The sequence below is a fragment of the Stegostoma tigrinum genome, chromosome 24, assembly GCF_030684315.1.
Source record: "Stegostoma tigrinum isolate sSteTig4 chromosome 24, sSteTig4.hap1, whole genome shotgun sequence".
Classification (NCBI taxonomy): domain Eukaryota; kingdom Metazoa; phylum Chordata; class Chondrichthyes; order Orectolobiformes; family Stegostomatidae; genus Stegostoma; species Stegostoma tigrinum.
The window spans coordinates 31,444,467-31,505,414 of record NC_081377.1 but is presented as its reverse complement, the minus strand read 5'-3'; the positions used below and the strand labels follow the sequence as shown (position 1 = coordinate 31,505,414).

The following is a 60,948-nucleotide window of genomic DNA, read 5'->3' as shown; positions in this document are numbered from 1 at the left end:
TTATTACAAGTGTTAGAACAGAACAAAGAAGAGATAATTCAGTGTTGGAGTAAATTCCCCAATAATAACTAAGAAAAATTGTATTTATATTGTGCCTTACACAAGCTCAGAACATCCCAAGCAGTTCACAACCAATGACATACATTTGCTGTGTAGTCACTGTTGTAATACAGGAAATGTGGCAGCCAATTGGTGTACAACAGGCTCACACGAAAAACAATGCAATTAAAAGATCAGATCAGAGATAGTAGGAGCTGCAGATGCTGAAGGATCTGAGATAACAAGGTGTAGAGCTGGATGAATACAGCAGGCCAAGCAGCATCAGAGGAGCAGGAGAGCGATGCTGCTTGGCCTGCTGTGTTCATCCAGCTCTACACCTTATTATCTATAAAAGATCAGATCAACTGTTTTAGTGGTTTTGGTTGAGAGATAAATGTTTGTCAAGAGCCTGAGTGAAATCCCCCTCTTCAAAGTGTTTTGGTATCTTTTAACAGTAGCATGCTTTACTCATGAGCCAAGTCTTAAATTTTATTTGAATGAAGGTTGGAGATCACTGTAAAACACAAATCATCCTGTACAGATGCAAATATTCTGAAACACTTTCAGTGCTTTAGGTAAGCAGGAAACTGTTAAAGCGGGAGATTGAAATCACGGTCAAACAGCCAAGCTGTTAGGAGATTTTTTTTTCAAAGGAGGATAGAGGTTGTAACATGGGGATTGTTGAGTGATATGGGAATAGGATTCCAGTACGTAGGATCATGGGTCTGTGGGTACACCATTAGGGTTGAAACAGTGGGGAGGTCGCTGGTTTGTAAAGCAATATTGCGCCTGCCTTCTCAACCAACACAAATGAAGATACATGTGTTGGGCAGGAATAAACCAACTAATCTATTAAGCCTGCTCCACATTCATAATGGGTAAAGAGGGGTGGTAGCAAAGGTCTTGTTATCCAGAGGCTCTCCAAATCTCACCAAAGCATTTAGGGAATTTAAATTTAATAAATCTGGAATAAAACAGCTTATTATTAAAGATGATATTCATATGACTGGACTGTAGCTTTTTGAAAAAAAAGTTCATTAATGCACTTCTGGGGAGGAACTTCACTGTCCTTACCTAGTCTGACCTACGTAACACTCCAATCTCATTGCAAAATCGCTGACACTTAATTGCCCTCTGATATTGTATTGGTTTTCTACTCAAGCGTGATTAAGGATGGGAAACAAATTCTGACTTTGCCTAGACTAAAAAGAAAATCATTGTAGTATTGCATTGAGTCAACACCACAACTCCCACTACTACATTGTAAAATCTCCAGGTACAAGCAAACAAGTCTGTGATCAATGGCAGAAAATTCCTCTCTGAATCCCCGAGGCAAAGGAATGCTACTCCAGAGAGGCAACAGTAATAATGAATTAAACCACTCAAGTGTTTCACTCTAATTTTTCAAAGCTGTTATCAATTGTACTTTAGACCAGGACAGAACCCCTTCACTCCAACCAGTCCAGCTGCAGGGTTTCAGCGATGAAGGCTAAGATATCTGATTCTTCCTCAATCACCTTAGTAGTGGGTTTTCCAGCACCATGTCCGGATTTGGTGTCGATCCTGATTAGAAGAGGATTTTTCTGATGGGGACTGCACCCCACCACATGCTGCACTGTTGCAATGTACTTCAGAGAGTGAAGGGGCACCACACGGTCATCATGATCAGCAGTCAGCAGCAACATAGCTGGGTACTGGGCACCTCCCTCTGGGAGCTTGATATTATGGAGTGGAGAATACCTAGGGTGGAGGAAATAATTAATAAATAATTGTTACTGTTAAAAGATTTCCATCTCTGCTTCATTTGGCATGAGCTCTGATTGACTTCAGCACCCAATATGAGAAGAAGCTGGCACAAGTCATATAGGGTCCTGATTGGAAAATGCACACATGCAAGATAGGGGGCCGTTGGAGTGAGGGGCAGAGAATATGTTTCTGTTAATTGTAACCACTCCTTTGAGCCTTTTGAAATTTACTCTCTAAGGTCACTATTGATGGATAGAGTTTGGGCAATATGCCCACAGAACAACCTAGATACCCTGTAGTTACAGAATTGGGACTCAGCAATAGTGTCCCAGTGATAACTCGGTGTTCATGGAGCTGGGGAGCTCTAAATATTAGTGGAGTTTGAGACTGTTTCCTGTGATGGTTAGCACATGTTTACAAAATATATTGCTACCAGTTGCATGCCCAGGACACAGGCCACTCCTTGAGTTCACTCACTTGATCAGCCAATCGAACTCCTCCTTTTTGTCAGAACAGCCATAGTCGGAGGTCCAGGCATGGCCAATGGTATATTTGTGGAACTTGAGCATGTCCATTACACCAACTTCAACAACCGCACAGCCAAACAGGTCAGGTCGCTGGTTCACACAAGCCCCTTAAGGAGAGATACCGTAATCACAAAGCGTTTATACATCACAGATTAAAACGAAGGGAACAAAGTGTGAAGCTGGATGAACACAGCAGGCCAAGCAGCATCTCAGGAGCACAAAAGCTAACGTTTCGGGCCTAGACCCTTCATCAGAGAGGGGGATGGGGAGAGGGAACTGGAATAAATAGGGAAAGAGGGGGAGGTGGACCGAAGATGGAGAGAAAAGAAGATAGGTAGAGAGGAGAGTATAGGTGAGGAGGTAGGGAGGGGATAGGTCAGTGCAGGGAAGACGGACAGGTCAAGGAGGTGGGATGAGGTGGTAGGTAGGAAATGGAGATGCGGCTTGAGGAGGGAGGAGGGGATGAGTGAGAGGAAGAACAGGTTAGGGAAGCGTAGACAGGCTGGGCTGGGTTTAGGATGCAGTGGGGGGAGGGGAAGAACTGGGCTGGTTTTGGGTTGCAGTGCGGGAAGGGGAGATTTTGAAGCTTGTGAAGTCCACATTGATACCATTGGGCTGCAGGGTTCCCAAGTGGAATATGAGTTGCTGTTCCTGCAACCCTCAGGTGACATCATTGTGGCACTGCAGGAGGCCCATGATGGACATGTTGTCTGAGGAATGGGAGGGGGAGTTAGAATGGGAGGGGGAGTTAAAATGGTTCGCGACTGGGAGGTGCAGTTGTTTATTGCGAAACGAGCGGAGGTGTTCTGCAAAGCGGTCCCCAAGCCTCCGCTTGGTTTCCCTAATGTAGAGGAAGCCACACCGAGTACAACGGATACAGTATACCACATTGGCAGATGTGCAGGTTGACCTCTGCTTAATATGCAAAGTCATCTTGAGGCCTGGGATGGGGGTGAGGGAGGAGGTGTGGGGGCAAGTGTAGCACTTCCTGCGGTTGCAGGGGAAGGTGCCGGGTGTGGTGGGGTTGGAGGGGAGTGTGGAGCGGACAAGGGAGTCGTGGAGAGAGTGGTCTCTCCGGAAGGCAGACAAAGGTGGGGATGAAAAAATGGCTTGGGTGGTGGGGTTGGATTGTAGATGGCGGAAGTGTCGGAGGATGATGCGTTGTATCTGGAGGTTGGTGGGGTGGTATGTGAGAATGAGGGGGATCCTCTTGGGGCGGTTGTGGCAGGGGCGGGGTGTGAGGGATGTTGTTGCGGGAAATGCGGGAGACGCGGTCAAGGGCATTCTCGACTACTGCGGGGGGAAAGTTGCGGTCCTTGAAGAACGTGGACATCTGGGATGTGCGGGAGTGGAATGCCTCATCCTGGGAGCAGATGCGGCGGAGGTGGACGAATTGGAATAGGGGATGGAATTTTTGCAGGAGGGTGGGTGGGAGGAGGCGTATTCTAGGCAGCTGTGGTAGTCAGTGGGCTTGAAATGGACATCAGTTTCTAGCTGGTTACCTGAGATGGAGACTGAGAGTTCCAGGAAGGTGAGGGATGTGCTGGAGATGGCCCAGGTGAACTTGAGGTTGGGGTGGAAGGTGTTCCCAGTCACGAACCATTTTAACTCCCCCTCCCTTTCCTCAGACGACATGTCCATCCTGCGCCGCCTGCAGTGCCACAATGATGCCACCCGAAGGTTGCAAGAACAGCAACTCATATTCCACTTGGGAACCCTGCAGCCCAATGGTATCAATGTGGACTTCACAAGCTTCAAAATCTCCCCTTCCCCCACTGCATCCCAAAACCAGCCCAGTTCTTCCCCTCCCCCCACAGCATCACAAAATCAGCCCAGCCTGTCTACGCTTCCCTAACCAGTTCTTTCTCTCACTCATCCCTTCCTCCCACCTCAAGCCGCATCTCCATTTCCTACCTACCACCTCATCCCGCCTCCTTGACCTGTCCGTCTTCCCTGGACTGACCTATCCCCTCTCTACCTCCCCACCTATACTCTCTCCACCTATCTTCTTTTCTCTCCATCTTCGGTCCGCCTCCCCCTCTCTCCCTATTTATTCCAGAACCCTCTCCCCATCCCCCTCTCTGATGAAGGGTCTAGGCCCGAAACGTCAGCTTTTGTGCTCCTGAGATGCTGCTGGGCCTGCTGTGTTCATCCAGCTACACACTTTGTTATCTTGGATTCTCCAGCATCTGCAGTTCCCATTATCACTGACACAATTGAAACGAAGGGAAGCTGGTTGACACAGTTAGATCTTCCTTCCATAGGAACCTTCAGTTTATCTAGCACATCTAAATGCCTTTTGTCTATGACTGCAAACTTTTAAAATTTCTAGTTCAAGACTATTCCAGTTAATTATCGCATTACGTGAAGTGCTTCCTGACTCTGTGTTGAATTTGCATTTTGCTAGTGTGTAGTTATGCTTCCCTTATACTTCACTCGAAATAGTGTTCAAGTTAAATGTTTTCTACTCTCTATTTTATGTTCCACACAACCTCTATCAGGTCCCCTAACATGAAGGATTTCTCTCACCTTTTCTCCATAACTGCACCTACTGACATGCAGGAATTATTCTGTGCCTCTTTACTGGCATGATATCCTAAGGCTTAGCATTTGTCTGTACTCTGTATTTGGAACTGAATGCAATAATAAGCTTAGGACTTCAGTGAGATAGTATCAGGCCTATATCTCATAGCTGTATTTTGCTATTTCAATCGGAGATGCATCCTGTCCCTAATTGCTTTTGAGAAGGTAGTGGTGAGCATAGAAATCAGTCACATGGTTGTATGTTTGAGTCCCATTCCTGAGTGATAAAATCTATGCAGAAACAGCAGGGTGGTATGGAGGGAGTGCTGCACTGTCAGAATTGCCACTAAAGTAGAATGTAAAAATGAGGCCCAGTGCACTCCCTCAGCTGGATGCAAAACATCCTGTAAAACTACAGTGAATAAAAACAGGGCAGGTTTCCCCAGGCGACTGAACCAATATTTATGTCCCAGTCAACATTGCTAGAAAACAATCTATCCGCTCAATTATCTCATTGCTGTTTTTGGGACCTAGCTGCGAGCAAATATGGGGAGTGTTATATCTGACTCCAATCATGACCATGCCAAAATCCCCATTTGCACACACTTTCCAGCAAGAAAAAGTCGATTTCAGAAGCTGATTTTCTTACTCCTCATGCTAACCCATGTTAAGGCTGGCAATTATATTTCCACCATGGCCTCCTGGGATCATCTCATGTGTTGACTGGGGTTGGTATGTTATCACTCATGGACTGTGTACCTTGGTACCAAGACAGTTTCTTCAGTTCTGGACCTTTCAGTGACATTGCATGTTAAACAGCATTGTGATTCGCTTTAGCCAACTACAGTCTGCCTCAGAGTCCATACCAACCAGCAAGCCCCCGTTGGAGCCTCCATTGATGGTGAGTTTCTCTTTGCATGTGTACCCTTCCTGGATCAGGTACTCCGCTGCGCTTTGGAAATCGTCGAAACAATTCTGCTTCTTACCCAGGATCCCAGCTGCAGGGAATGATACAAAAAAAACAGATTACAATACAAAATAGGATGTGACTGAGACTCTGTGGGTAGAATCAATGCTGGACACTTTTGCAAGGGATTGGAGTACTATTTGTATTGTTCTACAGTGCACTAGTGACATTGCACCCACAGTAATGCATGCAGCTTTGGTCTCCCATATTTATGAGGTATATATATTTTCAATAAAATTGTTCCCAACAGTATGTCATAACACTACAGGTGGCCTAGAGTTAGGGACATTCCTACTGTATTGCAAGAGATTTCTTAAAGCAGTATATACTTGCATGGGAAGTAGTTCAGAGAAGTTCACTAGTTTGATTCCTGGGATGAACCTGCTTTTTTAATGAGGAGAGGTAGAGCAGATTCAGTATACACTCAATGGAGTTTAGAAAAATGAGCTGTGATCTTATTGAAAATACAAAATTTGACAGGGCAAATACTGGGAGGTGTTGTCTCATGGGGAAATCCAGTACTAGAAAATGCAGTTTAAAAATAAGGAGCCTCCTGTTTAAGATGAAGATTAAGATACTCCTGTTCTCTCAGAGGGTTGTTAGTCTTTGGAATTCCCTTACACAGGGTGCAGTAGAGGCCAGGTCACTGAACACATCCAAGAACACATCTCATTTTACTGATGGACGAGGGACTTGGGCAACTGGTGGGAAAGTGGAGCTAAGTCCACAATCAGATCAGCTATGATCTTGCCATATATGGAGGAACAGACTCATGGCTGAATGGTGTGGTGATTGTAATGAGATCAGCCAGGTGGACCTCATTGAATATAACTTTTCTGATTGGGGCTGTTAATCTGGTCAATCAGGGAGCCCTGGCTGACAATCAAGAACAGGAGTGTCAGAGGTTCTGTTCACTCTGACAGCTAGCTCTGAGGACTCTGGATCAGCATCAATAAATCTCCGACTGTAAATAAAGTGTGACTTGGTAACAGAATACTGGCCTCTACGGTGTTATTTCAAATGGCCCACTCCTACTTCTCTTGATCTAATAACCCACTTAAATATGACACCTGAATTAGGAGAACATAACAAACAACTCGCAGTAAATCAAAGTCACAGAGGAGAGTTTAGAAAATTTTGTAAGTCTTAGGCAGAACAACCAAGGAAATTCTACAAAGTCATGTCAGTGTTTCAATGTCATTGACCTTAGGTGGCAGTGGGAATGGGCCTTCTCCCTGAACCACAGTTTGCAGTAAGTGAAGAGAAAGCAATATGTGTTGGGCCATTTCAAAGGGCAGTCAAGACTGAACCATTTTGCTGCCAGACAGAAGACACACAGAGGTCCAGACCAAGTGAAAACAGTAGTTTTGTTCCTCAAGAGTACGAGCGAACTATTTGGGTTTTTAAAGCCAATCTCACAGCTTGATAGCCAGCTTTACTGATACTAACTGAATTCAAATTTTCATACTGGCACAGTTGGATTTGAATTAAACAGCACTGAATTATCTATTGAAGCCTCTAGCTTATTATTGCAGTACATAACTTTGACAGGACAACACCTAGTTAAAAATTACAGCATTAAGTGGAATCAATCTGAGATGGAGGATAGATTCTCAAGAATTACCTACCTTGGTACCAATTTTCTCCATACTCTCCTCCTCCTCGTATATTGGCCACAGCAAGGATCCCACCCAGGTGCCGAACAAAAATCAGGTATGCAACGCTATAAATACAGCAGAGGCAATAAGAAGGTGGGAGAGAAGTGATTCAACACACTATAATGAGCCTACAATCTATAACAGTGGTCTGAATTGCCTCAGGTAACTGGACACGAGCCTAGGCTTTCAAGCCTAAGCATATTGCTCAGGATTTGAACCTTCGTACATGCCAATAATTTTATGTTTGAATCAGCCTGTGGTGCCTCAATGGGTGATTTTAAAAAAAAGACTTGCATTTCTTTATTGAAAACAAAAAGTGCTGGAGATCACAGCAGGTCAGGCAGCACCCATGGAGAGAAAGCAAGCTAACATTTCGAGGCTACGTGACTCTTCGTCAGAGCTGATGCGAAGTATTGTAAAGTTCTCGGCATACTACAATGCTCCAGTGAATTTTAGCGCAAACTAGACGAAAAACATCTCATCTGCAGACTTCACCTTACTTTACAACTTTCTGGACTTAATATTGAGTTCAACAACTTCACTTTGTGAACCTACCGCCATTCCTACCCTTTCATTTAGCTTTGCTTGTTACATTGTCACCATATGCTCTCTCCACTCCCCCCGCCCCAGTGGGACTCTCTGTTCTTTCTACTGTGGCAGTTCGGCACATCATTGTTTTGCCATTCTCACATTCTAATCGCTTAATCTGAACTAACAACATCCTTTCTTCCCCACAGCATTCTCTCCCACAGCTCTCCTCCTCACCCCAACCTCCACAATAGCAATAAATGCTGTCCCCTCCACACTTTACATGAACTCTAATGAGACTCGAAACATTAGTTTGCTCTCTCTTCATGGATGCTGCCTGACACGCTGTGATCTCCAGCATTTTTGTTTACAATACAGATTCCAGCATCTGCTCCTACATTGCATTTCTTTATCGCACTTTGTGACCTTAGGAAACTGTGAAGGATTTCACAGCCAAATGCAGTATGACTGAAATGTAATCACAGACGTCAGCAAGGAGCAGCCAATTTGCACATGGCAAGCTCCTTAGAACAGCAAGGAGATGAAGCAGCAGGTAATCTGTTTTAACAAGGTGTCGAGCTGGATGAACACAACAGGCCAAGCAGCATCAGAGGAGCAGGAAAGCTGACGTTTCGGGCCTAGACCCGTAATCTGTTTTGTTGATGTTGATTTAAAGGATAAATACTAGAAAGGATATTAGCGTTACTCCCTTCTTTCTCTTTAAAAATTGCACTAATCAGGCTCCATAATATTGGGTCTCAATGCTCCTCAGTCAGCAAGGGGAAGAATCAGTCAGGGGTCTTTTTTGGAATTAAGTAGCAATGGTGTCCCATCATCTTCTAATAGTTATAATGTTTAAAAGACATTTGGTTAAGTACATGAATAAGAAATGCTTGGAGGGATGGGCCAAGCACAGAGTGCTGGTTCAAGTTTACTTTGGGATTATGGTTGGCATGGACTGGTTGGACCAAAGGGCCTGTTTCTGTGCTGTATGACTCTATGACTAGGATTCTATTACTTGCGTTACATTCTTGTCAAAGTTTTGGTTCAATGATTGGTTACAAGGGCAAGTCAGTTCTGATCCTGGCTTCAGACAGCACTCTCATCCCCATGGAGAACAGACCAGTGGACAATGAACAGAAATGGGGATCCTGTCTGATTCTATTCCAGTGCAATTGTGGCACTGAGTAGAAATAGCTAAGGGGCGAAGGTTGGGCTGGTGGTGTTTCTCCAAATTGGATTTCCTTAAGTGAATCAAAATAAAAACTGAAAGAACTGTCGATGTTGGAGATCAAAAATGAAAACAGAAATTGCTAGAGAAGCTCAGCAGGTTTGTTAACATCTGTGAAGAGAAAGCAAAGTGAATATTTTGGGTCCAGTGAACCTTCCTCAGAACTGATGGTAATGAGGAAGAAGAGATAGTAGGAACTGCAGATGTTGGAGAATCTGAGATAACAATATGTAGAGCTGGATGAACACAGCAGGCCAAGCAGCATCATGAGAAAGTCCATGAGAAAGAATGAGCTAGGACAGAGAGTTACATCGGCAGAAAGCGAAAGATTATATTTTTACAGGTACCTGAGGTTATTTTATTGTATTAAAGGCGATATATAAATTCAAGGTGTTGTTGCATGACCATGCCTTTTTAATTAAGTTGAAAAGACTTCCATAGCCATGAATGAATCACCTCACCTGAGCTCACTCGGGCCTGTGTAGTCAGGCTAATAGAGACAGGCACAACATCACTGATTTGGTTTGATTTATTGTCACCGAGATACAGTGAAAAGTATTATTTTGTGTGCTGACCAGACAAATCATACCTTACGTAAGTACATCAGGGTAATAGAACAGAATGCATTATACAGAAACATACATTTCTGAAGAAGGGTCTAGGCCCCAAACATCAGCTTTCCTGCTCCTAAGATGCTGCTTGGCCTGCTGTGTTCATCCAGCTCTACACCTTGTTATGTCGCAATATACAGTGTTACAACTCCAGACAAGGTGCAGTGAAAGATCAGCTCTAACATATAAGAAGTCCATTCATAAGTCTAATAGCAGCAGGGAAGAGTCTGTTGGTATGTGTTTTCAAACGTTTGTATCTTCTGCCTAATGGAAGAGGGTGGAAGAGAGCATAATGGGGAAGGGAGGGATCTTTGATTATGTTAGCTGCTTTCTCAAAGCAGTAAAGTGTAGACAGAGTCAATGGAAGGAAGGCAGGTTTTCATGATGGGCCCCGTGATTGAAGCAACAAGTGGCGTTTAGAACCTTGATCCTGCCCCAACAGTTATATCATCGCTGACCTGAATTTGAAGTTAGCTAAAATAAAACAAAGAACTGCGGATGCTGGAAATAGGAAACAGGAACTGCAACTGCTGGAGAAGCTCAATGGGTCCGGCAGCAGCTGTGGCAGCATCAGGACCAGTGACCCTTTTTTTAGGACATGGAATTCTGAAGAAGGGTCACTGGACTCAAAACTTTCTCTGTCTACAGATGATGCCAGACCTGCTGAGTTTCTCCGGCAATTTCCGCTTTTGTATTTCATTTTCATTTAATGTCCTTTGATCCCTATTTCTTAATACTTTTGTCCAATAAATTTTGTTAGTTTGCCTTAAAAGCTCCATTTGACGCCTCAGCATCCACAGACTCTCAGATTTCCACAGACTTCAGTGTAAAAAACAAAGTTCCTGATTGCAAAATAACAAGGTGCGGAGCTCGGTGAACACAGCAGGCCTAGCAGCATCTTAGGAGCAGGAAAGCTGACATTTTGGGCCTAGACTAGGCCTGAAACATCAGCTTTCCGGTTCCTAAGATGCTGCCTGGCCTGCTGTGTTCATCCAGCTCCACACCTTGTTATCTTGGATTCTCCAGCATCTGCAGTTCCTATTATGTCTTATGCCCGATTGCAATGCTGAATGACCTAGTTATCATTTTAAAATTGTATTCCTTTATTCCGAATTCTCCCACAAGATAAAATTATAAGGATCAATAAAGAGAAACCCTATTATTTTAAACGCTCTGATTACCTCACGTTTCAAAAGTTCTAATCTCAAGGCACTGCAGACCAAATTTCTTTAAGTTATCCTCACCAGTTAATCCTTTAAAACGCGCTTTGAAATGGCACCACATCCACTGAAAGGTCAAGAACAGAAAATCTGTTTCTTAATAATATAAAATTTAATCATCATTTATTTTGAATCCAAGGTACCCAACAACAATAGTTTATTATGGATCCAAATTATTTTGCTGACACTTACAGGGATACAACACTGAAGTACCCACTGCACAGATGTCCACATGCTGAAAAGGGGGACAATAAGCTCTCTTGATGCTAAATTTAGCTGCAAAACAGCTCAGCACAGCCAAAAGACTTACTTGTAATAGGGAGTTAGTGACTGATTGAAACCTCCATAGCCATGCAGGAATACTGGGTGGGAACCATCTCGTTTAATACCTTTCTTGTGGACAATAAACATTGGAATCTTAGTTCCATCTTTACTTGGGTAGAAAACCTTTGAGACAAGAAATGTAACATTAGTGATCTAGCAAGCAAACGCAAAAAACAATAAGTAAACACCCAGGCAGATTAATGGCTGTGTGTAACACACGGCCGGCAACATTGTCCCTTCCCATCATGTTGTTCTGCTTCAGAAGGTTTTAACTCCTTGGTACTTCATATACTGATTCTCTTCCTTAAACTTTCACCGCCTTTCAGATGCAAACTCATTTGAGCGATTAGGAAGTTGTGGAAGGAGCATGATGAGCAAACTCTCGACTATTATAATTCCTGTCATAGGAAGCATATTATTAAGCTGGAGAGAGTTCAGAAGAAAATTTAGCAGGATTTTGCCAGGAATGGAGGGTTTGAATCATAAGGAGAGTTTGGATAGGCTGGTCCTGTTCTCACTGGAGTACAGGAGGTTGACAGGTGACCTTACAGAGGTTTATAAAATCATGAGGGGTATTGATATGGTGAATCACAGGTCTCCTTTCTCTGAGGTAGGGGTTTTCAAGACTAGGGGGTATATTTTTAGAGTGAGAGGAGAAAAGATTTGAAAAGAAATGGGGGCAATTTTTTTTTACACAGAGAGGCGTCTGTGTGTGGAATGAACTTCTGGAGGAAGTGGTAGATGCAGGAATAGTTACAATGTTTAAAAGACATTTGGTTAAGTACATGAATAAGAAATGCTTGGAGGGATGGGCCAAGCACAGAGAGCTGGTTCAAGTTTACTTTGGGATTATGGTTGGCATGGACTGGTTGGACCAAAGGGCCTATTTCTGTGCTGTATGACTCTATGACTAGGATTCTATTACTTGCGTTACATTCTTGTCAAAGTTTTGGTTCAATGATTGGTTACAAGGGCAAGTCAGTTCTGATCCTGGCTTCAGACAGCACTCTCATCCCCATGGAGAACAGACCAGTGGACAATGAACAGAAACGGGGATCCTGTCTGATTCTATTCCAGTGCAATTGTGGCACTGAGTAGAAATAGCTAAGGGGCGAAGGTTGGGCTGGTGGTGTTTCTCCAAATTGGATTTCCTTAAGTGAATCAAAATAAAAACTGAAAGAACTGTCGATGTTGGAGATCAAAAATGAAAACAGAAATTGCTAGAGAAGCTCAGCAGGTCTGTTAACATCTGTGAAGAGAAAGCAGAGTGAATATTTTGGGTCCAGTGAACCTTCCTCAGAACTGATGGTAATGAGGAAGAAGAGATAGTAGGAACTGCAGATGTTGGAGAATCTGAGATAACAATATGTAGAGCTGGATGAACACAGCAGGCCAAGCAGCATCATAGCAGCAGGAGAGCTGACGTATCGGGCCTAGGCCCTTCTTCAGAACTTCTGCACGTAGGGTGCAGGGAGGGGGCAAGGAGTAAACGATATGTGGAGATAGAACCCAAAGAGAGAGAAGAACAGTTCGACAAACAAAGGTGTGAATAACAATCAACCTAGGAGAATAAATAGCTACTATTGGGAACTATTAGCTATTAACAATGGGTAGTGTGTAATAGCAGACAATGTGATAACAAAGCCTGGTGTGTGGGTGTTGGGGTAAGGACATGGGAGAAGGTACCTTAACCTGCTTGATTATCCCATCTGTACCAGAAAGAAAATTCTGAGCTGTGGGTCTGCCATGACAGCTCTGTTTTCGCTGGCTCCAGATTGTTGTAAAGAACAAATCACACAGCAACCTCCAAAGGAAATTCCTCCCAATGCTCCAACCAATATTTATGCCTTCATCAACATCACAAAACCAAGCAATCTGCTCATTATCACATTATTGCTTATCGGAGCTTGCTGTGTGCAAACTGGCTGCAGCAATTCCTCCAGTGACAAAAGTGATTACACTGAAAAATATTTCATTAGTTGTAAAACACTTTGAAAAACCTTAAGGTTGTGAAAGGTGCTACATAAATACAAAACTACTTTTCAAGCTGATCTTTGTGATATCAAGAAGTCCCCACTGAGATCTCACAAAAATTAAGAATAGATTCATACAGATGTACAGCATGGAAACAGGCCCCTTGGTCCAACTTGTCCATGCTGACAAGATATCCTAAATAAATCTAGTCCCTTTTGCCAGCATTTGGCCCATATCTCTCTAAACCCTTCCTTTTCATATTTCAATCCAGATGCCTTTTAAATGTTGTAATTGTACCAACCTCACTTCCTCTGGCAACTCATTCCATACACACCACCCTCTGCGTGAAAAAGTTGCGCTTAGGTTCCTTTTACATCTTTCGCCTCTCACCTTAAGCCTATGCTCTCTAGTTTTGGGCTCCCCCACCCTGGGGAGAAGACCTTATCTATTTACCCAATCCTTACCCTTCATGGTTTTTAAACCTGTGTAAGGTCACCCCTCTGCTTCCGATGCTCCAAGGAAAATAGCCCCAGCCTATTCAGCCTCTCTATATTGCTCAAACCCTCCAACCCTGGTAAAATCCTTGTAAATCTTTTTTGAATCCTTTCAACTCTTAAAACATCCATCCTATAGCAGGCAGACCAGAACTGCATGCCGAATTCCAAAAAGTGGCCTAACCAACGTCCTGCACAGCCGCAGCATGACCTCTTAACTCCTATGCTCAATGCACATACCAATAGAGGCAAGAACATCAAAGGGTAAGTATATGCTGACTTCTGAGGAAGGGTAACTGGACCTGAAACGTTAACTCTGACTGTTTCTTTACAGATGCTGCCAGACCTGCTGAGCTTTTCCAGCAATTTCTTTTTTTGTTGCTGATTTATGGCATCCACCGTTCTTTCGGTTTTCAAATATATGAAACGCCTTCTCTTCTTTCAAGAAACTATGAACCTGCAGTCCAAGGTCTCTTTGTTCAGCAAGACTCCCCAGGACCTTACCAATAAGTGTATAAGTCTTGCCCTGATTTGCCTTTCCAAAATGCAGCACCTCATATTTATATAAATTGAACTCCATTTTCCAATCCTTAGCCCATTGGCCCATCTAATCAAGATCCCGTTGTACTCTGACATAACATTCTTTGTTGTCCACTACTCCTCCAATTTCGGTGTCACCCACAAACTTACTAACCATACCTCCTGTGTTTACATCCAAATCATTTACATTAATGACGACAAATAGTGGACCCAGCACCGATCCTTGTGGTACACTGCTGATCACAGGTCTCTTGTCTGAAAAACCACCCTCCATCACAACCCTCTGTTTTCTAGCTTCCAGCCGGTTCTGTATCCAAATGGCTATTTCAATCCAAATCTATTGATCCCATCAATATCTACAAACAAACTCATTGGAAATTCTCAGCAAGTCGGTGGTCATCTGAAAGAAAAACAGAAGAAAGTGTTTTCAGCTGTTTACCTTTCATTGCTCCGCACCTGAGCCCACCAGCACTGACAGATCTGCTTTGCATGTAAAGCATTTTCAGGTCTGACCTCAGGCACCCACATCCCCACCTCCTTATGTTACAGTACTGCTTCCCAAAGCTAGGGACAAGACCCTGACTGGGTTCGTAAGCTCAGAGGCAGCAAGAGCTGCCGCGTATCTCTGGTGCGACCCCCTCATTCTCACAGGTCTGTCTCGCGTCCTCTGCTTTTGTAGATCATTCCACCACCTTCAATAAGCTGCTCTCCCCGTTTCTGCAGGGGTTGTGACAATTTCCAAGCCTCAAAATGGAGTCAGAGTGGGAAAGAGTTTGGGCAGGTCTGTGGTAAAAGCTCACCTGAACTGTTTGATATTCAGAGAAATTGAATCCTTTGATTTGCACCTCCCTGAAAACTTTAGGTTCCAGAATTTCCTTGGTCAGGTCACAGTGGTAGATGATTCCTGACAGAGAACACAAAATCAAATGTGAATGACTTTTATGGTCCTTGCTTCAGTACATTCTCAGTTGCTACTTCCCTTCTGCTTTTATTAATTCGTTCTTGGGATATAGGACATTGCTGACACTACTCCTCCAAAACCCACAAAAATAAATGCAAATGTGCACATCAGATTATCTTTGGTTACTGGATCAGTGAGCAGCAGGCTGTGGGTTCAGGTCCCACTCCAGGATGTGAGTGTGAACTTTAGGCTGATATTCCACTGCAGTACAGAGGGAGCTCTGTATTGTTGGAGTTACCAGCTTTCAGATGAGGCCAAAATTAATGAGCATCCAGCCTCACAGATTAAAATGAAAGGTCACATGGCACAGCTTACATCCGAACATATGGACCAAGTGAAGGATTAAGCAGTTCAGCCCCTCGAACATGCTCCATCATTCAGTATGATCATGGCTGATGGTAGCTCAGCCTCAACTCCACTTTCCTGCCTGCTCCCTATGACCATCCAACCCATTATTAATTAAAACCTGTGTACCTCCTCCTTAAATTTACTCAATTTCCCAGCATCCACCGCACAAAGGGTAGTAAATTCCACAGATTCATAATCCTTGAGAGAAATAATTTCTCCTCATCTTAGTTTTCATCCTAGTTTTAAATTTGCCACACCTTATTCTAAAACTATGACCTCTTGTTTTAAATTGCCCCACATGAGGAAATATCCTCTCTACATCTACTTTGCCAATTCCTTTTTAGCATCTTATATGCCTCAATCAGACGTCTTCTCTTTCCTATAAATTCCAGAGAGTAAAGGCCTGAACTGTTCAATTTCTCTTTCTAAGACAAACTTCTTGTCTCTGGTCAATCTAGTGAACCTCCTCTGAGCTGCCTTCAGTACAACTGCATCCCTTCTCAAGTAAGGGGATCAAATTTGCAGAATAGCAGAGGATTTTTCAAGGTCTTCCATTCAATATTCATCCTATAACCCACACCAATAAAACAGTTTCTCAGGTCATTTATTGTGTTGCTGTTTCTGGGAGGTTGCTGTGTGCAAATTAGCTTCTGCATTTTCCACATTACATCACTGATTTTCAAAAAGATGTTGAAAGCTCCAAAGGCCTTGCAAGGCAACACAGAAATGAAAAACATTTCTTTAACATAGCAAACTGGTTATTATGCACATCAGAGGACCCTGATCTTTAATTGGAGAAATTGCCTGAGAAGAATTGTTGAGCGATTGCTCTGGTGTCCCAAGTTAACCTCAAATGAGCATTGTTGTGGCTGCTGTTGTATGTGTATCATACTTTTAGTAGTTTGTTTTAAAAGGACTTCATGTGTTGTATGCATACAATGCTGTAATTCTACTTGGCTGTTAGTTCGCCTTGTGTCTGCAAGTTGCACACATAGAGATCAGTTGGGTTTGCTGTGATATTTGTTTCATTACTTGTAATGTGTCTTACTATTTTAAATAAACTTATGATGTGAATGATTCTCTGACAAGCAACTAATTATTAGGCATGATATGGTGAACAGCGAACATTGTGGTGATAAAGTCTGCTGTGCTTGACCAGTAAGTATGTCAGCAAATTAATCTATAGGTGAAACACACAGTTGACAGCATTAAATTGTACTGAAGTCTCCAACGTCTTTGTTACAGCAATGGGAAGTGTTGAAAATACAACTTGATGGTAATCAGATAAATCCTTATGGAGGGGCAGTTTAGCTCTCTTTAGAAAGTGTTCAGAGTCCATGACCGATTGATGGCACGTAAGGGAAAGTCAAAAAACATACTTCAAAATTTCCACAAAATGTCCTAGCTTGAAATGGAACACATCATACTTCCTAACAGAATTTAAAATATTTAAATAGCATTCAGTGCCAAACTTTCTGGATTTCGGAGTGTCCAAAACAGAAAAGAAAACCATTGAGATTTGCTGTGAACAAAGATTCACAAAACTTTACACATTAGGATCAAATATAAAGAGCTAAATATCCCCAAAAGAGCTGGACCAATTAGAAGACCAATTCAGAGTCAGATTAAACTTGTAGATTCAGCATGTACAATTCTTGTCAATTACACCACTGGCCAATTTGTGAGTTGACGCAGAGAAAAGTCTTCATTCTGTGATTTGTCAGAAGGAGAGCTAACAAACAGAATTAAAGTGGTATTGCATCCACTCTCATGGAAACTTTCCAGAAAGATTTGTTGACAAACCAATAACTTGTAGCATAACGGCTTCCCTTCTTTATGGTAAAGAACCTAGATTGTTCCAACTTTCCTGATAACTTCTGCTACTTTTAGTTTCAGGCATTAACCTGATATTTTTTAATACATTTTTCCCGGTAAATCTGTATTCTTTGTAATAATAGCCTTCAACAGAACTGTGCGCAAAGCATCAACGAGGTCTAACAAATATTCTATTCAAGATCAACTTCCAGTTTATTTCTCTACAAATGCACGGAGCAGTTGATCTTTTATTTAGTGGCTTTAATAACCTGTCATATTATTTTTATTGGTTTGTGTATCCATCTACCATCAGTTTCTCTCTGTGTATTGTACCTGGTGTCAGGTAGGAGGTGAACTGGTAGAAAATTTCTGTGTTCTTCTTCCGCCCACTGTATCCACCAATGCTGCCAACGTCTAATGGGAGATCTTTGAGGAAGGTTCCAGTAGCAAGGTCATAAAGCTGGAGGATGTCCTTCACATCCTTTAAGTAATTGACGACCAGGTATTTGTAATTGACGCAAGTTGCCCAATCTGAAAGACAGAGCCCGAGGTTTGAAATGACATTTGTGTTAGAAACTTTCAACCAGCATATGAAATGGCGATGATCATGTCTCACCCAAGACATCCTTCAGGTGCTGGGGGATAAGCTCCTTCCATTGTGAAGGGGCTGGCTGCTCTAAGTTAATGTTGAGGACTCGGTAGCGAGGGGCATCAAGATTAGTCCTGAATATGAACACAGGTCCTTCGTTTGTGATGTAACTGTACTCTGCATCAAAGTTGTCAATCAGTTTAACCCAGGGTAAGAGGCCTGTAAAAGTTATGCAATGAGTTATTCAAACATTGAAAATGACCAGACTATAAACAACAGCTAGAGTAGTCACATCAGAACATTAAGTGAAATAAAACAGGTCAAACACTTCAATGGAGTATAATCAAATGGAATTTCACATCAAACCAAAGGAGGGGATGCTAAGGCACAGAACAAGAACCTTGAACAAAGAGGTAGATTTTAAGAAGCATCTTCAAAGGAGGAATGAGAAGCTAGAGAGGCAGAAAGATTGAGAGAGGGACATCCAGAACTTTGGGCCGAGGCAACTGAAAGCATGGCGAAGAAATTAAACCAGGGATGTTCAAGATGCCAGAATCATGGGAGTGCCGTTATTTTGGAGAACAGTTAGATTGAAGGAGGGTATAAAGAGACCTGGATGGATTTGAAGACCAGGATAAGGTTTAATTACTGATTAGTTAAAATGTTAACAATGGCTGAGGAGATAAATAGCTTCAGCCTGTTCCACTGATGTTAGGTACTGCCTCGGTGAATTGGGACCAATGGTCTTTCCTCATCCTCGTCGTAGAGCACAACCCAGTATAACTGTTACTGTGAGTGGGAAAGTTGATGCAATGTAGATAGGGTTTCACTGCAGCAGCTGATTTTCCCTCTGAGATGGCACATGTAACTAAGCCAGTATTCAAAAGGACCAGGTACCTACCGGTTATGCCATTTGGCAGTAAGTGCAAATCGCAGTACCAGACCCGGTTCTTAGGCTGACAGCCATCTCGAATATATAACCCTACATAGCGACCATCATCAGAAACCTAATTGAAAACACAGAGCATTAAAAGCTGTGCAAGGAACAAATCATTCCAGCTGGAAATTACCATCTTCAGCAAAATACATTGCAGCAGATTGAACGTTCCTGGGGTTCTGGCCATTGCAAAGAGTGAAAATGAACAACTTTCTATAATACTGAGTCCACGCCTCCTTTGCATTGCCTGAAGACTTCCTCAAGGTACTCTTGGAATAAGGAAGAATGTTTGCTTACAATAGACCATAATCATTCATTCTTTTGTTATTAAGTAAGGAGCAATGACTACCTATTTTCTGAGAACAAGAACCCACAAAAATTAGAAAGATAAACACTATGTAATGCACAGCACAGAAATTGGACATTCAGTCAAACTAGTGCATGAAGCAGTTTATAGTCCACACAATCCTCCTCCTATCCCTTTTCATCTTAGTCTATTCTTTCTCTGCTATGGATGTATCTTGTTTCCTCTTAAATATATTGAAAGTATTCACCTGAACCATTTAAGGTGGCAATGGTGTCCATATTCTAACCACTCACTGGATAAAGACATTACTCTTCAATTCATTTATGGCTATCTTATATTTATAGCCCCAGCAGTGACAATATAAGTAAAAACAACTTTCCTTCAGATAACCCCCAAACATGGCATTTTGCCATAACAAAGCAATTCACCACCAATTAATAACTTTTGAAAGGTTCACAAATGGTAAGTGATGCAAAGGACGATCTAACCCACTGGTTAAGGAAAGATTGACTGGTCACCAAGATAAGCTTGTCTGTCCTTCAAAACAGAGTCATGGAATTTTTCTCATCCACCACAGAGAACAAACTGTGTTTCGGCCCCATCCTTCAATGTCCAACAGTTCAGCACTTCCTCAGTAATACAGTCATTGGAGTATGGCTCAAGCTTGCTAACTTAGAGGTGACAGAGCATTAATCACTGAACAAGCTTACATTAATAAATTACCTTGGCTCCACCTGTCCATTTGGGATTATCAGGGAATTCTGCACACAAAATATCCTCTGATTGGTCAGTGCCAAGCACGTGGTAGTAAAGTTTCTGATGAATGTTGGATGTGGTTTCAGTGCCTGGAAAAGACAAGTCTTCAGTAAGTCACACATTGAACAGGACTAAATCACCATTCATAGTGACAACTGAGATTCATTAAAAAAAAGGTACAATTCGATCTCTTTAGAAAAGAGAAGTGCAACAGCTTAAGGGAAAAAAAAATCAGAATAAAACCAAAAATTGGGATGGAAGATATACAAGCATTTGAAAGGAAACAGCAGAGGAGGAGCGAAAATGATACGGGAATCATGCCATGAAGAAAGTGAAAGCGTGACATACAATTTGTTGATGTCACAGCATGACCGATGTTATTGGGCTACACAGAGACAAATGTCACGAGATGTCAACTCTGCATTTCCAACCACAGCTTGCAAACAGTATCTTTAATGCAGTAAAAATACTCTTAGGCGCTTTTCAGGAGCAATTAGCCAAGAAGAAGTAACAGCGAGGCATGCAAGGATACATTAGAACTAGAGACTAGTCTTTTTTTACCACTGTCTCTCTTTACCCCCTTAAGTCTATTCTTTAAACCAGCGACTTAAGCAAAAAATATAAGCTAACATTTCAGTGCTGTGCCGAGGGTGTGCCTTACTGTCACATGTGCCATCTTTTGCATTAAATTAAATTAAAATAACATGAATTTGATCTGACTATTCATTAGATGCAAAAGATGCCCTGGCACTTTGTTGAAGAAGAACAGGGCGTTTCTCCCTACTTCCTAATATTTTTGCCATAACTGACATTTAGAAGTATTGTCTGGCCTTTACCACATTGCTATTTGTGGGAGCTTGCTGTGTGCAACTTGGCTACCATGTTTCCTTCATTACAACTTACTTCAGAAGTAGTTTATTGGCTGTAATGTACTTTAGGATCACTGACCGTGCAATATAAATGCAAGTCTTTCTTTGATCAAGCTTTTGATCACCTATCTTAATATCTCTTTTTGTGGCTTAATGCCAAGTTTACTGTTTGAGGAAGGGTCACCGGACGCAAAACATTAACTCTGATTTTTTCTTCATAGATGCTGCCAGAACTGCTGAGTTTTTCCATACAATTTCTGCAACTTCTGCTTTTGTTACTGCCTGATATTTGCTCCTGTAAAATACCTTAGGATATTTTAATACATTAAAGATGTCATGTAAATGCAGGCAGCGGTTTGTTATACCACAGCTTTACAATGTAACCATTGTACATTTATCACTGTCACCCCAGCCCCACACATACCATCTGTAGTGCCGTCTTGCTCAGGGTAGCGGTTGTAAAAGACACCTTTCCCATCGTGCGTCCAGGACAGGCAGCTAAACTTCACCTTTTCCAGAGTGTCAGGCAGATCTTCAGGGCCTTCAACCTTCAGAAATTTGATTGTGATCCAATCAGAGCCACTCTTGCTGAGTCCATATGCCAAGTACTCATCGTCATCAGAGAATGCCAGCACTAGGTGAATAAACAAAGTCACAGTTCAGGTAAGGTCTGTCATTCGTTGGCCATAATACATCAGGAACTTGGGATAATGACCTACTTTCCTGAGATGACACCATTTTCTTTCATCATAGAAAAAAGGCCATTTGGCCCAAAATGCCCATGCTAGCTTTTGAAAAGAACAGTTCAGATTCACCACAGTTTTTCACCTACACTCCTACATATTAAATTTTCTTGAAATACTCCTTAATTGGCTTTTGAAATTTCTTTGAACATTGATTCCACAATCTTTTCAGCAAGCATGTGACAGATTTTAACCATCTGTGCACATTTTGCCTTATCCAAAGTCCTCAAATTAGATATTCCCTTATCCGTCTCCGCTTTGTTATATAATGATTCTTTAAAATGAAATACATTGTGAAAATCACAGTTTACTAACTTGCAAATGCCACATGGATATAAATTGCTGTTTCGCCTATTATGTTGAATATGCAATAGTGAATAGATAGTCCAATGTTCAACCTTTGGTGGAATGGAAAGTTTTGTCCTCAAGCCCAAAATTAATCTGGACCCTATGCAGTGGTAGATTTTTCAAGGCACTGTGCTGCAGCCTAAGCCTCATGTGCAGCCAACATGATTCATAAATTCCTTGGTGCTCAATCCCTTTAAACCTCCAACCAACATCAACCACATGCAGTAATGCCAAGAGGAGACCATTCAGCTTTTCAAATCTGTTCTCTATTATTTAGATCAATCAGCACCTCAAATCCCTTGTTTAGCTAACAAATATTTTTTGACCAGTCTTGACGTCTCCAACTGCTGCTCCACATGCACATCCTTTTCAGGAAACAAATTCTAAGTTTTTACCTCTTTTTGTAAGAAAAGGTGATTCCCAATTTCAAGCCCAAACGTGCTGGTTCTGGGGTGGCATGGTGGCTTGATGGTTAGCACTGCTGCCTCACTGCACTATGAACCTGGGTTTGCTTCCACCCACTGTCCATGTGGAGTTTGCACATTATCCCTGCGTCTATGTGGGTTTCTGCCAGGTGCTACGGTTTCCTCTCAGAGTCAATCGATATGCCAGTTAGGTAGATGAACCATGGGAAATGCAGGGGGTTGGGTCTGGGTGGGATGCTCTTTGGAGGGTCAATGCAGACTTGATGGGCCAAATGGCGTGCTCCTACACTATAGGAATTCTATGACTTTAACTTTAAGATTATGCCTTCTGTTTCTGTACTCCCACCACCAGAGTTTTGCAATCCTTAATACTTTGATAAGTTGGTCCTTTAGCTTCTAAGCTCAATGGAATACAATGAAACAATTTTAAATACTTTTCACCCAGAATGGTTCTGGTGAATTTGTGTTGCACCCCTTCCAAATCAAATGTAGCCTTCCTGTGGTGCAGGAGAACAGGACTCCAGATAGGGATTGGCTCTTTCCGATGCTTTTAAAATTAGGATTAAAATCACATCCTCTTCCCAGCACCCCCACACACCTCAATCACCGACTTTAAATGATGTGTAGAAAAAGAGAAGTTCAGGTTTATCACCTAAGCGGCCCCCACCTCATTTTCAAGAAAAGTAAAATTAAGCTGGAGGAGTAAGACTCTACCTACTGTTTAAGGCCACAGTCCCATCCTCAGATAATTTGTTAGGATCCAGAAACACTCGAGCTTCTCCATCCAGGGAATCCTGGGCATACAACACGTACTGGTTCTGTAGTCCAGAGTTGTGGAAGTAAAAGTACCTGTCAAACAGGAATTTGACAATCAGCAAGGCCTGGCTACATCTTCAGACCAGTCTTACCTGTTCATTTTCCTTCTTTGCTGAGGCTACCATCCTCCTCCACATCTAAGTTCATTCATTAAGTGTAAACCTTAACAGTAGGTGTTCACAAGCTATTTGGCTGCATTTAGCACCGCAGCTGAGCTCAGTCCTGTCCTCAGCTCACCTTAGGTTGTCAACTCTGGCTCAATGGACTATTTCCTCTGTGTCCATATGCTATGGGCTCAAGTCCCACTCCATGGAACACTTGAACATACTGGTCTGGAAGTCAGATTTTCAGTCAACATGAACAGAGTGGGCTGAATGGCTTCTTTCTGTGATGTAAAGGTTTCTGTTTTGATGTAATTGAACAGACAATCTTGGCTGACATGATGGTACAGTATTGAGGGAAGAGTTTCCTCAGGGTTCACAGAAAGTAGAACATCCTGATACCATTAACCCGTTGCCAAATGTTAACTAAAGATTAGTACATTGAATATTTCGGCACCGTCAACATTTATTGCCCATCTTTAGCTTTCTTGAAAGTATGGTGCTGGACCTTTGCCTTGAACCACTGTCGACATTTGTAACAGTTTGATATAACTGTGTTTTACAAGGCCGAATCAGTGGGCAGTTTAGGGAAAGCCACTTTGATTTGGGATGAAGTTAGAAATAGGCACTTATGGATGAGGGATGCCAAGTTCCCTTCCCTGAGGGGTGTCAGCAAGCCAATCGGTCAATCTGCATTGATCTGACAGTTTTATGGGTCACTGAGATTTTCAGTGATGGAATTCAAATTCACAAACTGTCCATGGTGCAACTTGAACACACGTTTTCTAAATTCATGCCCAGTAACATAAACACTGTAACAAATCCCTCGATGGCAGACCTCCAGCTATACTTACAATTCTCTGCATGGCCAACAAAGCAAAATGTTGCCAATTGAACCCTCTCAAGGATTATTCCCAACACCTCCCCCTGAGACCCTGCCCAACCCCAGCCCCACCAGTACAGCACTCACCGCTTTCCTTTCCTGCAAGGGCAGCCATACTTGGGATAATCAAACAGTTCGGTCATCCGCTCCTTGAGCCTGTTCCTGACTTTGCACTTTTCCAGGAAAGGTATTGTTAGCTTGTTCTGGGCTTCAACAAATCCCTGTAAAACATGGAGGCCTAGATTACAAAAAATAATTGACCTTCACCTCTCAATGATGTGGGAAATACACTTGAGGCCAAGCTGAGCTATGTTGTTGCCCTAGTGCGGAGGCCTTTAACTAGCTTCTGTAGCAGAGCCAACGGAATATAATGCAATTAGGCATCATACATATGTGTACCACTTATACTATACATACTCACCTACTTTACACACTATGTATGGTATGCATAAGACATATATCTATTATACAATTATGCTTAAGATTATATATGCTCGAAGCATCATATACATTGTCTGGGTGCAGAAATTGTACCCAATGGAATTGGCAGAATAAAGTCCACAAGAGACTACGTGGACAGGATTACTGGAGTTACTAGGTAATGTCTCACCTTGGTCTGATCACTGTTGGGATCCTCAAGCCAGGCATAAGGATCTGGTATTTTCCTCCCATGGTAATCATCCACCTAGAATAATCAGGAATATGAATCTTGGTTATTTACATAAGACATTTACCACAGTAATTGGGGAAACAAGTCAACAGACAAGAGTGAAGATGAGATCAACTAACAGTCTTTAAAATTGATAAATCGATAGTTAATTAACAGGGTGGATTAAAACAAATTGTTTATAGTTGTAGGCCAATGAGGACCCGGGATTTTTTAAATTCACTTGTGGACCACAGGCATCACTGCCTGCCATATTTATTGCCCATTCCTAGTTGTCCATGAGAGGGTGAGCTGCCTTCTTGAACCACTACAGTCTGTATCAGTGATAAAGGGAACTGCAGATGCTGGAGAATCCAAGATAATAAAGTGTGAAGCTGGATGAACACAGCAGGCCAAACAGCATCTCAGGAGCACAAAAGCTGACGTTTCGGGCCTAGACCCTCTCTGATAAAGGGTCTAGGCCCAAAATGTCAGCTTTTGTGCTCCCGAGATGCTGCTTGGCCTGCTGTGTTCATCCAGCTCCACACTTTGTAATCTTGCAGTCTGTATGCTGTATGTGCACTCACAATGCTGTTAGGGAGAAAATTCCAGGATTTTGAATCAGTGACAGAGAAGGAACTGTGGCAAATTCCAAGTCAGGATGGTGAGTGGCTTGGAGGGGAACTTGTGGGTGTGGTGTTGCCATGTCCTTGACATACTAGATGGAATTGGTCATAGGTTTAGAAGGGGTTGTCTGAGGATCTTTGGTGAATTTCTGCAGTGCATCTTGTAGATAAGTACACACTGCTGCTACTGAGTGTCGGTGGCGGAGGGAGCGGATGTAGCGCCGATCAAATGGAATGCTTTGTCCAGGATGGTGTCAAACTTGACTGTAGTTGGAGCTGCACCCATCCAGTAAAGTGGAGTGTTTTCCATCACACTCCTTATTTGTGCCTTGCAGCTACTGGACAGACTTTGGGAAGTCAGTGGATTACTCCCCGCAGCATTCCTTGCCTCTGACCCGCTCTTGCAGTCACTGCGTTTATGTGGTGAGCCCACTTGAGTTCCTGGTCAATGGTAACCTCCAGGATATTAATAAAGTTTTAACATTAGGTTGTAATACGAAAGAGAGCAAATAAAGAACTTGAGAGGAATTACTTTGCTGTGAGAGTTGAGAAAATGTGGAACTTGCTGTCACAAGTTGTTTGAATGATTGAAGCAAAGAGTTGGATGCATTTAAAGGAATATTTGATAGAGCGAATACAGGGGGAAGAGAGAAGCCATTTAGCTTCTGGAACCTGTTGTGTCATTTCAGTCCATTCCGTGGGATTCAAACACATGGCCCCAGAATATTAGCCCATGCTTTAGGATCCCTTGTCTAATGATACCGCCACTGCACCACCATCTTTCCCCATTAACAGCTGGCAGCGTTTGGGTCCATCACAGTCCGCTCTCCCCACACGGTGGTGAATTATCCTCCACAAACCACGCAACTCAGTTTTCAAGGATTTCAGCCGAAATCTCAGGTTGATCCGTAACCCCCTGGGGGCAAGGGCTTCCTGCCGGTGCCGGTTTAAGCAATGATTGTTAACTAGGCAAGAAAAATATATCCAAACCATGTGCTGAGTGTTAGAGAGTCGGTGATCAGAGAGTGGGAATCGTGAAGGGGATAGTGGGAATTGTGAAGGGGATAGTGGAAATCGTGAAGGGAATCGTGAAGGGGATAGTGGGAACCGTGAAGGAGATAATGGGAATCGTGAAGACTTCAGTGCTGATGGTTAACCCCCGGGGTTTACACGATACAGTGACTTATCAGCGGAATCTGTCCCTTTTATTGTGGCTTTTGTTTCAAATTTTTGGTCTTAGTTTTAAAACATTTAATCATATCCTTGGACACTGTGCAGCAAATAGAAAGTGAAACTTCCTCTTCTTTCTGCCTCATTACCGAACATTTTCTTTTCCTGATTTTGCCCTGATCGATTCCACCCCACCCCCCCTCCGCCCCAAAGCTCTCGGATGGTCCACCTCACCCTGGTCAGATCCCTATCGGGCTCGGGGTATCTGAGATCCATCCTGCCCGCTTCTCGCTGTGACATGAGCCGAATTCTTGTGTTACTGTAAATGCCGACTCCGCTCCGTTTCCTACGCCGCCTGTTGCCGCCTCTTCCGGGTATGAGCTCCGCCTCCCTCTCCCCCGCTGCCGGGGATCCTGGAGGCACAGATACCCGAGGCCAGGCACTGATACGCACCCAGATCCCTATCAGAGAGACAGGGACCGCGCGCAGACCCCCAACTCCTGGGGACAGGCCATACAGATCAAAACCCAACGACAAAAAGAAGAGTATAGCACAGGAAGGGAGGTTGTTTCAAAGGGATCAAGCCTTTCAGGGACCCTTTGGCTTTAACTAAGGAGGGAAATTATACCTGAAGTGACTTTCATTGAAATGCTGGATCATCCCTTGACGTGGTGTTCATTTTTACTAATTGCACTTCTGTGTTGACTTTCTGTGAAAAGGTATCAAAAAATGCAGGTTCTTGCCGAGAGCATAAACATTCAGGCCACAGGCTGGTGGATGATAGTCCCAAGAGTGTATCTGAATGTTACTGTTGGGGCAGTGTGCAGGGATTGTGCTGTGTATTTAATCACATGCAGTATCCGCTTTGGGAGTATTTGCTGAGAAAGAGTGAGGACACTTTACTCTCTATCTCTGGGAGTGCGTGATGAATAGTATCCAATCTGCACTGTGTCTGCCTGGGTAAAAGCAACATGGGACAACTTCTAGAAACTGAATTGCGGGAATAGGCAGGTGGGATTTCAGTTTAATATCTCATGTGAAAGGTGATATCTTCATACTGCATGGAATTGTTGATCTGGTTATGAACCATGTTTCTGACTGTTACTCTCCTGACCGCAGAGGTACCAGAGACTAACTGAAGAGCAATGTGATAGAGCTGTGATCCCTGTGTAGGCCATGGGACAGAAGTTAGTAAATTTATGGGTGGCACAGTGGTTAGCACTGCTACCTCATAGCACCAGGAATCTGGGTTTGATTCCACCCTTGGGTGACTGTCTGTGTGAAGTTTACTTGTCCTCCCCGTGTCTGTATGGGTTTCCTCCAGGTTCTCTGATTTCCTCCCACAGTCCAAAGATGTGCAGGTTAGGTGAATTGGCCATGCTAAATTGCCCATGATGTTCAAGGATGTGTAGATTAGGGGGATGGGTCTGGGTGGGATGCCCTGAGGATTGGTGTGGACTTTTTGGGCTGAAGGGCCTGTTTCCACACTGTAGGGATTCTATGCTTGGGCCCAGTGCCGGTGATGACTTGCAATTCCAGCTCACCTGCAGTTCCAAGATAACAAGGTGTAGAGCTGGTTGAACACAGCAGGCCAAGCAGCATCATGATGCTGCTTGGCCTGCTGTGTTCAACCAGCCCTACACCTTGTTACCTCAGATTCTCCAGCATCTGCAGTTCCTACTATCACCTGCAATTCCCACAACTTATGTTGTAATTTGGTGACATCAAGTGGTCGGGAACTGCATCACACTAGTTCACCCAAATCTGTTGGCTACTGTCAAGCTGTGGACATTTCATTGCACTGGATAGGGTTTCCCGAAGCCAGTGCAGTGCACGTGTTTAGTCTAGGTTCTCTACCTGGGCCTTTGCTGTCAGTCATTGCAATCTCTGACAACATCATCAGCTGTGAATGAAATCCAGCAAAAAACACAAAGACTTGTATTTATCTCACGCCTTTCATATTCTCACGACATCCCATGGAGATTTACAGCCAGTTGAATACTTTTGAAATGTGGTTATTGTTGTAACGTAGGAATCAAAACAATCAATCTGTGCACAGCAAGATCCCACAAACAGTGACTTTCCCTTTAAGATGCGCAGCCATTCTTGAAGGGTCCAAGCACATCAATCGGCATGACAATGCCGTTCCTAGCATTTCAGATTTTGCAGCCACTCATCGACCTTGGAGGCCTATGCATAAGAAAACAGAATGAGAGGGAACATAGACAAACAGCTCTGTAACAATGACCAGATGTTCTATCTTTGTGATTATGGTTCAGGAATGAATATTGGCCAGGCTTCTGTTGGAATCCGCCATGCTTTTCTGGAGTTTCCCCTTGGGATCTCTTACATTCACCTGACAAGGCAGGTAGGGATCTTGTTTAATGTCTCTATGAAAACTCATTGCATCTGATAGTGTAGCACTCTGCCAGGACTACACTGAGTGCAGGGAGCAGGACATGAACGCCATGTTTCACTCTAATATGCTGGAATGCCAGTATCTTATGCCATATTTTGTATGGGACCAACAGTTAAACCCATGATTCTGTGCAGCCGTACCGAAATCCTTATCCTCTCCAGTTTCAGAAGTCCTGTTTTCCTTCACAATTAACGGCATGTGGAACATGATTGCGGAAATGTGGGTCTTTAAAACTTGTCAGAAGTCACACGACACCCAGTTAAAATCCAATGGGTTTATTTGAAATCACAAGCTTTTGGAGGCTGCTCCTTCGTCACCTGGTGTTGTGTGACTTCTGACTTTGTCCACCCCAATCCAGCACCAGCACCTCCATATCTTTGAAACCTGAGGCATCTGTGAACAAATTTTGTTATTTGACTGCTTGTTTCAGACTTATAGAAACAGGTAATATTTTGGGATAATTTTCTTGGAAGATAACTGTCTTCTCCCTCTTTTTTTTTACTTTCCCTCTTTTTTAATTGTGATTTACAATGGGAAAATGACTGTTTTAAAAACAGCTTCTATAAAAGGAAAGGCACTTTTGAAAACAAGTTGCTGGACCTCACTATCAGTTGTGTTTACACAGCTGCTTTGTTTGACAGTGGGGGAGAGAAACACAAAGGTTGAAAATAGGAGGAGTAGGCCACCAGGCCCTTCAAGCCTGCTCCACCATTCAATATGATCACGGCTGATCATCCAACTCAGTACCTTGTTCCTGGTTTATCTTCATATCCTTTGATCTCTGAAGCCCTAAAAAAAATCAAACTCCTTCTTGAAAACTTTCAATGTTTTAACCTCAACGGTATTCTGTAGCAGAGGATTCCACAGACTCAGCTCTGGGAGAAAAAAAAATTCTCCTTATCTCCGCCCTAAACAGTCAATCTCATTTCCTTAAACTATGACCCCTGGTATTGGACTGTTCAATTGTGGGGAACACTGGAACATCCTTCCTAGGTTTATCCCATCTAGTCTTATCAGAATTTTATAAGTTTTTTTGAGATCCTCCCCTCATTCTTCTAAATTCCAGTGAATATAGTCCTAAACAATTCAGTCTCTCTCTCTCTACACATCAGTCCTGCCATCCCGGGAGTCAGTCTGGTTAACATTTGCTATATTCCCTGTGTAGCAAGAATATCCTTCTTCAGATAAGGAGACCAAAACTACACACAATACTCCAGATGTGGCCTCACCAAGGCATTGGGCAATCACAGCAAGAAATTCTTGCTCCCATATTTGCTATGAAGGCCAATATGGCATTTGCCTTCCTCACAGACCTGCTGTACCTGCCTAGCGTACAAGGATACCTCTCCCTTTCCCAATGCAATGCTTTACAAATAATAATCGGACTTCCTATTCTTGCTATCAAAGTGGATGACTGCACATTTATCCAATTCATACTTCATCTGCCATGCATTTTCCTAATCACTCAACTTGTCCAAATCACACTAAAGCATCTCTCTATCCTCCTCACACTTCACCCTTTCATCCATCTTTGTGTTGTCTGCAAACTTGGAAGTATTACATTTAGTTCCATTATCTAAATCATTATTGTGCATTGAGAAAAACTAGGATCCAAACACTGATTGCTATGGTACCCTACTAGTCATTGGCTGTGAACCAGAAAAAAGATCAGCTTACTCCTACTCTTTGTTTCCTGTCTGTAAATCATTTCTCTATCCATTTCAGTACACTACACCCCAGTCCCACGCATTTTAATTTTACATGTTAACCTCTTCGATTAACAAAAGCCTTATCAAAAACTTCCTGCAAGTACAAATAAACTACATCCACTGATTTCCCCCACATTAACTCTAGTGGTTACATCCACAAAAATTCTAATAGATTTGTCAAATGTAATTACCCTTTCATAAAAAAATCCAGAATGGAGATCCAAGAACAGAAGGTCAAGGAAAGCAACAGAAACAATTTATCCAATTCTATTGGCTGGTGCTATTTAATTGTGTTTCCCCTGTATTTTTTCCTCCAACCATAATGCCAATTTTTTTTGTTTGTTTGTCTGTCAGTGTCTGTATGTGTGTTTGGAGTTTGAAAAGAGCTTTAGAGAATTTCAACAGGTGAGTAATATGTAGATAATTCACAAGTCTTGTTGTGGTTAGTATGTATTTATTTGTAATCAGTTGTAATCCTTGTAAAGTACAGGAATCTGGACAATATTTTCTGTTAAGCTGAGTTCATCAAATTGGTGATTGTTCATACTTTTTAGCTTTTGTGATGACTAGGGAGTAGTGAGTCAATACATTTCCCAAGTGGTTCATGACAATTGTTATAAAAGTTGCAGGAAATTTGCATAATTCTAGATTACATCATTTTCCTGGGATTCAGTTGACTCCTTCACTATAGCCATTGAGGATGAGCAGTAACATGATCTGTTGGAAATCTAACCTCCGTTTCCTCCTTTTGTTGCACTCAACCCTCATTGCCATTAGTTCAAGACCAGGGTATGACACTAAAAGTATGATCAGCATTTATGTAGCACCTTTTAGTGCAATGAAAATGTTCTAAGATGCTCCATGGGGGCATTATAATACTTCGTTGAGCCAGATATTTGGGCAAAAGCTTGATCAAGGCAGCAGCTTCCAGGAAGCTTAAAGGAAGAGAGAAAGATGGAAAAGCTCAAGAGGAATTCCAGAACTTTGGATTTAGGTAGCTGAAAGTGTGGCCCTGAATTGCGAGGCAATTAAAATTTTAGGTCAGTGAATAAAGCCACAACTTGGGAACTGCAAAGGTTTGAAGTGTTGCAGAGGACGTGAAATGGACTTGGTGATACACTAGGAATCTTGACAAGCACTAATAACCCACTGTTTACACTGCTCTGTGTAAGTGAATCTTAGAATCTCACAAAACAGGTAGAGGTGACTTCTGGTTGCATTGACCCACTAGCTGCCAGCAAATCTTTTCCAGTACTTCAGAACAAGGCATACCCTTTGGAATTTCCTTCAGAAACTTGAGCAGTTGCTGTATAAGATCACGAGTTCTGAGTGCTTAAACCAACTAAAATATTGTACTGACTGGGCCACGTGTTAAACCACCTTCCCCCCAACATCAGTTCCTTGGCAACATTTCAATGGAAACATTACCTAAGCGAACACAATTCCAAGGTAGACACGCCAGCTCACAGACAAGAGCTAATGGGAACTGCAGATGCTGGAAAATTCCAAGACAACAAAATGTGAGGCTGGACGAACACAGCAGGCCAAGCAGCATCTCAGGAGCACAAAAGGTGACGTTTCGGGCCTAGACCCTTCATCAGAGAGGGGGATGGGTTGAGGGTTCTGGAATAAATAGGGAGAGAGGGGGAGGCGGACTGAAGATGGAGAGAAAAGAAAATAGGTGGAGAGAGTATAGGTGGGGAGGTGGGGAGGGAATAGGTCAGGCCAGGGAAAACGGACAGGTCAAGGAAGTGGGATGAGGTTAGTAGGTAGATGGGGGTGCGGCTTGGGGTGGGAGGAAGGGATGGGTGAGAGGAAGAACAGGTTAGGGAGGCAGAGACAGGTTGGACTGGTTTTGGGATGCAGTGGGTGGAGGGGAAGAGCTGGGCTGGTTGTGTGGTGCAGTGGGGGGAGGGGACGAACTGGGCTGGTTTAGGGATGCAGTTGGGGAAGGGGAGATTTTGAAACTGGTAAAGTCCACATTGATACCATTAGGCTGCAGGGTTCCCAGGCGGAATATGAGTTGCTGTTCCTGCAACCTTCGGGTGGCATCATTGTGGCACTGCAGGAGGCCCATGATCGACATGTCATCTAAAGAATGGGAGGGGGAGTGGAAATGGTTTGCGACTGGGAGGTGCAGTTGTTTGTTGCGAACTGAGCGGAGGTGTTCTGCAAAGCGGTCTCCAAGCCTCCGCTTGGTTTCCCCAATGTAGATAAAGCCACACCGGGTACAGTGGATGCAGTATACCACATTAGCAGATGTGCAGGTGAACCTCTGCTTAATGTGGAATGTCATCTTGGGGCCTGGGATAGGGGTTAGTGAGGAGGTGTGGGGGCAAGTGTAGCATTTCCTGCGGTTGCAGGGGAAGGTGCCGGGTGTGGTAGGGTTGGAGGGCAGTGTGGAGCGAACAAGGGAGTCACGGAGAGAGTGGTCTCTCCGGAAAGCAGACGGGGGTGGGGATGGGAAAATGTCTTGGGTGGTGGCGTCGGATTGTAGATGGCGGAAGTGTCGGAGGATGATGCGTTGTATCCGGAGGTTGGTGGGGTGGTGTGTGAGAACGAGGGGGATCCTCTTTGGGCGGTTGTGGCGGGGGCGGGGTGTGAGGGATGTGTTGCGGGAAATACGGGAGACGCGGTCAAGGGCGTTCTCGATCACTGTGGGGGGAAAGTTGCGGTCCTTGAAGAACTTGGACATCTGGGATGTGCGGGAGCCTTGAAGAACTTGGACATCTGCCCGCACATCCCAGATGTCCAAGTTCTTCAAGGACCGCAACTTTCCCCCCACAGTGATCGAGAACGCCCTTGACCGCGTCTCCCGTATTTCCCGCAACACATCCCTCACACCCCGCCCTCGCCACAACCGCCCAAAGAGGATCACCCTCGTTCTCACACCCCACCCCACCAACCTCCGGATACAACGCATCATCCTCCGACACTTCCGCCATCTACAATCCGACCCCACCACCCAAGACATTTTCCCATCCCCACCCCTGTCTGCTTTCCGGAGAGATCACTCTCTCCGTGACTCCCTTGTTCGCTCCACACTGCCCTCCAACCCCACCACACCCGGCACCTTCCCCTGCAACCGCAGGAAATGCTACACTTGCCCCCACACCTCCTCCCTCACCCCTATCCCAGGCCCCAAGATGACATTCCACATTAAGCAGAGGTTCACCTGCACATCTGCCAATGCGGTATACTGCATCTACTGTACCCGGTGTGGCTTCCTCTACATTGGGGAAAACAAGCGGAGGCTTGGAGACCGCTTTGCAGAACACCTCCGCTCAGTTCGCAACAAACAACTGCACCTCCCAGTCGCAAACCATTTCCACTCCCCCTCCCATTCTTTAGATGACATGTCCATCATGGGCCTCCTGCAGTGCCACAATGATGCCACCCGAAGGTTGCAGGAACAGCAACTCATATTCCGCCTGGGAACCCCGCAGCCTAATGGTATCAATGTGGACTTCACCAGTTTCAAAATCTCCCCTTCCCCAACTGCATCCCTAAACCAGCCCAGTTCGTCCCCTCCCCCCACTGCACCACACAACCAGCCCAGCTCTTCCCCTCCACCCACTGCATCCCAAAACCGTCCAACCTGTCTCTGCCTTCCTAACCTGTTCTTCCTCTCACCCATCCCTTCCTCCCACCCCTAGCCGCAAACCCATCTACCTACTAACCTCATCCCACCTCCTTGACCTGTCCGTCTTCCCTGGACTGACCTATCCCCTCCCCACCTATACTCTCTCCACCTATCTTCTTTTCTCTCCATCTTCGGTCCACCTCCCCCTCTCTCCCTATTTATTCCAGAACCCTCACCCCATACCCCTCTCTGATGAAGGGTCTAGTTCCGAAACGTCACCTTTTGTGCTCCTGAGATGCTGCTGGGCCTGCTGTGTTCATCCAGCCTCACATTTTGTTGTCTTGGAGCTCACAGACAAGGCCTGACTGAGACAGACCCTTGGAAACCTGGTGATTCCTGGCTCTTTGGCAACAATATGAAAGCTCAGAGTAGACAGACGTTTGGACTGGTGAAGCTTGTTTGTAACTTCGCCGCCTTGTTCCCAGAATTAATCCTCTCCAGGAGCAGGGCTGTGTACAGGAAGTCTGACACTTTGCAACAACATGTAGTAATACACGTGTACCAGCATGTGGAGCTGTTGTGTCATTTGTAATTCCCTGTATTTATAGCCCAGAAGCGGGCTATTGAGGACCCAACTAGTCTGTACGGCTGCTTATATTCCACACGACACTCCCACTACCTCACCTAACCCTATCAACATATTTTTCTATTCTTTTCTCTTTCTTTAACTTATTTAAATGAAGCGTCATACCTCCATAAAGTCTCTGAGGCAACCAGTAAAGAAACTTCTTTTTGGATGTAGTGTCTTAATTTTATGGCCATTGTTTTGGATTCTACTGCAAGTGGAAACAATTTTTTCTATATCTACCCCATTAAAATCTTTCATGCTAGAGTCACAGAGTGGTACAGCATGGAAATAGACCCTTTGGTCCAAATCATCCATGCCGAGCAGGTATCCTAAATTACTCTAGTACCATTTGCCACATTTAGCCCATATCCCGAAACCTTTCCTATTCATATGTCCATCCAGATGCCTTTTAAATATTGTAATTGTAATTTTAAAGATCATCCCTCAATCTTTCTTCTTGCAGGAGAAAAGAGCCACAAGCTTAATGATCAGCTTGTTCCCATAAAATGATTTAAATTTGCCAAGCCAATGGTGATATTGTTGTGATCAGTGTTTATTCTCACAGCATACGGTTCACATGTGTGTGTTTAAGGGAGAGAAGAGTCTGCATTTCACATCATTGCTTTTCCCTGTCTCCCAGAGGCTGGAAGTGGCGTTGGGCTCTGATTATCACTGGGGTGATGGACTGGCTGCAGTCTTTCCTCCAGCTGGTGGCCGTGCTACCTGAGTTCAGCTGGTGTCATGCTGCAGCTCATTCATGAACAGCCAGATCAAACCATACACACCCACAGCTCAGAAATAGCCCATTCACGCCAACAAATCAATGGGGCTGTTTATGCCCATTGTAGACTTTGGATAACAATAAAAATAATTTCCTTGAGATCAGAGGGGTGAAGGGGAGATTTGATTGTGGTGTTCCAATCATGAATGGTTTTGACTAAAATGAATTAGCAGAAAGCTTGTCAAAGGCAGAGAGGTCAGCAATCACAGGGTACAGACTTAAATGAATTGGTATAAGAACCAGAGACAATGGGAGGGACATTGTTTTTAAACAGGGGCTTGTTGTAATCTGGAATGCACAGCTTGAAAAGTGGTGGGTGCAGTAACAATCGAAAGGGAATTGGAGAGATATCCAAGTGACTCCCCACTCAGGGACTCCACCCAACCACCACACCACCCTTCCACCACTGACACCTCCCTTCTACTGCCCCCACATTCACCCCTCTCACTGGTTCCCTATACTGATAACCCAATAGACGCCCCCCACACTGACACCTGATTGTGATCCTCCAACGCTTATTATAATATTTAACATTGCTGACTTCCTGCCCCCAGTGACACTGTACTCTCTGATTCTTTTTCACCCGATCCTTTCACTGACACCCTTCTACATCAACTTTCTCACCTATGACCTCTCTCTCCAATTGGAATTTCCCAGTGTTTGCTTTCCATGTGATGTAATTTATTGGCAGTAATGTTGGTGAACAACTTCCTCAAAGCAGGAAATATACACCAGTAATCTGTTGCCTCTGTTACGGTCACTGTGACTCCACCTGTCTGCCTTTTGTTTCATTATCATTGTGCAGACAGTTTGAAATGCTTTCCACATTTTAAAATTGTAAGATGATAAATAAGAAAATTAAACTAATCTGCAATGACAAATCAAATAAAAAGTAACAAACACCACATTAACTATTAACCCCATCCACCAAACAAAGAGCTACCTCCTGCCCCCTCAATACCCCACATCCAGCCTTTTCCTAATTGTTTCTTGGAATGTGGCATGTCTGGCGTTTATTCCCCATGAGAATTAGGATTATGACAGCCTTTTGCCCAGAATTGCTACCATCTGTATGGTAAGAGTACCTGATTGACACTAGATTTTTGCAGGATTAGGTTTGAAGCCCAATGTTTCTGTACATTAGCTGATTTTAGATGGACTGAAGATTGTCTACAGCCCCCTGAGCCTATTTGTTGATAGAAACAGAGATTGAACTAGACACAAATAGCACCACATTCCACAGCTCAGTGTACACACACTGACGGAACTGGCATGAACAGGAGAGAGAAGCAAACACGCATCCACACACACATAAGCACTCTGATAGCTTGGCAAATATAACATATAGAGAGCGAGTTTTGAGAAGATTTGTAGCTCAGGTTGAGTTTCTGGATGTGAGCTTGCTCGCTGAGCTGGAAGGTTAGTTTTCAGATGTTTCGTCACCATCCTAGGTAGCATCATCAGTGAGCCTTCGACGAAGCATTGGTGTTATGTCCCGCTTTCTATTTATCTGTTTAGGTTTCCTTGGGTCGGTGATGTCATTTCCTGTGTTGGTGATGTCACTTCCTGTTTTTTTTCTCAGAGGATGGTAGATTGGCTCCAGATCAATGTGTTTGTTGATGGAGTTCCAGTTGGAATGCCATGCTTTGAGGAATTCTCGTGCATGTCTCTGTTTGGCTTGTCCTAGGATGGATGTGTTGTCCCAATCAAAGTGGTGTCCTTCCTCATCTGTATGTAAGGATACGAGTGATAGTGGGTCGTGTCGTTTTGTGGCTAGTTGATGTTCATGTATCCTGGTGGCTAGCTTTCTGCCTGTTTGTCCAATGTGGTGTTTGTCACAGTTTTTGCAAGGTATTTTGCAGATGACGTTCGTTTTATTTGTTGTCTGTACAGCGTCTTTTAAGTTCATTAGCTGCTGTTTTAGTGTGTTGGTGGGTTTGTGGGCTACCCTGATGCCAAGAGGTCCGAGTAGTCTGGCAGTCATTTCGGAAATGTCTTTGATGTAGGGGAGAGTGGTTATGGTTTCTGGGCCCGTTTTTTCTGTTTCTTTTGGTTAGAGAGTTGCAATCTAACAGCGCAGATACATGTAGTGAAAGCAAAATACATGGAGAAAAAAGAGACAGACAGATGCATGTACACAGAGAAACACAAACACATGTTGAGTATCACCAAAAACAATCTGTTTATGCTGAGTCACACCAGGGCATCTTGCTTAAACTGATTCAGAGTTCATGACAGGCTGTAATTACAGGTATTATTTTGTTTAGTAAGTGCAATTATGAGATCAGAACAATCATGTTATTCAGAGTTTACCTGTGACTTTGCTTGTGTAAGGCTATCAGTCAAGTGGATGCTGTAAATGGCAACATGCCCAGAGGGTTAATTTTAACAGGCTGTTGTATATTTGCAATAAATATTCCCCATGGGACTGTAGGGGCTTTTCAGTTAATGGAGTCTGTACATGGGACATCTGTCAGGGGAATCCCAGGATCAAAACCGGATTTCTCTCCATCCTTTCTCCTCACGACAGTCCATTCTTGGCACATGTAGGGAGATGTACACAAAGAGGGACATTGTAGCATATACACACACGACAATATACATACACCTGCACATATATACATACACTACACTCATTTGCACACACACAAATGTATGCACAATAGAACACAACATATACTCACATTTTGCACTACAGATAGACAGGGTGGTTGAGAAGTCATTTAGCACTCTTGCCTTCATTGCTCAGAGTTGGAATGTTATGTTGAGGTTGTACGGAATGTTGGTAAGGCCTCCTTTGGAGTACTGTGTGCAGTTCTGGTTGCCCTCTTATGAGAGAGATATTATTAAATGGGAGAAGGCTCAGAAAAGACTTACCAGGAAGTTGCCAGGAATGAAGCATTTGAGATATAAAAATAGACTGGAAAGGCTGGGACTTTTCTCACTGGAACACAGGAGGTTGGGGGGGGTGGGGGGGGGAGGCGGCAGTGATGGGGGCAGAGGAGTGGTGGTGACCTTATAGAGGTTTATAAAATCATGACGGCATAGATAAGATGAATGATAAGTGTCTTTTCCCTAGTGCAGGGAAATTCAAAACTCAGCGGCATATTTTTAAGGTGAGAGGAGAAAGAGTTTATAAGGACATGAGGAGCAACTTTTTTTACACAGAGTTGTTGGTGTGTGGAATGCTCTGCCAGAGAAAGTGACAGATGCAAGTACAGTTGCAATGTTTAAATGACATTTGGATAATTAGATGAATAGGAAAGATTTGAAGGGGTATGGGCCAAGTGCAGGCAGGTGGGTGCAGTTTAGTGCAGGAACATGATTGCCCTGGACTGGTTGGACTGAAGAGAGATAATGGGAACTGCAGATGCTGGAGAATCCAAGATAACAAAGTGTGAAGCTGGATGAACACAGCAGGCCAAGCAGCATCTTAGGAGCACAAAAGCTGACGTTTCAGGCCTAGACCATCATGAAGGGTCTAGGCCCGAAATGTCAGCTTTTGTGCTCCTGAGATGCTGCTTGGCCTGCTGTGTTCATCCAGCTCACACTTTGTTACCTTGGTTGGACTGAAGAGTCTGTTTCCATGCTGTATGACTCTGGCTTTCACATCTGATGTACAGTAAAATCAAATCAAATCATCAGGTGTTCACATGATTGTTCTTATCTTGAAGTTGCATTTATTAAATAATCAACAAATTATTACTTTCCATAAGAAATGTAAGAAGCCTCAATATGTAGATTTTTAAAATTAACTAGTGAAATGCTGGTGTTCTGCAGCCTTCTTGAACCACAGCACATTTTGGTCAGTTACGTACTCCCAATCCTGTTCACCATTCACCGTTCAACATACCCGGGATTAGTGGGCAAATCTGCCCTCTAAAGTTCCCAAATTGCCCAGGACAATTCACTCATGAAGATAACTTTTCCCTATAAATTGAATGGGAGGAAATGGTCAGAAGCCGTTACTTCAATCACGGCTTGGTTCTGTCCTGTGCTTAACGCTGAAAGGCTCATGAGTGAACCTATCAGCAACAAGCAGATGCAATCTGTGAAAGGAAGAGCTGCGGGCAGTTGGGAAAGTAAGTGATAGTAATGAGGGAGTCTTTAGCTGAGGTGGATTTCGGGGGTTCCTTTTGGTTGAGGCCAATATCCAGGATCACCTATAGCTAAAACTGGGATCGGGACCTTTCTTTCATCTGGATCTGAGATATCTGTTTGACAGGTGTCAGCAGGGGCTATCTATCAAAATCTGGAAGGTGTGGGGAGAGGGGAGAAGGTGGCTACTGGATTTTGTCAGGGAGAAGGATGCTGCAAAGGAAAGAGACCATTTAAAATTCATCAACAATGGAATACTCAGTTAACTCAGTCCAACAAAACTATAAACCAACGAGGTAATGAGTTCCTTTAAAATTAATGTGGAATCTTTAGTCTAAGGCTGTTTAAATTCTAGAACTTGTATCTTGGGAAAAAAAATCCGCTGTACTACATAAAGGTAGTATCTACTATAATCTTACTGTAATGAACACTGACTTAGTTGTTATATTTAAACCTGACATGCAGTTAAAGGCGTGGTGACTGCCTGATTAAAACATTCCAGCATATGCAAGATAAATACATTCCCTTCGATTTTACTTTTCTGTGGAAGAAGAGTTTGGGGTAATGGCTTTTGGTATTTTTTAATCAATCGTGGAATGCGGACATCATTGGGTAGGACAGGATTTATTTCCCACCCTAATTGCCCTGAGGAGATGGTGGTGAGTTGTCTTTTGGCACTCCTGCTGTCCGTGTGGAGTAGGTATAGCCACAGTGCTGTTAGGGAAGGAGTTCCAGGATTGCGATTCAGCAACTCTGTGGAAGCAGTGATACAGTGCCAGGTTGGGACTGTGTGAGACTCTGAAGGGAATTTTCATGCAATGATGTTCTTATATGTCTGATGCCCTTGTCCTACTAGGTAGTAGTGTTCACAGCTTCGAAAGATGCTCTCTGTGGAGCTTTGGTGAGTTACGCAAAATCCCTACTATGTGGCAGCAGGCCATTCTGTCCGATGAAACCAAACCAACCTTCCACACAGCATGCCACTCAGACCCATCCCTCTAATCTATCCCCGTAATTGTGCATTTCCCATGGCTAATGCACCTAAGCTACAAATCCCTGAACACAACAAGTAGTTCAGTACGGCCAAGTTGTTACACAGCAACGTGTAGATAGTACACACAATTGCCACTGTGTCTCATTGGTGGAGGGAGTGAATATTGAAAATGTTAGGTGGGATTTCAATTAAGCAGGCTATTTTGTCCTGGATGGTGTTGAATTCCTTGAGTGTTGTTACAGCTGCACTCATCCAGGCAACTGAAGAATGTTCCATCACACATCTCAACTACACTTTGTAGGTGATGGATAGGATTTGAGGAGTTAAGGGCTGAGCTAGTTACCACATAATTCCCAGCCTTGTAGTCACAATGATTATATAGCCAGTTCTATTCAGTTTCTGGTCAACGATAACTACAAAGACATCACGATTGAGGGATTGATCAATGGTAATGTAATTAATGTCGATGGGAAATGATAACATTCTCTCTTGTTGATCATTGTCTGGCACTTGTATGGTGTGAATGTTACTTTACTTACCACTTATCATTCCACCTCGATGTTGTCTAGGCCTTGCTGAATTTGAACACGGGCTACTTTATTATGTTGGGAGACACAAATGGTACTGAACTTTGTGCAATCAGCTGTGAACATTTGCGCCCCCCCCCCCTCTGCCTTTTGACCTTAAGTTGGGGAGAAGGTAATTGACAAAGACCGTAAGGCCTAGGACAATATCCTGTGATGTCCTAAGACTGAGATGATTGATTCCCAAGAAACACAACTATCTTGTTTTGTGCTAGATATGCCTCCAATCAGGAGAGTGTATATTCTCAAAATCCCACAGAGTCCTGTTTTGCTCAGGTTCCTTGGTAACACACTCAATCAAATGCTCCCTTCACGTCAAGGGTGGCCACTCTCACCTTATCCCTGGAGTTCAGTTCATTTATAAATGCTATAGATGATTCATGTGTGTGTGTTTGTGAGTGTGTGTGTGTGTGTGTGTGTGTCTGTGTCTGTGTGTGTGTGTGTGCGTGCGTGTATGATGTTAAATTCTGGATGTGAGTTTGCTCGCTGAGCTGAAAGGTTCGTTTTCAGACGTTTCGTCACCATTCTAGGTAACATCATCAATGAGCCTCCGGTGAAGCGCTGGTGTTATGCCCCGCTTTCTATTTATCTGTTTAGGTTTCCTTGGGTTGGCGATGTCATTTCCTGCATTGGTGATGTTATTTCCCGTTCTTTTTCTCAGAGGATGATAGATGGGCTCCAAGTCAATGTGTTTGTTGATGGTGTTCCGGTTGGAATGCCATGCTTCGAGGAATTCTCGTGCGTGTCTCCGTTCGGCTTGTCCTAGGATGGATGTGTTGTCCCAATCAAAGTGGTGTCCTTCCTCATCTGTATGTAAGGAGACTAGTGATAGTGGGTCATGTCTTTTTGTGGCTAGTTGATGTTCATGTATCCTGGTGGCTAGCTTTCTGCCTGTTTGTCCAATGTAGTGTTTGTCACAGTTCTTGCAAGGTATTTTGTAAATGACGTTCGTTTTGCTTGTTGTCTGTATAGGGTTTTTTAAATTCATGAGCTGTTGTTTTAGTGTGTTGGTGGGTTTGTGGGCTACAGTGATGCCAGACCTCTTGGCATCATGGTAGCCCACAAACCCATCAACATACTAAAACAGCAGCTAATGAACTTAAAAGACCCTATACAGACAACAAGCGTCATTTACAAAATACGTTTTTACGATGTAACCTTCAGGAGTGCCAAGCTTTGCGAGCACTTCCTGGAGGATTTCAAGGAGCAAGGAGGTGAGGGCCCCCTCTCCGTACTGACCGCTGTCCCGCTGTTCATGATGCTGGTGCAGAGGAGTCGTATGGTGACTGTACCTATGTACAATCCGCATGTGCCAGCAGCTGATGTCCTGACCTTCCTCGGAAGGTACGAGAAGGTAGAAGGCGACCTAACCAACATCATGGACTCCTTCGGGATCTGGACCAATAAGAGGCGGGTCAGGGTGACGCTGAGGATGGGCGCGGACGGGAACATCGTACACCCACCGTCCAGCTTCGCAATTGGCGGGAGCAAGGGCTACCTGATCTACGCATGGCAACGCAAACTCAGCCATGCCTGTGGTAGATCAGGTCACGTGGCGGCCGACTGCAAAGCCACTATCTGCAGGGAGGAGGGACACCTTGCAAATGATTTCCCAAAAGAAAAAAGCTGCAACCTTTGTGGGGAAGTGGGCCACCTCTATAGGGCATGCCCGTGGCAGGGGACCACCTACGCCCAGGTCGCCGCAGGGGCAATGCGGGGCAAGCCCCCCTGGAGGACAGGAAGGCACCAGGCCCCTGCAAGGCCCCCCCTAATGTGCAGGAGGGCCAGGTCATGCAGGAGGGCCCAACCCCGCAGGACGGATCTGAGGCCAGCAACGCGGCCCTGCAGGCTCCGCTCCCACCCGACAACCCGGAGTCGATGGAGGAGGCACCGCAACCATCGGGCGGGAAGAGGCAGCTACAAGGGGGCGAGAAGAGCTCTTCTGACGAGGGGAATTCGGAGGAGGCCCGCCCAAAGCAGAAGCTAAAGATCTCAAGGGAGAAGGAAAGCAGCACCCTGATTCCAGGTGACGGGAGGCGTCCTGAGGCTCCGTCCAACTCCCCAGCCATGTGCCGCTGGGGCCCTGGAGGGCCACCTGGAACTTTCAGGTGGGAAGGAGGAAACAGCGTGTCCCAAGCCTGACCCAGAGCCAGACGCTCCTGCCTCCGTAACCCCGATGGGGGAATGCCACCCGGATGGCAGCACGGACGGTTTCCTGAGCCCGGAGAGCATCTAGCAGTTCGCCCGGGCAGTGGGCATGAAGGGACAGATGGAGGGGCTGGACCTTGGACTTGGGGAAGGTACTGCGGTCACTGCCCACAATGGGGGTACGAGTTGCGAGCATTAATGTGCGCAGTATCAAGTCCACCGCAAGATGTGTGTCCACGTTGGCCTACCTGACCACCATCAAGGTAGACCTCAGCAGGTACGGGAAATGGTTGGGCGCCTGGACCTGTGGGCCTTCGATCTGGTCGGGGGGGGGGTAACGACTGCCACTCCTCGGGCCTGGCTATTCTACTGTGGGGTACGCAACTTCACCATCTCTCAAGTTCAGGAGGTGGTGGGGGGGGCACCTCCTAGTGGCTGACGTCACCTACAGGAACGGTCCCCTGAGGCTGATCAACGTGTACACCCCAGTGGTTCGGAGTGAGCGGTCGGCCGTCCTGCAGCGACTTCCACCCCTGCTGGCTACGTCCAGGCCGGTCATCCTAGGCGGAAATTTCAACTGCATCATCGATGCAGATGGAAGATCCGGCGTGGAAACAGCAGGTGGGGGGAGTCAACTGGACGTCACGGTGAAGGATGCCAAGCTGCTCGACGTCTTCAGCACCCCTGCAAACGGAGCGCAGCGGAGATACACCTGGTCACGGACAGACGGGTCTATCCGCTCAAGGATAGACTTCCTATTTGTGTTACGGGCGTTCTCGGTCAGGTCCACCGGCGTCGAGCCGGTGTTCTTCTCTGACCACTGCTTCCTGCTGGCCGACTGTCACTTACAGGACGACCAGCAGGCTGGCAAGGGGAAGTGGAAGCTCAACACGACTCTGTTGACCCCAGAGAACGTCGAGGATCTTAAGAGGGAGTACGCCGGTTGGAGAACCGTGAAACCCCTCTTTGAGTCTCCGGGCGACTGGTGGGAAATGGTGAAGGAGAACATCAAGAGGTTCTTTGTCCTCAAGGGTGTTCGGAAGGCGAGAGAGAGGTGGGGAAAGCTGTCGCGACTCCAGAAAAGGATGAAGAACCTGCTCCTTCTGCAGTCGATGGGGGTCGATGTCATGGAGGACTTCGCGAGGTGAGGGGCCAGCAAGCCTCGCTCTTCGCCGCGGAGGCCTCCAGGATAATCTTCCGGTCCAGGGTCTGCTCCATGGAGCAGGATGAGACGTGCTGGCGTTTCTTCTTTCAGAACGTGCACAAAGAGAGCTCTGTGCTGAGCCGGCTGAAGGAGGGCGACGGCTCGGTGACGTCGTCTCGACCCGTCATTTTGAGGATCAGCAGATCCATCTATGCCGAACTGTACGACGCGAAGCCCACGGACAGCACGGCCTCCGAGTCGTTCCTGTCGTCTATCGCAGAGGTCTTAGACGACGGAATGAGGGAGTGGCTGGACCGGCCAATATCCCTGGATGAGCTGACCACAGCCCTCAAGTCCTTTGAGAGGAATAAGACTCCCGAGAGTGACGGCTTACCGGTCGAGCTGTATTCCGCTCTGTGGGACCTGGTCGGCCAGGACCTGCTGGAGGTGTACGATAGTGTGCTTTGGGCAGGGGAAATGTGCAAGTCCATGAGGAAGGGCATCATCACCCTCATTTACAAGAGGAAAGGGGAGAGAGAAGAAATTAAGAATTGGCGTCCCATTTCATTATTGAACGTGGACTACAAAATCCTGGCCAAGGTCATAGCCAACCGGGTCAGGTCTGTCCTGGAGTCGGTGAATCACCCTGACCAAACCTGTGCTGTGCCGGGCAGGAAGATTGCTGTGAGCCTCGCGCTTATCACGGATACGATCGCCTACGTACAGGACCGGCGGGTGGACACCTGCCTCGTCAGCCTGGTCCAGGAGAAGGCCTTCGACAGGGTCTCTCATGATGACATGAGGGACGTCCTCTCCAAACTGGGGTTCGGGGAGGGCATCCGCAATTGGATCCGGCTGCTCTACACCAACATAGTTAGCACAGTCTCAATTGATGGGTGGGAATCGGACAGTTTTCCCATCAGATCTGGAGTCAGGCAGGGCTGCCCGCTCTCTCCTGCCTTGATTGTGTGCTGTATGGATCCCTTCGCCGCATCCATCAGGAAGGAGGTGAGCCTGAAGGGCGTGACTATCCCAGGCAGCGGAGGCCTTCAGGTCAAGACCTCCCTGTACATGGTCGCCGTCTTCTGCATCGATCGTCGGTCGGTGAGTAGGCTGTTGGACATCTGCGGCCAGTTTGAACTGGCCTCGGGTGCCAAAGTCAATAGGGGTAAGAGCGAGGTCATGTTCTTTGGGAACTGGGACGACCGCTCCTTCACCGTCAGGACAGACTACCTGAAGGTGCTGCGTGTTTGGTTCGGTGGAGCTGGGGCGTGCACTAAGACTTGGGAGGAGCGTATCACCAAACTGAAGCAGAAGCTGGGCAGGTGGACGCTGTGGTCCCTCACCATCGTGAGTAAGAACCTGGTTGTCAGGTGCGAGGGGCTTTCGGTACTGATGTATGTGGCGCAGGCCTGGCCTATTCCCTGGACCTGCGTCGCTGCGGTCACCGGGCCATCTTCCACTTCATTTGGGGGTCGAGGATGGACCGGATCCGCAGGGACACCATGTACAAAGACCTGGAAAATGGGGGAAAGGGCGTACCGAACGCCACCCTCGCCCTGACGGCAACCTTTGTGTGCGGCTGCATCAAGCTGTGCGTAGATCCTCAGTACGCAAACACCAAGTGTCATTACTTACTGAAGTTCTACCTGTCCCCGGTGTTGCGAAGGATGGGCCTGGCCTCGTTGCCGCGGAATGCTCCGAGTAGTTGGACCTTTCCATACCACCTGTCCTTCGTGGAGAAATTTTTGAAAGAAAACACCTTTGACCAAAAGGCCGTCAGGCAGTCGTCAGCATGTAGTATCCTCGAGACCCTTCGGGAAAAGGAGAGGGTGGATCCCGTTGTGTGGTTCCCCACGCAGACTGCCAAAGTCATTTGGCAGAATGGCTCATCGCCAGAACTTTCAAACAAGCACAAGGACATTGCTTGGCTGGCGGTGAGAGGGGCTCTCTCAGTGAGATCCTTTTATGCATGCCCGGAATCTCTGCGCCACTGCACGCTGCCCTCGAGGCGGCTGCGGCCGGGACGAGACTGTCTATCACCTCCTTCTGGAGTGTGCCTATGCGCAGGAGGTCTGGAGGGGGATGCAGTGGTATTTGTCGAGGTTCGTCCCGAGCAGCTCTGTGACACGGGACTCTGTGCTCTACGGGCTGCTTCCTGGGACGTACACCGAGACCAACATCAACCGCGCCTGGAGGACCATCAATGCGGTGAAAGACGCTCTTTGGTCTGCCCGCAACTTGCTGGTCTGCCAGCTGAAAGAACTGACCCCGATTGAGTGTTGCAGACTGGCGCACTCCAAGGTCCAGGACTACGTGCTGAGGGACGCGCTAAAGCTTGGGGCAGCTGCTGCCAAGGCGTGGTGAAGAAAGACCACCCTATGAACGCCCTCGTCCAGAATAGAAAAACGGGCCCTATCTGGTAACTGGGCCCAGCTGGCGCCTTCCCCAACTGGTCAGGCGGCCAACGGGGACTATGCGGGGTGACGACTGCCGGGGTGTTTTCTTTGCTTTGTCTTTTTTTCCATTGTTTTGTTTTCTTACTTTAGTTGGTGTACGTACCCCCTGGGTAGCCCGGAGCGGCTTGCATGACTGGGTAGGTGTATAAATGTATTTTTTTTGTACATTCTATGAATAAAGTATATTTTTTCAAATAAAAAAAAGTGACGAAATGTCTGAAAACTAACCTTCCAGCTCAGTGAGCAAACTCACATCCAGAACCTCAACCTGAGCTACAAATCTTCTCAAAACTCGCTGTGATGTTAAATATTTGAACTTGTGCACATGACATGTGAGTGGTATATGCGTCTGTGTCTTGTGTTTTGCATTAGGAAGGGTACTGGTTAAAGATTGTTTGTTTTTGGTGGGAGGCATATTGTGATGTCATTTTGTCTGCATAAGTTTTGGCAGGTTACCATTGAGATTCTCATAATTAGTAAAAAGATTAGATGTGTTTCACACATACCGATTATTTGAGCTTCTTCAACAGGGAAGGCTTAGAGCTATCAGAGTGATTTATAAAAATAGAGTTAGGTGCCACATGGAATCCCCACAGAGATGGTAGCAGTTAAAGAAAATAATAGATTTTTGTAATAAATTGTCTGTGTGCATTCACCAGATGGGATTTTGTTCAAATGTTGAAGTGTCATTGGATTATTGGTCCAGTGAATGTGGTTTGAATGTTCACCAGGAAAATGGTAATAAGAACCTTGTTTATATCCTGGTAGGAACATGCTTCCTGTGGGAAACTGATTAAAGTTAAAATTTTTATGAGTTGGAGCTCTTAATCGGACCAGAGACAAGTTCCTGTCCAATTATGGGCACCTCCTGAAGTTAAAGAGTCAATGAGGGCTTTCTGGCTTCAGGAAGTAAACTGTCAGTGGTGAGGGGCAGATAATGGGAACTGCAGATGCTGGAGAATCCAACATAATAAAGTGTGGAGCTAGATGAACACAGCAGGCCAAGCAGCATCTCAGGAGCACAAAAGCTTACGTTTCGGGCCTAGACCCTTCATCAGAGAGGGTGATGGGGTGAGGGTTCTGGAATAAATAGGGAGAGAGGGGGAGGCGGACCGAAGATGGAGAGAAAAGAAGTTAGGTGGAGAGGAGAGTATAGGTGGGGAGGTAGGGAGGGGCGGTCAGTCCAGGGAAGACGGACAGGTCAAGGAGGTGGGATGAGGTTAGTAGGTAGGAAATGGAGGTGCGGCTTGGGGTGGGAGGAAGCATTGGGTGAGAGGAAGTGCAGGTTAGGGAGGCAGAGACAGGCTGGGCTGGTTTTGTGATGCAGTGGGGGGAGGGGAAGAGCTGGGCTGGTTGTGTGATGCAGTGCGGGGAGGGGACGAACTGGGCTGGTTTTGGGATGCGGTGAGGGAAGGGGAGATTTTGAAGCTGGTGAAGTCCACATTGATACCATTGGGCTGCAGGGTTCCCAAGCGGAATATGAGTTGCTGTTCCTGCAACCTTCGGGTGGCATCATTGTGGCACTGCAGGAGGTCCATGATGGACATGTCATCTAAAAAATGGGAGGTGGAGTTGAAATGTTTCCCGACTGGGAGGTGCAGTTGTTTATTGAGAACTGAGCAGCGGTGTTCTGCAAAGCGGTCTCCAAGCCTCCGCTTGGTTTCCCCAATGTAGAGGAAGCCACACCGGGTACAGTGGATACAGTATGCCACACTGGCAGATGTGCAGGTGAACCTCTGCTTAATGTGGAAAGCTTTTGTGCTCCTGAGATGCTGCTTGGCCTGCTGTGTTCATCCAGCTTCACACTTTATTATCGTGGTGAGGGGGAAATGGGATGAGACTATTTTGACAAGAAGGTGTTCTTTCAGTCACAGCTTAAAAACAAACAAAAAGCAGCCAGGTCACCCCTGTGAGAGGAGGGACAGGATGGTAGTGGAGGCCCTTCTAGAAAGCCGTGTTTCTCTCCACTACCATCTGTAATGCTTGCCTGTAGCACTGGCACCTGGATCTGCTGCTGGGTATTTCCCTCCACTGGGTGATCTATCCCCACAGCCCATTGGGCAGTGAAAGCTGGAAAATCTCTGTCTGCCTTTTCAATATACCTTCACCAAAACTCTTACTGAACCAATTTAACCTCAATCAGCCTGAACTCAGTTTCTCAAAATAGTCAGTGCCAGGATTTATGGAGACCTCAGTCAATTCAAATCCAGTCATAGCAGATTATGAATTTGCGTTCCTTTCAAAAGTAACCTGGAAATAAGTAACTGATGAAACAGTGTCAGATTGTCATTAAAAACTCACCTGGTCATTGATATCCTTTTGGGGAAGGAAACCTATCTCCCTTACCCTGACTGATTTGCAGGTGCCTCCAGTCTGATGAAGGGTCTAGGCCCGAAACTTCAGCTTTTGTGCTCCTGAGATGCTGCTTGGCCTGCTGTGTTCATCCAGCCTCACATTTTATTATCCCACACTAAATGTAGTTGACTCTTATTTGCCTCCGAAGTGACCCAACAGGCTCTTTGGTTTTATCAAGCTACCATATGGACTCCCCATGCAGATGGTAGCAGTTAAAGGAATGACCTATCATCTCTCTCTCAAGGGAAAACAGAGGATTGGCTAAAATTACCAACCTTGCCATTGGTGCCCACATCTTTAGAATCAAATGAAATGATATCTGGAAGCATGGAAAGGCAGTGGATTAATGGGAAACATGATACCAGTTTCTGCGCTCCATGAAAAATTTTCCTTAGTTACGTTTGGCCATAGAGGTAGGTAACTAAAGGGAATGAACATTGTGGTATATGCATAAGAAAGCTGTGCCTGAACAAAAAAAAACAAAAGTCCACAGGAAAGTCCTGCGGGTATTGGAAAAGAGAAATTGCTGAAAAATCTGAGCAAGTCCGGCAGCATCTGTGTAGAGAAATCAGAGTTAACTTTTTGGGTCCAGTGACCCTTCCTCGGAACTGTGCCTGCTCAGTTTCTGGTCATCCTGAGAGAATTACTCTTGTACAGAAGGGCTACTCAAGACATTAGGACATCCAGTGCTTCAGTCAATGAATTAACTTCTTGAGCTACAATTATTACTGTAACGTAGGAAACAGAGAGGTCAGTTTATTCCAACAATACTGGCATCCACCTAACAATGTAGAAAATTAATCAGGTATGTCGTGCAGGGAAATAAAAGGACAAATACAAATTGACCAATTACTGCCTCATCAATCTACTCTGAAACATCAGTAATTTGATGGAAGTTGTCATCTTCAATGCTATAAGCAGCCCCTGCTTAGCAGGTATGAGATGGATACATGTGTTGATGATTACACAATGTTCATCACTATTTGCCCTTGTCACATATTGGAATAGTCTATATTCAAATGCAGCAAGACCAAGGCAATATCTGGGTTTGGGCTGAAAAGTAATAAGTAACATGCGTGATGCACTAGTCTCAGGTAATGATCATCTCCAACAAGAGAGAATTTAATCATTGCCTCTTGACATTCAACGTCATCACCATCGCAGAATCCCTCACTGTCACAGTGATATCACTGCATGTTACCATTGAACAGAAATTAACCTGGACTGGCTATATAAATACTGTGGCAACAAGATCAGGTCAGAAGTTAGGAATCCTGAAACACTACCATCTAGAAGGATAATGATGTGGGAACACCACCATCTTCATATTTCCTTCTGAACCACTCAACATTCTGACCTGGAAATATATTGCTGCTCTTTTAGTGTCACTGCGTTGTTATGGGAGGCAGTGGTGCAGTGGTAATGTCATTGTACTAGTAACTCAGGCCCCTATCCTTGGGTTCTGGGTTTGATTCTCACTATGGCAGATGGTAATGTTGGATGTCAATACAATATCTGGAACAGAGGTCAACTTGCCTAATGGCAATCACATAACCAGCGGCAATTGCTGAAGAAAAAAAAAGTTCACTAAAGACTTTTAGGGAAGGAAAATTTGGCATCCTTACCTTGTTTGGCCCAAATGTGATTCCAGACTCGCCACAATGTGGTTTACTCATTGGGCAAAATTAGGATGGACAATAAAGGCTGTCCTGGCCTGTGATGCCCACATTCCACAATCAAATAAAGAAAAGGCAGAACTCCCTTCCTAATGGTATGTGGCTGTACCCACACTAAACTGACTGTAGTGGTTACAAAAAGCAGCTCACCATCACCTTGTCAAGGGCAACCAGGGATGGACAATAAATGCTGGCCCTGCTAGCAATGCCCTCACCCCATGAATGTACAGATAAAAAGCACCTCCATAAACAACAATGAGGTAATGACCAGATAGTCCATCCGTAGTGATATTGGTCAGGGGAAAATATGGGGAGAACTCAACTGCTCCTCCTCAGATAGTACCATAAAACTTCTGACAGCATCCCCTGAGACAATCGATGGGCCTTCAGTTTAACATTTCATCTGAAGTATGGGCACCTCAAACAGTGCAGGCTACCCCCATACTGCACTGGTAACATCAGCCTGGTCTATATGGTCAAAACTCTAGAGTGGACCTTGAGGTACGATCTTCCAACTCAGGGCCAGTGTATTATCCATTGAGTAGACTCCATCTTCAGGAAGGTTATTTAACCTTGGAAGGTTATTTGAGCTTATTAACTTCCAAATGGAAAAAAAATACATTGAACGTAGATCTATTAGATACACACCTTTTAGAGCCCCTGGATGGTCAACACTTTCCCACCTGAACTTGCTTAGAAAGATTCCATATGAATGCTTCCTGTTGCAAAAAACACCCCAGAATACTCACCCATCTTCACTATTCACACCTGCCCTCCAGGCAGATTTGACAGTGTTGCCGCCTTGTGCAGCTAAAAGGATGAGATGATAAACATTTCCTGCATTTGCTGTAAGACGTTGAAAAAGAAGGTGAGCTGTAATTATACAATTCGTCACTGATCGAGTCTCCATTTAACTTTGTTTTTACAAGCAGATCTTTCAACTATTCAACCTCCTCGGAGAGAGGGGCAGCTGAACCAGGCATTCCAGATCATTTTGTGGATCATCACGCAACAAAAGCAAAACAATTTATATTTGCATTACAAATAGTAGCTTTGGAGGAATTAGCCTGTCATTAAATAGCAAAGCCTCTCTTTAAAAAAAATGCAACATCCCTGTTGTCTCATGGAACGCTCTTGCCCCAAGGCTACCGAAACTGGAGAAGAGGCATTCTCTGAAGCTGTGAACCATTCTGAGTGTCTTCGACAGGCTGACTGCAAACCCCAGAAGGTATGCACAGAACCCTGAACAGCCCAGCCATCCATCTCTTCACACACCATCTGCTCCACCTGTTAGGAGGTGTGGGTCCAGCACCAGATTGGTTAGTCACCACATGATCCATCACTTCAGAGTAAGTAAGCTATTCTCAATCTCCAGGTACTGCCTCAGAAAGAATAAACAGCAATTGGGTTCCTGTTGCAGCTGACCTCCAATTCCAAGAAACACTTCACTTTCTGGGGTCTTAGAGATAAAGGAACAGAAAGTTGGTATTTCCTTAAATAGATGTTAGCCCTTATTTGACGGTTGGTGAATTTTCTGCAGGGTTTAGGGGACAGTTTCCATGGCGTTGTTCACATGCGGGGGCAGTCCATCTCTGAAGACTGACAGATCCTCTGTAGGCTGACTTCCTGTCTAGCTAGACCACAGGTAATCTCTAAAGGTTATCATTGCAAATCAGGACCATGGTGGCCAGATGTGATAGGAACACAACTTGTATGGAAGATAAATATTTGCAAAGCCTGTATGGGCTGAATGACCTGCTTCCACGCTGTAATTTCTGTGATTGTCTATCTTATGGAAATAGTAAACTCATCCTTTAAAATCAGGGACTGGTATAATGTACATTTTCCCAGTTGTCTTTGACAGAAATTTCTAAATCTTCCTGAGGTCTGGATTGGCTGACAGTGGCTATTCTTCACATGGTATGCACAAAGTTGACTGTTGTTGACAGGCCATTCAATTGCATGAGCAACACAGTTTCACGACAGTAGCTCAGTACTGAGGAAATGCAGGTTGGACACATTAATCAGATTGCTGTTACTCTGTCAACAAGGTCTGAACTGTAGAGAGATCAAGGAAATCACACACCTGGGATTAACCTAGAGCAAGCTTTCTATATCTGAAAGACCAGGCAGTGTGACAAGTTGGAAACAATGGTAGGGCTGATAGAACTGGTGGTGAGGTGGAGATTGTATAATGAGTATACATTTCTAAAAGTTGTCACTGAGGGCAGGGCATAGATGAGGGCGGCATGGTGGCTTAGTGGTTAGCACTGCTGCCTCACAGCACCAGGGACCTGGGTCTGATTCCAGCCTTGGCTGTCTGTCTGTGGAGAGTTTGCACATTCTCCCTGCGTCTGCGTGGGCTTCCTTTGGGTGCTCCAGTTTCCTCCCACACTCTAAATATGTGTAGGTTAGGTGGATTAGCCATGGGAAATGTGGGGTTACAGCGAGAGGGTGGGGGGTTGTGTGGGCCTGGGTTGGATGTTCTTTGGAGGGTCAGTGTGTACTCGATGGGCTGAAAGGCCTGCTTCCACGCTGGATGGATTGAATGATTCTGTGATGAGGGAAAGGAGGGTTCCGAGGACAAATACTTGGTGAACGTCAGAGGTAATGGTGCAGGAAATGGGCAGAAAACTCATTGCATGGAACTCCCCAGCTCTGAGTGGGCAAATAACCATGGAACCAGGTGACTGTAGTCTCTCTCTCTCCTGGATAACAGCAAAGAGATATTGGAGGATGATGGCCTGGTCATCTGTGTCAAAGGCTGTGTGTGTGGGTTGAGAAAGGGTAGAGAAGAACAGGTTGCCATGGTCACAGTCACATGTTATTTGTAATTTTGAAAAGCACCATTTCAATTCTGTGAAAGTGGCAGAAAACAGTTTGAAGGCATTCACATATGGAGGCCTGGGATTGATGAATATGGATTTGGCAGCCAACAATATCTGCAAGGATTTTGTATGCAACAAGGAAATTGGCAAGTCAATTGTAATTTCAGAGGTGAGTGGGGCACGTATGTGAGGAGAGGGAACTGATTACAGTTGAAGGGGTGGGGGTCAGGAAAAGATGTTGGTAGGGCCACCAATTTGGAGGGAATAGGGTTGAGAAAATAGGAGGTGGACATTTAGGTGTGACGGCAAGGGAACTTTAAAGAAAGTTTGGCTCAGTGACTGGCGAAGGGAAGAAAATATAGAGGCAGTTAAATGGATGATGCTAATCTTGATGAGCAAGAGGTCAGTGAGTTCTTTGGACTTGTTTGGGGCTGACAAGGAAGGGGCAAAGCTCACATTTATTTTGTACCTCATGACATTTTACCTGTTGATCTCGATCTTGTAAGTTTCAATTGACCCCCACAATCTACAGTCTTTTCCAAAAGGTAATTTCTAAGAGATAAGAATTAGAGATAATGTTCTATGTTCTATCATTCCATATTCTAATTCCTTAGAGATAAAGAAATAGGAAGAAGCGTAATAAAGACTTGTGTTTTTATAGCATTGAATATTTTTCAAAATGTTTCACATGCAATGCATTATTTTCAATTGCAATGGAAATAAGGACATCTGGGTAAATGCACCTGTCAGTTTACAGACAATCTGCTGCACAACAGTCTTGGGATGATTGAATGGTTAACTGTTTGATGGCAGAATGCACAGTTGGGAACTGGTGGAACTCTCTGCTTCCCTCTGGGCAGTACCAGAGGATCTATAACACCCAATAGAATTAAAACAAAATACAAAGCTTCAGTTTGATGTTTCATCTCCTTCATTGCTGCAATGGATGCTATTATTTGATTAGATGTCACCCTTTCTTTCAACAGCAAAGTCAGTGATCTGAGTGAGTCCTGTAGTAAGTACGCAGTTTGCATGAAACCTTCCTTCGTGTGAACGTTGGCATTGCTGGCAACCCTGGCATTTATTCCTAATTGATTTGGGAAGACGATGAGTGGGATTCCTTGAACTATTGCATAGCAAGTTTGATACAACTGCATGGCTTCCAAAACCCTTCAATTCAACAAAATTGCTAGGAGACTGGAGTCACACATAGGCCCAGACTGAGCTTTGAACTAGATTTCCTTCACTTCTGGAAAACAGTCCTGGTGTAGTGAAATAAGTAATCTAGATTGACATTGCTCTTTCATGCTCACTTTTAACAATACCGACTTTTTGTTTCCTAAGGTTTTTAAAACCAGACTCAAATTGTGAAACTGCAGTGGTGAGATTTGAATTCATACCTTCCAGACTATTAGCTCAGGAACATAACCGATACTCAGAGCATACCATCTCTAGGGAAGCCTCGGGCCCGCTTTTAGCACCTTCCCACAGCAAACTATCAAAGCCCCGTTTGGCTGCATAGCTTCAGGTAAATGCTGCCAAATTAAGTCATTTGACCTCAGCATTGCCTGTGGAATTCGTAGGAGCAGAAAAGACACAAAGAAACTTACAGCAAATTCACACTGGGCCTTGGGCACAAGACAAGGTGTTGTATAACTGGCCACAACTGGTGGGAGGTCTATTGTGTTCACATCCCTCCTTTCACTCAGTAATGCGTACTCAATACTGTGCATCATCATTTCATTGGTACCTACTTGCTGAGATCGAAAGGTCTCTCTTTGATGTGACAGCTGCTGGGAGGATGGTCCCATGTCAATCCCTGCTGAATGATAAGGTCAACCTCCGCTGGAGGGCACAGATGTAGAACTGAAACACACTTAGTATTTCAGGGAAAGTGACAAACGGCTTTTAAAACACTGTTAAAAACACTTCAAGTTAGCACACGAAAAGTTCCACATCGATTATTTTTTACGTGGATTGAATTGAAATGATTTTGAATTCAGCTGATGCCATATTAATATGCATCTTGACTGAAACTAAACTCTCTATGTAATGGTTGCAATAGGAAAATCAAGTGATTTCAGACATGTCTGCATTGCGCGATAATGAACATGCTTATGGTTGAGTGTAAGATTTCTAATTCTTAGTTGTTTGTTAATTGCAATCAGAGGTAAGAGTCAGCTGGTACTCGCAGCTCCATCTGATGTTGGCCATAGGAATATGGAATTGCTAGACAAAAACACAAGGTCCTTTCTAATTCACTTTCTATTACCTTTTCAATAAGACAATATCTTAGAGAAGTAAAGTATTACACCTGAAAAGAAGACCCTTTGGCTCATTGTGCACCCGTCATTGAGCATCTATCTACTCGTATCCCATTTTCCAGCATTTGACCCATAGCTTTGTTACTATGGCATTTCAAGTGTTCATCTAAATACTTCTTAAATATCCTTTTGTGCAGTGGCGACCACAGCAGTACATATTATTCTAAAAACAGTCCCACTAATGATTGATAAATTGACATTAACTACCTCACTATTTCACTTCAATATTTATCTTTTAATACATCCCAACATGTTTCTTGCTTTATTCAGTGCTACCAAACATCATTTTGACGGTTTCAATTTAATGTCAAAACATAATCCCTTGGGACTACCCAGGTAACAAGTCTGATGATAGGACCAGTACCAAACCCTCTGGCTTCTGTCAGTCAATCAATTGCCAACTGTTATTAATAATCCATTGTCAATTATTTCCACTGAGACCAGCCCTCTATATGTTTAGTCCCAGCTTTTCGAAAGAAATTGCTTTAAGACGTAACTGAATTTTAATTTACATCCTATGTAACCTTCCGATAAAGCTCCTTGGTCACTCACTCAAAAAATATGTTCAATTGGAAAGACCTTTCCTTTTTGAAACTGTAATAGTGATCATTTCATCATTTATTTCTATCCAGATAGTCCGTAATCTTAACTTTTATAAAGATTTTCATAAATTTACATGTATTGGAATCAAATTCACTGGAACAAAGACAAAAGCGGCTGGAGAAACCCAGCAAGTTGGCAGCATCTTTGAGGAAAAAAAGTCAGAGTTAATGTTTCGGATCAGAAACCTTTGAGATACCTTTGCTCACTTGCTCTCCATCAGTGAAACATGCCCCGAGCCCTGGTTGCAACCAACCCTGCAAGCCTTCTGCATTGGCTGCTCACTCACTTTGGAAAACCCATACATTTCCCCCACCTGCACCAGCTCTAATAGCTATACCACCCACTTCCACCTCACTCAGTCCCTTCTGTTGTCTCATTCTAGGAGTAAATGGCCCATAATAAGGCTGAAAGCAGCAAGGTGGATGGTGGGTGCCTTTCCTCAGAAAGGTCACCAGAGTCAAAATGTTAACTCTGATTTTTTTCTTCACTGATGCTGCTAGACTTGCAGGTTTTTTTCCAGAAACTTCTGTTTTTATTCTTGATTTACAGGGTCTGCAGGTCTTTCGGTTTTTATCTCAAATTCACTGGACTTTAGTTTGTCAGGCCCACTCTGACAAGAATTATCAGTTTCTCAAAGTTAGCCTTCTTAAAAGTTTGGCAGTTTTGTTTGCATTTTAGTAACCTCTCCAAATCCTTGTTATGACCAATGCAATTGCATGATGACCGCTGGTGTTTAACGTCTCACCTATCTTTGTGTTGGAAATTTGATCATCTCAATTACTCATAATCAAAACTCAGGATGTTTTCTACTCTTGCTGATTCTTTCGCAAACTTGAGTCATGAAACAGTCCTCTGTTAACTGTGGAAATCCCTTCCTTCGTGGAAATAATGGGCTGAATCCCACCAGAGACTGGCAAAGTGTCAACTTCAGTGAGTTTTGTGGAGGAATTCTCTCAGTGAGGCATTGAGACTTTTCTTGCACCATCGCCTCAACTTGCCTTATGAACTAGATACCACGGTCCTATGGTGCACTACTTGTCAGATGCTACTGGTTTCTCCCAAACATACTTGTTATCCCAGGATCTCTGGCCATATATTAAAGGCCATTGTGCACTTGGTCCAATGCTTGCAGTTTGGAGCTGCCCTGCCTGCTTTGAGACATTTTCCCCAGGCAATGCAGAGGAGAGGATGTTGGTGACAAAAATGGAAATTGCTGGAAAAGCTCAGCAGGTTTGGCAGCATCTGTGGAGAGAAATCAGAATTAATGTTTTGGGTCCAGTGGCCCTTCCTCAGAACTCGGGGGATGTTGGTAGACAAGTACATGGAGGTTTTGATGAGCAGGGCCATACAGGGCAGGACTCTCTTCTTCTCCCAGGAGCCCAAGAGACCAGACCCTGCCAGCCTGTCCAAAGGGTGCCATTCATGTCAGTGAAGAAATACTCAACAGTGCCGCAGGAAGTGTAGTAACTTTCTCTGCTCCACTGGGGTAAGTGCCATTCTATTTTCTCTCTACTACCTCACAATCCCTCTATCCCTGCTACTGCATTCACCTCCCGGCAAAGCTCATGTTCTAGTACTCTCGCTACTGCATGAGATTCCTTTGCTCACTCACTCTCACTCAGTAAAACCTGCCCACAGCCCTACCAGCCCTGCATGCCTTCTGCACTGACTGCTTCCTCACTTTGGACAGCACAAACATTTCCCCCACCTGCACCAGCATTAACAGCTACGCCACACACTTCCATCGCATTTAGTCCCTTCCTTTGTCTCACTCAAGGAGTAAATTGCCCATTACAAGGCTGAAAGTAGTAAGGTGGATGGTGGGTGCCTGACGTTTGGGCTCCTCATCCCCTACAAGGACAGGATCCTTATCCTGATTATGCCTAAGCCCCTAAATTGATTGTTGAGGCTACCCTTGACTTATTGTTCTGGGACCCCCTGCCTGAATGTGTCTCCCTGGCCTTGATGAAGGACTGCATCCCTCAGAATTTGTGGCATGGCTATTTGCTTGAAGCAGATGCAGTGTGTGTGCAGCTGGCATATAATGCAGGTACGATACTGACATTGTGTGGTGCCACACCATAACATGTCCATTCTTTGACTGATGATCACTGACAACAATGACATTCTGCCTGGCTTTGTGTCAGCGCTGAACAGCAAGACAGAACAACAGAACAGAGAGCCTTTAAAGCCAGGCTGAGGGACTTAGATGCAAAAAGACAAGGCAAGATGGATACTGTGAGCATCCAGATAGTTGTGAAGTGAGCATACACTAAGAGATTGTGCAAGCTGTCTTGAGATACAACCTTTTCCAATCAGTATGTTGGGTGCCTATTCCTGAGGCATTGCGTCTTTACAGGAGTATCTCAATATGAAATTTCTGTGCATCTCAAAATTCAGGACTGAAGTGCAGAAGTGTGCAGTAGTGGATTAGAGATGTGGCACAATGATGCCATATAGAGTCTGGTATATATCAGAACCCAACATCTTTGAATGTGGATCACAAACAGTTGCTGCCCATGGAGCGTTCTGAGTTCTTGGCGCCAGGTGTTCAAGGTGGATGTCTGGAGAAGCCGATTGTGAGCTGGAGTTGCCCAGTATCTGTACAGACTTCCATGTTGGGAATTCTCAGCATTTAGCTTCCAGTGTATGGGAGAATGGAAAAATGTATATTCACGAGCCAAGATTAGATAGTAATGGGAGTGATAATGAGTGGTAACCCAGGTTAATAGGCCTCTCACTAGTGAGAATTTCATCTTTATCTCGAGGTCCTTACACTTGAAAATCATTCCTAATTTTCCCAAATTTCTCACCACAGCCCACATTTTTCAGAGTCTGGAAGATTCAGTTGCACAATTCCTAAAATATTGAAATTTTCAGCTTTTGTAATGGGTCCTTTACCAGTCACTTTCCTCATCTCATCTCATCTCATCTCATCTCATCTCACAGTTTCAGTTCAAAACTTTCAGTTTGCTCTGGGGTTTATATCCCTTAGAAATAGTGACCTGAAAAACCACAAATGATTGCAGCCACTGACAGCTTGGAGTCATAGAGTCACAGAGTTGAACAGCTTGGGAACAGACTCTTTGCTCCAATGTATCTGTGCCGACCAGGCATCGTAAATTTAACCTGGTCCCAATTGGCTCATATCCCTCTGAGCCCTTCCTTTTCAGATACCCATCCTGGTGCTTTTTTAAATGAAATTGTACCAGCCTTTGCCACTTCCTCTGTAACTTGTTCTAAACACACACCACCGTCTGCATGAAAAAGTTGCCCTTTTGTCCTTTTATATCTCCAGTTTCATTTACAGGGAGTGAGACCAGTGACATCCCATGTGCAGTTAGAGAGAGGCAGAGTGCCATTTGTTAAGAATGAAGATGAGGTCAGCTCTGAGACGTGAAGGTTCTGCGGCAAAGCCAACTGAATGGCCTATCCCTAAAATGGGTTTGTTTTCTCTTGCCCAAGAATCGCCTTGAAATTCCAGGTTAATTGTGCAGCTTGGTCTAAACTGGGTGATTGACGGTAATATGGTAGAGCTATGGACAATGATTTTATCATCTCTTGGGTTACTACTGGCTAAGAGGGGTCGGCTGAAACCAGTAAAATGGTGCGCAATGTGTTGGGATGGCTTCTCAATGCCAAGGCTATTTCCCAGCAGCGGAATGAGTGAAGCTTCCTGCCTGAGGGAGTGGGAAGCCAATTTGCACACATACTGAGTCCTGTTAAGAGCCACTTGATGGGAATGACTGCATTTTGCCAACTGCACTACAATCATTTGCCACGTGGGGAGACTGCCAACTTGATCTGTGTGAGCTCCCTATAGTACCCTGTTATTGGACCCAGAGGTTATATGGTTTAAAGGCTCGACCATGAGCAGGGCATGCAGTCCCTTT

At 44.6% G+C, this 60,948-nt stretch overlaps 1 protein-coding gene across 1 annotated transcript; it reads right to left on the bottom strand.

The window, feature by feature from the left end:
- Window positions 1-355: 355 nt before the first annotated feature.
- Window positions 356-27,082, bottom strand: LOC125465000 (prolyl endopeptidase-like). Its single transcript, XM_048558021.2, has 15 exons — window positions 26,957-27,082; window positions 24,891-24,965; window positions 24,368-24,501; window positions 23,199-23,329; window positions 21,389-21,598; window positions 20,063-20,184; window positions 18,997-19,102; window positions 18,123-18,314; window positions 17,840-18,037; window positions 15,183-15,286; window positions 11,361-11,497; window positions 7,431-7,525; window positions 5,702-5,833; window positions 2,263-2,419; window positions 356-1,779 (listed from the first exon to the last, which is right to left on the bottom strand). Exons 1-15 carry the CDS (start codon window positions 27,020-27,022, stop codon window positions 1,488-1,490), a joined length of 2,151 nt encoding a protein of 716 aa, XP_048413978.1. The 5' UTR covers window positions 27,023-27,082; the 3' UTR covers window positions 356-1,487.
- Between the last annotated feature and the right edge of the window lie 33,866 nt (window positions 27,083-60,948).

Excerpts from the sequence above, each read along its gene's own strand:
- LOC125465000 (XM_048558021.2), bottom strand. The coding sequence starts at position 27,022 with ATGTCACAGCGAGAAGCGGGCAGGATGGATCTCAGATACCCCGAGCCC. Across the intron at positions 15,287-17,839 it reads CACCTCCTACCTGACACCAG|GAATCATCTACCACTGTGAC; the intron begins GTACAATACACA and ends GTTCTCTGTCAG. Across the intron at positions 5,834-7,430 it reads TGGAGAAAATTGGTACCAAG|CTGGGATCCTGGGTAAGAAG; the intron begins GTAGGTAATTCT and ends CATTCCCTGCAG.